This window comes from Sturnus vulgaris, chromosome 7, assembly GCF_052056855.1.
Source record: "Sturnus vulgaris isolate bStuVul1 chromosome 7, bStuVul1.hap1, whole genome shotgun sequence".
NCBI lineage: Eukaryota > Metazoa > Chordata > Aves > Passeriformes > Sturnidae > Sturnus > Sturnus vulgaris.
Genome location: NC_142249.1, coordinates 20,427,628 through 20,494,453, shown reverse-complemented (window position 1 = coordinate 20,494,453; position 66,826 = coordinate 20,427,628). Strand labels below are relative to the sequence as shown.

At 39.8% G+C, this 66,826-nt stretch overlaps 1 protein-coding gene and 1 long non-coding RNA gene across 4 annotated transcripts; both read right to left on the bottom strand.

Moving 5' to 3' along the window:
• Window positions 1-14,140: 14,140 nt before the first annotated feature.
• Window positions 14,141-47,455, bottom strand: SP3 (Sp3 transcription factor). Of its 3 annotated transcripts, XM_088168007.1 has the most exons (8): window positions 47,167-47,454; window positions 46,708-46,832; window positions 46,414-46,530; window positions 36,204-36,294; window positions 34,929-36,098; window positions 23,817-24,009; window positions 18,069-18,265; window positions 14,141-15,907 (listed from the first exon to the last, which is right to left on the bottom strand). In XM_088168007.1, exons 1-8 carry the CDS (start codon window positions 47,171-47,173, stop codon window positions 15,591-15,593), a joined length of 2,217 nt encoding a protein of 738 aa, XP_088024133.1. In that variant the 5' UTR covers window positions 47,174-47,454; the 3' UTR covers window positions 14,141-15,590. The 3 variants fall into 3 exon arrangements, with proteins under 3 accessions (XP_088024133.1, XP_014735683.1, XP_014735684.1); XM_014880197.2 differs by having other exon boundaries at window positions 34,929-36,294; window positions 47,167-47,455; XM_014880198.2 differs by lacking the exons at window positions 46,414-46,530; window positions 46,708-46,832; window positions 47,167-47,454 and adding an exon at window positions 36,677-38,395 and having other exon boundaries at window positions 34,929-36,294.
• Window positions 47,456-56,199: 8,744 nt separating this feature from the next.
• On the bottom strand, window positions 56,200-61,940 carry LOC148223196 (uncharacterized). Its single transcript, XR_015804822.1, has 3 exons — window positions 61,801-61,940; window positions 59,245-59,361; window positions 56,200-56,881 (listed from the first exon to the last, which is right to left on the bottom strand). It is a non-coding gene; the product is annotated as an uncharacterized LOC148223196 (long non-coding RNA).
• Between the last annotated feature and the right edge of the window lie 4,886 nt (window positions 61,941-66,826).

Sequence of the window (66,826 nt, the reverse complement as noted above, 5' to 3'; positions counted from 1 at the left end):
AAAGGGAGTCAGTGAAATGTTCAGTGTTGAAAAGTTTCAGTAGCAATGTAACATGCTAAACGACAAAGAAATTGGTCAGTCTCTCCACCTTCTGATATTACTAAAACCAAACAAAGGTATAGAATAAGAAAAACATATAAAAATATTCAGTGAAATAAGGTATCAAACAGTAAAATTTTCTATATACATGTAATGCAAAATATATTCCTGTGTTTTCCAAATAGTATGCAGTGTATAAAAAAACCCATGTCACTTACCTACCTTAATTTTTAACATTCATTTTTGAAACTAGGGCGATTTGATTCTTATAATTTTTATGAACTGCATGACCACCAGTAAGTTTCAAATTCATAACTTTGATAAAAACATGACATATTTAGTTCAGGTGCACAATCAACAGGCTATGCCCTTCAAGCCACTGCTCTTTATTTGATATAGGGCTGCTCACAAAAACCCAAGACAGACACAATCTGCTTTCATGTTGCATGCACTGAGCTTAGGAAAGCCCAGTGCAACCCCCAAAGTAAAGATTTAATCAGATCTAATTAAATTATTAAACAAATATTCAAGCAGCTCTGTTTCTGTTTCAAACAACACACAAAATGTTGATGTGGCACCATGATCCAACCACTCTTACTCCCCACTTGAATAACTCTGGAAAGTTGATAATTTGGGAATGAAGCTCTGACTGCTGCAACTGCATCCATGGTGGTCATGGAGCTGGGTGGCAGTGAAGGATGCAACAAGCACCTGCTGAGGCGCTGGGGGCAATCCTGGTGAACTGCAGTGAAACCAGTTATTGTTTGCAGACCCTCTGAGCAGTTCAAGGAAAATATTTCAGATAGCCACACTATTAGGGGTCCTGCAAACATTTTTGTGTCAAACACAAGTCATGTAGCTGTACATGCTCTCTGTATCTGCTCCTATGCAGCTCAAAGACATGGACAATGTGCACCCACTGTGCCAATCATCATGCTCTACAACTATTTTCATTAGTACTGCCACAAATAAAGAACTAAATATAAAAGTGGTACCTCTGGTATGAAATCTATCTGTTGTTGTCAAGATTATTTCCTTGCCCAGTGACATAAAAGTAATCAGTATGCTATTATGGGGATAAAACAATTAAAAAGTTTCTCAGAACTAACTCTGTCATCTTGGACAGCAAAATTACGCTGCAAGGAGCCACCAACACATTTGTTTTCACTATAATCAAATGCACCATCCTCATCAAAATGATAATTTGACAGGGATTTTTTTGTTCAACTCATGACAATTTATCCATGTCAGTATATATTATCTTACTGTCATGAAAGCTTCTATGCAGACTGCCACTTTATTATCCATACATGAGTTTAAAGCAGTAGTTTGCCTGATCAGAAGTGCCAAGTAGTTTATCATTTTGTATTTGCCAAAATGATTTTGTAATAGGTCACTGGGTTTTTCTTTTAGAAAGCAATCTGTACTGAATGTTTTCTTAAAATACTAGATAGCCAATGGCTTTACTGGATTAGTACAGTTCATTGGAGTAGAGTGCTATTGTTTCAATTAAACATATCTTGGAATACAAGTTTTGGCTAGTTTTAATTAAAACAACTATTAATTCTCAACCATATTTTCTATTTAATACCTCTGTAAATTCTCAGAAGTAAACGCTTTTATCCACTTATAAGAATAAAAGCTGGAAAAGTGGATTTATTACTAGCAAAACACCAAGACTAATAAGTGCTGAGTCTCAGCAAAAATCTGAACATTTTACATACTACTCTGGAAAAGTAACAAAGGCACAAGAAAGCTTATCAACAAGGGTATAGCCGTATAATGATATACTGAGGACTACTTTAGCAATGAGTATTTCATTTATGAGGGAATTGGATTTCTGGCTGAAGGTTTTTCCTTCAAGTGTTAAGATATTCTGTCTGTAAAAAGCCTTCTTATATTCTCTGTAGAACATTTTCCTAACCCCTCAATATGTTCACCTTTGTATGATGCTGGTATGTATTTCTAAACTTATTTCCATATCTTCTGTCTGAATTTTTTCTGAGATGTACCATCTGAGTTGACCTCAACAGTCAGCAACACTCTTCTTGATGCACTGGTCCTTCTTGACTGGGATTTAACATTTTATTTTATTTCTAATATCTGCCTGCCTTTGCAGGGACTCTATGGATAAATTCCTGTGATTATGTCCCCCAGTTTGCCGTCTTTCTGTCAGGTGTTTTGTCTCCTTGAGCTCCTTTGTCTGCATCTGAAGTCTCTAATCTTACACCTACACTGCAACTTCTTTAGGACTTTGTCTTTGGTTAGTGTTTCCCTCAGCCTCAGATATTACCTCTTTTGACTTCAAAAATAAATCCCTCTAGTGTACACATGCGAACACAAAGTATGTCAGTTCCTTAACACCTGCATCTTTCAGTACATGCATTCTCATCCTTCCTTTGACAGCACTCTCTGGATCACTAGCTGAATATCATTGTGGCTGAAAGAGAGCTGTTACTATCCTCACCCTTCTCTCTCTCCAAGAAAATCTTGCACAAGGTCTCCTGTCATAATACAGCCATCCTGTCAATTCCTCAAACACATAATTCAGGTATCTTAAACAGAGACTTCCCCATAGGTCCTCTCCTAATAGCTCTATACAATAATTTCAGAGCCTTGAGGTTTAGTGCATGAGGTAAAGTTTTTCCCAACCATCCGTATAGATAAAAGTCTTCTCCAAGCTCTTACCACCTAGGTTTCTTCAAATTCTGCCAAATGCCATCCTGTTGGATGGTCAAATAGTAACATGTATATCTTAGCTACACTGCTCTTCATGCTTGGGAGGAGATTTTCAGAAATAACTGTGCAGGATCATGTTATCTTCAAATCCTTCCTTCAAACTTTCTTTGTGGTTGTTTTTTATTTTTTACCACTCTGTCAGTTAAATGCTGAGAAAACTGCTGTGCTATGCTCCCAGACCTGCACTTCCATTGGGTCTTCTGGCTCCTGGTTACACCTACACTGCAAGGTCTTTGGAGCAAGGCCAACTTCTTGTGTTTGTACAGTGCCACCCACAGTAAAGCCCATTTCATGACTAGGACTTCTGGAGGACATCGACCAGTACTGCAAACCACAGCAAAGCATCACTGTGGTAAGAGCAGCTGTCTGTCAGCAGAACTTTCCTTGCTGCAGAAGGGAGAGAAACCCCAGCAGATCTTTCTTCCCACACTTGTCTGCTGCAGCTTCTCTTAACAAAACAGATCTACTTGACTTGGAGGCAGTTTCTCCAAGGGGCACATCTGTCTCACCCTTTGAAGCCTGTCTAGCAACCAACCAGCTCTTTCTTCCTCATCTGAGAAAGAACAAGGTAAAGCTTTAAGAGACAGAGCAAACAAAAACCGTCAAAACAAGCAGGGTTAGATCCAGAGCTTATTATATTTAAAGGAAATGCTAAATTCACTGTAATGGGCTTTGACAAAAGTCCCCTGTTACAAAGAAAAACAGGCTGAAATAGGTCGAGTCATCTCAGTAAGAGGCAGAGCTCTCTTCCAGTCCCACCACTGCCTTATCCAGCCATTCCCAGCCACCTGCTGGCAGTTCATACTCCCTCTCCAGGCTGACTTCCTGTAAAACTAACATATTCCAGCTGTTCTGCAGTCCCAGGCCTTAACCCTTGCTTCCCCTTACTAAATACTCACTGTCTTCCTCTGCAGCTTTGTTTTTCCAAAGGAATTTTGTGTCATGGTCTTTATGTAACTCTGTGATGAGGCCTAAGAGGAAAGGTGAACTGTTTAGACTGCAGAGTAAAATAACAAATAAATAAGGCCCAAATTGGGATCTTCATCCTTTGAATTCAAGCATGGGAATTCTGGCAGGGTGAATAAGATAAAAATAACGATCTCTTCTGGATCTGAATATTTTGCAATCACTTGGTATTTTAATTCTAATGAGAACATAAAAATAAATGATAAACAGGCCTTAAGAATTTCCCTTTCAAATTTACATCTTAAGAACAAAATTATTCCTTTCTACCCAAGTTTTATATATATGCTCTATCCATACTTTTCATATATATATGGCTATAAACATCCTTATTCTTGTTCTGTAGGAAAACTGCAGCTTTGGTAAATGTACAAAAAGCAGATACAGCCTTAGTACTGTTGCCATGTGTTACTGGTCATGATGAGAACAAAATCATGGAAAAAACCCTACAGTTTCTTTATAAAAACAAAGAAAGACTTGTTTTGATTTCACTAAACTAAACTAAAAAGTATTAGGAGATTTTTACAGGAGTCTTCTTGTCATACTCATAACCAGACACAGTATCAAGAATGAGTACCTGTCCTCCATCTGTGGTTCCCTCCTATTAGGGAAAGGGTAAATAAGTTTTGCTGACATTAATTCTTCAAGAAGGTTGCTTTTCAAAATGTATTTTCACACCCTCAGGTACCGTGTATTGTGTCATTGTAACTGTTTCAGTTCAAGTGGAATCTGTCAGTAAGTCAAATGCAGGGACATAATTTAGGTTCTAAAATGTGAATCTGGGAGTTGATGGCGATAAAATACTCACACTTCTGAAAGAAACATCTCAGCAGTAGGAGGTCTACAATGACTGTACAGACACGAGGATAACATGGTAGTGTGCATTTTCTCTGCCCTTATGAAAGCTAAACAATGAGACATGGAATATAATTTGGATGTTTTTATCTAGGTCAAATAAAAATTACTCCTTGGTTCCTTTCGCCATTTGTAATTTGAGGGATTAAGATCTTGCCTCTTAAGTTTTCTAAATTCAGAGTCCATCTGAAACTTTTCACTATGATATGAACTTAATATATGAACTTATGATATCAACTTAGAATACAACTGACTTTCAAGACAGCTAAGATGGCAGTCACAAGAGGTTTGGTATATGCTTCATTTGAAGATGCTAAAATTATATGTCTGAAGAGTGGAAATTTTAGAAGTATTGATTTTAACTCTGAGCTACAAATTTCTCCAATTCATTTTTGTATTTGACTCTTTAGGGAGACATAAGGAAAAAGAAAACATTAATTTCCTACTTAGAATTCTTTTTATGTAAAGTGGTATGCCAGTAAAATCGCCTTCAATTGCCACACCTTGAAATGACTGCTGGAGGTCCAAGATATGGGGACGCAGGGCAAGAGACACAACTTTGTCTATTTTTTTGAGTAACTGGTGACCTTACTCTAACCTGTGTCTATGTCAGTGATTATATCCTTCTAATATAATGTACAACCACAACATTTAACAGAGCTGCTTTAAACTGCTCTTGCTAAGCAATGTATCAACTACCACAAGCAAAAGACAACCAGACTTTACAAGTTGCTAAGTAAAGTGTTTGGAAGTATTTAAAAGACACAATCTCTAGGCTAGCTGGCAATTTTCTGAAGATATTTTCTAATTTTTTTCTGACTCAGACAGCTTCAGATGGTGATTTGGGCAGCTGGAACCTGGGGGCATATTTGTTTCATTACATACAATATTTTGTCAGCTGGAGATGATTTTTTGTTAACATACAGATGGACACAGAAAACCTTCAAAGACCTTACAAATATATTTTGTTTTAAATGTAAATACCATTAATGATACTCTGGTATCATTAATAGTCAAGCTAGCTTGTTTCTCTTCACATTCTACACCTCATATGACAATAAGCTCAAAGCTTTATTTTGCCTGATATAAAATTTCATTAAGCTTGCAGAGGGCTCTTTCTGTCTTTCCTGACTGATTCAGATTTAATTGGCCTCTAAGGATAGTAGGCTGTTTGAGGGTTCTTTCAGAATCTGTGTTCCTCTGCTTCTTTGCCAAATATTTTTATTTCATCTATTAATTTGTTTCTATCAGCCTATTTTCCTCATTTTTGCTGCCAAAGCTGCTATATTTTTTCTCTCATAATTTAAGCATTTCTCTCCATCAGTGTTCTTGGAAGAAACACCATTTTTAGGTAGCTCCACCTTTTCTTTCAAAGTCCATTATGTCATGTCAAAAAAAAGGTTTAGTCAGAAGATTTTTTTTTTCTATTTGCCTCCACTCCAGTCTAAGTGAATCTCTGTAATAGATGTGTGGGCTGACCATGCCGTTTAACTTCTTTCCAGCAAGGCCAAAAACTGAGTATGAGGAAGTTGGAACATAATTGAATCTAAGATAGAGACAGGATGAAAAAAATAGAAAACCATTATATAAGAAATTCCAAATTATAGACACAAGTACTTTCTTTCTCTTTCTTAATAACCACATTACATTCTTGAAACTTTTTCTCTTCTTTCTATGAGGAAAGCCTAGGATTCTTGTACGATTTCCTTCAAACTGAACTACGAGTTTTGGTATCCTTCTGTATTTTCCTGATTTTTCACTCTCTTCTGTGTGGATATAGAAACCTCCATTACAGCAAGATTCTATTTCCATAAAGAGTACTGAATCTATTATTTGTTTGCTGTACCTCTAATTCAGCTTTTATAGTTTTAGAAAGAGTCCCATTCTGCAACAGTAATTAGCAGATCTCTCAGCTGGTAGCTCACAGGTTTTGGGCTGCCTTGTAGCCAGTACTCCCGTGCTCCTCTATGCAGCTTTATTTGTTTAACAGATTTCCAGCCATAAAGTTCGTAGAATTCAAAGCCATCTCTTTTTTCATAGGTGGGCACAACTTCCAAATTAATGGCCATTTTATATAGCTGAATACTCAGAGAGCCAAGCTTGGCCTGAGATAGATTCTGATTTTTCAGAGATGACACTTGGTTTTTCAGTAGAGCAAACCCCAAATTTTGAACCATGGCATCCTCAAATATGGTCACATGTTCATGTCATATTCTGATATTCAAAAGTCTTTTAAAATGGAAGAGACAATTGCTCCAGAATTTGGTGAAGTTCTGGATAGCAACAGCAGAAATTTTATCAAAAGGAATCTAGCAAAAGTCAATAATGCATTGTATAAGTTTTTATTTTTATGTGTAAGAACTAAAAATTGCTCAGAAAGGCTAAAATACTTTCTACAACAGAGAGAGAGATAAGACAGGACTCTAGAGAGATAAAAATTAGGGGAAATAAGTTAACAAGCAATGATAAACAACAAAGCCCCGCATTACCTCACAATCCTCAAATACAGTACCTGCTTCTCAAACTGGTTTTGAAGTCTTGGGATTGTAAATTCATATTTCACTTGCCTGCTATGCACAAGTCATCTGCACGCACTAATTGGACATATCAAAAAGTGTGTTGTCAAGCAGATACTAAATGAGAAAAGAGTAAAAAAATTTTGGCCTCTATGGCATTTTCCAGTTATGCTGCTTCAAGTGTTCCTCAGATTAAGCACAGGTTAAAATATATTCAGAGAAATGTCAGTTTAAATTGCAGGGATCACTAATATGTACTGAACACTGCACTTGAAAAACAAATCACATTTTGCATGCACACACCAGTCTTTAAACATTCAGATTGCAAACTGTTTATATTTGACATGCCAAGTGTGGGGGGAGGGTTGGTGCTAATTTTTTAATAACTTAGATAATTATTAATTTTTTAAAAATATATTGTAATCCTTCACAGGTGTTTACATGCTCTAGTTCTGAAATCTACAATCTTCATACAGTATTTGTTGCTCAATTTTAAAACTAGTCTGTTTCTAAAGTATGAGAAAAGTCATGAACATTGAGAGAAAATTTAGAGCCCTTATTCAAAATAATAAAAGTGCTTCACCTGATTTACTTTTTGTGGCGTAATGCTGAACCGAGCTTTAATGTGGCAATCCCTTTATAATTTTTGTCATTAAACTTACCAAAACAAAAGGATATAACTTGTGTGTAAGCAATAAATTATTTATGAATTTGTAAATTTAATTATATATTTTCATAGGAGTGAGACTCTTCTCTACTTGTATAGGTTTTATTACATGCAATTATATAGATGAGATAATGCAATCTTGAATAAATTTTGAAACCTATGCAATGACTGGACAAGAGGACTGGACAAGACAGACTCACAAATAGCTTTTTTTACCCTAACATTCCCAGATGTAAAGATCCCCTGAAATGACATCAGGTCAGTTAATTCTGCCCCCTTTTACATGTTCAGCATTCAAGAACAAGGTCCTCAGCTTTGGGTTTTTTTCACACACTGTCTCACTAATAAGCAGGACAGAACAAAGTTTTGACCATTTCTACCCCAAAGCTCTCTGCCTTCCAAATACAGACAGGAAACATCTGTTGCTCTTGCTTGAAGAGGCAGAAGGAACAAAGAAGCTTCTAAGAAATCTGGAGAGCTTCAGAAGAGATAAGTATTAAGGGAAGATGAAAACGAAGGCAGTGAAGGGATTAACACTGGAAAGTGACGGCTCACCTCCCTTATTCTGCTCCTGAAGTTTGAGCTGTCCAGGATTATTCCCACTCACTAGTGTTCAGTATTGTACATGTACTGAAAGGCAAAACTGTAAAATTTGCCACATCCTTCAATCCTCCTGCATTTGAAATATTTTTTTATAGCTACTTCTTCCCCTGAGGATTGTTAAGACTTTCAGGGAAGCTGGAAAACATCCCTCACTCCAAAGCTCAGATGAGCAAATGCAAAATCGGTCACATAAAAAGCTAATTAGCTCCACTGAAAATGGAACTATTTTAATTCTTCAGGTAAATACCGACTGGGGAAGTAATTTTTTTTTTTAAGGAAATTAAAGAAAAGACCCAAAATGGCATTAAGAATTAATATAGTTTTAAAAGGTGTGTTATTTACAGAAAAGACTTGAATAGCTCCTTTGGAAGCATTTCAAGCTGTTAAATAATTAGGTGTTTAGGACACATTACATGTCGCAAAAACAGCTACAAATGTACACAGAAAAATTATTATTAAATCCCATTATCTCAGACAGCTGCTTTGGCACAAATAAGCCCAGACAGAACTCTAGATGTACGTCAGCAACACAAGGCTGTGGCCCCTATGGCTGCCTATGGCACGGCCTCACGCCTCATGGCCAAATATCACTTAAAAACAAAGGCCTGCACCCCTGCCCACCCTGCTACCTGCTTTTCCCTTTTCCTTCTCATCAGGACCTGGGACACCCTTGGGGATGGTCCCCAAAAGCAGAAACATTCCTCAAACTGTGCTCCATGTGTGTGTTGGTGTGCACAGGCCTGTGGGGCTGTGCTGAGGGGTCTGTGGGGCTGTCCTGATTTGGGGTCTGTGGGGCTGTGCAGATTTGGGGTCTCTGGGGCTGTGCAGGGGAGGTCTGTGGGGATGTGCAGATTTGGGGTCTGTGGGGCTGTGCAGATTTGGGGTCTGTGGGGCTGTGCAGATTTGGGGTCTGAGGGCCCCACGCCCACCAGCAGCGTGCTGTGGGGCCTGCACTGTCACAGGGCAGCTGCCTGAGGCCGGAGACCAGCCCTCACCACAGCAGTGAAACAAGGCCTGTGGGGCTGGGCAACTGAGGAGTAACCTTTTCCTCAGGCAGTAAATAAAACCAGTGTGCAAAAGAGACGCAGAAGTGAAGATGCAAGCAAGCCTGACGCTGCCGCAGGACCAAGCCATACTTAGTTCCTAAGATAGACACAATACCCTTGTACTTCAAACAAAAGGATTCAGCCAAAACATGGCTCAAGCAGCACAGTTCAAGCTTCAATGTATATCTGTTTTTCTCCATCATAAATCGCTTATAGTAGTGTACATTTCCAGATACAAGTTTCATTAGTCCTCAAGCAATAGTGCATATTATGGCAAATCTCAGCCTAGCATGTAGGCTTCTGCTGGGATTATGGTAAATACAACCTAGCAGGAAAATCACAAGATAGAGAGGTGCACAGGTAACTAAAGAACCAAAAGGCAGCAAGGACTGCTATGAAAGCATCATGAATGCCAAAAAGCCTTATGCAGCTCTCAACTTATTTTTTGAGTCCCCTTTCCTTGCTTTATTGCATCTTGTCTGACTCATCAACAGCCCCCCCCACACCAAATGGCTGCAGTCACACTTGTCTGGAACCAATACTCCAGAAGGTTTCACTGGAACACCAGGGATTAGCATCCATAAACTTTATTAACTCCTACTATTGTGTGTCTCCACAGTGTTCTGCAACCCTACTCTAAGTCCAACCCATCTGTTCCTACCTCTTTCCCACCATCCTCACTTTGTCCTCATGTTCACAAGTCTTCCTACCAGCCCACAAGTGCACTCCTCTCTTACCTGCTTGTTCGATGTCTGGTACAAGCTGCTTTTCACCAGGTCACGTACCTCTTCCAGGTGTTCTTATCACCTCCCCCCCACTGCTCTTGAAAAGTATGGCAAAGTGCTGCCATACAGCCCTCTGTCTGTCTGTTTCAACCACACTTGAATATTACACGTTTCTTTATGCAAGGCTATAGCTGAGGTGCCAACAGGGAGCCCATGTTTACATACTAAGGGATACAGGTGTGCCAGATTATCTTGTGCTCAACACCTCTGAAACAGGCAGAGTATGATCAGAATTAGCAAGAGCTCAGAAGAACAGAAGGTCCCATTGCAGGTTGCAGCCAAGCTAACAATATAAGACATGGCTACTACCCTTTCAGGAGTCATCATGTTCACCACTAAACCTTCCAGCAGTACCATTTATACTACCAGAATCAGAATCAGAATCTAGTACCTTCTTCTAGAGTGAAGAATGGCTGACAGAACGAAAGAAAAGTCTCCAAAACCACAATGGCAGAAGCAATAAGATCTTTTTGTACTCTACTACTTTCTCAATGTACTGATACTGATTTATGCAGTGGCCTAGACAGAGGACAGACATCAAAAATCCATTTACAGAGTAAATGTACAACAGTCTCATCTAACATCATCATGAGTCTCCACCACAGGGTTATCACAGGCACAGAATCCCACTGATTTTCCCTGTAAACCTGATGTCTTTTCTTCAGATAGCAACATAATGGAGTAGACTGTTAGATTCTCCAGTGTTTGTCAAATCAAAACATGTCCTGATGGAAGAAAAAGATCCAGTTAGGAAGTAACTGTGATCAAGTAGCCATTTGTGGTGTTTGTGCATAAATAATAAATAAAATTCTGTGAATACCTTACTTAGAGGGGTAGGTTCCATAGAAGCAGGAGGAAGACCTTAAGAATGTGGGTATGTGGGTTACCCAGCATATGTGAAAGTCAGGGACTCCTTCTCACCATGTAAAATTTTGGTGATATTTTGTCCATGCCCGGTACCCAACTCAACCCATCTCTCTCATGGTTCTTTTCTTGTCAGGGGCCACCAAGATTCTTACCTGAAAGAGCTCTACAGAGAAAGGTGTGTTGGATAATGTGATACCACTTATCAACTAATTCTTGTTGAAAATTATTTGCTATGGTGATCTGTCAGCCTATAAGCCTTGTAAAGATACTGTTCTTCAACGAGTTTTGTGGAAAATGCAGCTATGTTACAAGATATATACAGAAGTAAATTTTGTTATCTGCAGGCATGCCAGGAGCACGGTCAAGATTTGAACTTTTGGAGTCCGTAAGAAAAGTGGTGCTCAAGCAACAAATAGTTCTAAATCTTGCTTTGGAACCTTTTCCTAGTGGCGTACATCTCACACTGAGCTCAAAATCTGTGTAACTGAGTCTTCTGACAGAAGAGAATTCATAGCTGGGGAAGGAAAGTTATTTCTTACAGGTAATTTTCATAGCATTCTTCTGCCAACTCAGCAGTAATAAGGTCTGAGGGTACCAATTTGTCCAAACAGAGGCTTCTACAGTGTCAAGATGCCAAAGTGAGCTCTGGAATTACAGAGGCTCTGTTTTGAGTCAGAAAAGGCTTTTTTTTTCCTTAGCTCCAAGATGAAAGAAGGAATTGTATGTAAAATGACTTGTAAAAAATGCTTCCTTTTGATACAATCCTTTAGAAACTAGAGCACAGAACAACCTGATGCCAACCACTAGTAGCCCACTGTTGGAAATCGGCTACTATTCCTGTCTAGTTAAGTCAGCCACGTCACCTTCTGCCCTTTTTTACAGTACATGCTCTACATACCTGGTGTTAATGGTAGTAGTAAAAATCTGGAGGAAAGCCAGCTGCTCATTAGTTCTTCACTTAAAGAAGCCAAGAACCACTCTTGATAGGTGTCTATTAGCTCCATTCCTTCATTCCCCAACACCCAGAACAACTTGTGAAAGAATCTATCAGAGCTCTCCTGAAGCCATTGGCAATACTGATTCCAGCTGCTCAAAATGCCTAAAACCAAGGCCTGATTATTTCTTTTTAAGAAAAGCCCAAAAAAGTGCTCTACAGAGTCCCTTGCTAGAGGAAAATCTGCATCATCACACCAGAAATCTGACTCCTCACAAGTCTTTCAGTGATGATGATATTGTCCTTAGTCATATTACTCCTTGACCTGGAAAGTAACAATGATTAAAAGCTCTGTTCTCTGCAAGAATCAGTGTCAGTTTGCAACCTGCAAGGATCAAATCATTAGGAACGAACCCAAATCACTCATGAACTAACAGAATTCTGATATTATAGCAAGTGTATGTGCAAGCCTTGTACTTACTGAAAGCTGAACCACAAATTGGTAACACAGGATGCTCTCAAATGCATGCTCTCTTGCAGACCCAGTTTTAAGGTCTTCTTAATTAGTGATTACACAAGACTGTAAGAGATAAAAACCAACCAAGGATCTAAAGGCTACCAAGAAACCATACAAGCCAGAAGCCTGACATGAAAATACGTATGTAAAATGTACAGACTGTACCAGTAAGAAGCAAGAAGCACATCAAATAACCATTGTCAGGAACCTATGAAGAACTGGAAAGCATTCTACACAATACACACTTTTGTCTTGGTATCATGAATGCCTGGAGGACCAGAAAAGAGGCCATGAGGTAGCAACGATCCTAGATACACTGAAGATCTTTGGCCTGTGAATCTTCACCCTGGAGGTGAGCAGGGAACTTTCAGAAATTACTGTCCCACAACACAAACACTATGGCTGTGAGCCATTAAGCAGACAGCCCTTAGGCTGCAGACTTTCCATGAGACTTCCAGAGTTACTTTCTTTCAAAACATCCACCTTCTGAAGCTTAACAACAAATCTTCTTATCAAATGTGCCACCTAAACACTAATTAAAGTAACCACTTGATGTAGTGAGCATAAAAGCTCTGAGAAATAAAGCAATCTCATCTTCAGCAATGAGACATCAAAACCCTTGACACCAAAACACTTTCATCCACAAAAGAACATCAGTGAAAGTGTCATTCCATAAAACTTGTGAAAAGCAGTTTGAATAAATAAATAGCCCTATTCCTACCCACTTAAAATAATGCACTGATACAGCTACTGATGGCTAAGAGATGAGAAACAGAACCTAAGTATTAGAAATATACTAATATGCTCTGTATACTAAAACAGCTTTTGAAAACCAAGCCCATTCACCTGCCTAAAGGAAGCAGATTCAGAGTATGCTAATATATTGACAACATCCATGGAACACTGTTTAGTCTAAGCAGAACTGTCTTCCCTCAAGCTGCTGCTCTCATCCCAATTTCATCCTTTCATTTTATTAAACAGACGATTAAACTGATGGTGAATTAACTCCCTTTTCTCTGTACCTGTTGCTCTGAATCTCTAAAAGATTTGCATAATTTTTTTTTTCCACCTAACTGTAAATTCAGAAAATCTTTCCTACATGACTTCCAGTTCCCATTTTTCTAGGCTGAACTTTGCCTGGTTCATCCTAAATTATCCTGGTCTGTCCTCTGTCATTTGATACTCCAAAACTTTAGACTTCACAAACAAAAGCTTTTCACTTTCATTAGAGCATTACATACAACCATTACTCTCTTTAATCTCATGGTTCTCATTTAGTCACAGCTCGTTATTAATACTCCCTGTATTGTGCATGTGTCAGAGGGTTTATACACAACCTATAGGATGGGGCCTATATATTCTTCATGCCCTGTTCAGCATGAGAGCAAAACATCACCACCACACCAACATAGCACATTTGTGTCCATGCACATACAGATGGGGGTTTGTGAGCAAGGAGGTGGAAAATTACCATCTCTGTGTCCACAAGGAAAGAAAACACTGTTTCTGCTTCCCACCACCTACTGCAAAATAATAAAACATCTCAGGCTATTAAGACATATTATGAATTTACACCTTGTTAGTTAACAAGAAGCACAGTAAACTCAAGTCAAAAGAAAAAAAAATAGTGTTTTATTAACTACCACACTGTTATAATACACTTTAAACGTACAATAAGGTAGCCTTTAAATTTGAGGTGGTTTTAAGAATAACAAATGAACAGATTTCCAAATGTCTGTAAATAGGTGAACTGCAGTAATTATTGTTGTACATTTTTTGAAAATGGTATAGCACTTACAGACTGGCTATATAACTTCATTTTGTACATTTTCTATAATTGAAAATATAAACAGTAATTAAAAAATAAAAAGAAAATTCAGCATAATAAAAAACATATATGTTTATCAGTTAAATGTACTGGATACATACAATTTTTAAGGGAAGAAGCAAAAAAGGAAAGATGGCTGATATTTAAATGCAGATTGACTAACCAAAAACTAAACAACAAACAAATAAAAACCTCATAACCCCCCTAGTTCACTATGACTATATCCATATGTTTGGGAGTACTGTCAATATGGAAGTGATTTTTCTTTTGTATTTGCATATGTTATATTTTACTGGTAATTTACATGATGGCTTTTAAGGCCCTGGCATACAGATGTTTTTTTGGAAAAAGATTTGATAAAAATCACTGCTGAGACACAATACACCTTATTTTTGGTCCTCCAATGTTCAAAAGAAGGGATATACTTCACTATAACATCTGCCTTACCACCCAAATGCTTCAACCTATACATATTTATTTTTCTTAACATTTTAAGCTTTTTAAACATTGGTTATATTGCCCACCTTGGTTATTGAAAGAATATTAACAAGACATCATTTTGGCAAATTAAATCTTAAACATGGCTTTTCAATAGGATTTAAAAGGTGACTATCCCTAGAGTTCCATGTTAAAATGTAGTTTGCAAAATCTTACAAGAGTAATGCTTAAAATATTGTACATAGTTAACCTAATTAAAATAATTAGCTTCAAAATGACAAGTTGATGAGCTAAGTAAAGCCTACACTATGTAACATTTGCTTGGAAACTTGATTTGTCAGTTATGCATAATAAAAATTCCAGTCATCAAGAAAATTACAAAATTTCTTTTATCATAATGTGATTTCTTTTCACCCATCAACTTCTTTTATCTTACAATAGATAAATACCAACATGTTCTCATTTTTTTTACACTAAACCACACAGGATTGATGCATTTGGTTAGACTACCATTTCCATCGTTAAATTCTTTTTTTTTTTTTTTTAATATAACTTGGTAAAATTTCTTCTCTTCTAGATTCCAAAAGTACCTACAAAACCCATGCAATTTTACCATTTTAATATACTATGGAATATCATACAAAGTAAGGCATTTCAGTGTCATGTATAACCAAGTTACTGTCAATCCAAAAATTTTTGCACATCAATAAAAAGATATCTAAGAACTTAGGAACAATATTCTTCTCACTACTGTATAAAAATAACCACAATTAATAGGTATCTTGTGTAATATTTACTCCATTGTCTCGTTTCCCGAAACTGTGACAAGCTGTAAAGGTATTTCAGTGTTGGTAAGAATATCCTGATTGCTGGTGCCAGATGTGTTAACAGTTCCTATTCCTGAAACAGAACCTTGTTGAATATTTGCAAGGATAAGTGTTGTTCCTCCTGCAGTAATCAAAGTATCATCAGATGTTGCTTCTACTGATGCCAGCACTGTACTGCTAGAGTGAATACCTTTTTTATTCTGATGTGTTTTAATGTGTTTGGCAAGATGGTCACTTCTCATAAAGCGTTTTGAACATTCTGGACAGACAAATTTCTTCTCACCTGTCAAAGAAGAAAAAAAAAAAAACATTCAAGAACATTAAAAATTAAAATTAAACTTAATGCTTTTTAGAGTCAGAATTCTAACAAGAATTATACTGAGGAAGAAAGCGATCCAACACAATAAACTTGTGTGTTACATTTCTTGACACCCATACAAATTCTTTATATAAGAACTGATTTAATTTTCTGTGTGTCACCAAGTTTGGGGAGATCTTTCAGGCATGCTAGAGAATATAGCCATATCATATCCTCAGGCTGCTAAATTGCACTGCAATTATTACCAATAAATAACTTCTAGGAGGAGAACAACACCTACCAAATGATGGACAGGGAAGACTGTATGACCTAGAGCAGAATCACACTTGATACTGACACACAAGATCATAGGGTAATTCAGGCTTGAAAGGACCTCTTAATGTCTGTGTTCTGATCTTTTTCTAAGCAGTCACCTATGAGATTAGATCTGGTTGCTGAGGAATTTGTCCAGTTTTCTTGAAAACCTTTAAGGGTGGAGACTGCAGGAACTCTATGGGCATCCTCTTCCAATGCCTGGCTATTCCTGCAGTTCAAAAGTTTTTATTAATAGCTGTTCTGAACCCTTCTTATTTCAACATACATCTGCTGTCTATTATCCTTCAACCACTACACCATCAGGGAAAGTAACTGCCTTCTTAAGGGTAGCCTTTGCAGGTAACTAGAGAATTACTACTAAGCTCCCCCCTTCCATTACTGTTCTCTTTGTGCATCTGAATCCTACAGCCTTTCCTTGTAAGGCAAATGTTCCAGCTTCCTGATCATCTTGGCCACTTATTAGTGAACTCAGTTCTGTCCTCAAAGTCTTTCTTATATTGGGTGCCAAAAACTAGATGCCATATTCTAGATGCAGTCTAACCAGAAGAGGGGAATAATCCCTGTGACCAGGGTCTTTGCTTCTATTGGTACAGCTCTGGGCATCGTTGCTGCTGGCCCTTGATTATGTTCCACTTGTCTATCAAGACTCCCAGATACTTTTCAGTAGAGCTCTTTCCAACCTCTCCATGCTTTGCCTGTATTACCCTAAGTGTTAATTCCATCCCAGGTGCAGTATTTGTGACTGTTCTTGCTGAATGTCCTAGGATTCCTCCATCCCTCTGAATAGCAGCCTTGCCAACAAGTGCATTGACTGGTCACCCCAGTTTGGGGTTATCCACAAATCTAAGAAGGTTAACAGAAGAACTCTGACTCTTCCAGGTCAATGATAAAGATTTTAAAAGAGGTCAAAGGAAAGATCCCTGCAGTTCTCTACTTTTTACTGGTAGGCAGTTACACTAGGAGCTATTAACCACACCACTCTGAACTGGATCATTCAACTTGCTTTTTTTAAAAACCATCAGCCTGTCCATCCAAACTGTAACATCCCAGCTTGGATTTAGCATCCAAAATCTCTACACAAAAGTACACCATTAAGAGCAACGTGGAATATTTTTTACAAACATCCAAAGGCATTTTTCTAAGCAATGTAAATGCTGATAAGCAGAAAAATTCTTTACTAGGATTTTAAAAATACTAGGATTTTAAAAGGTAAACATCCTGTTGAATGCATATATGGATTTAGTTTGTAAGAAAACAGAAAAAGCAGACAGATTTTAAACTAACTGCTCCTTGATAAGGTGGAGTATCTACATTAATTTATTTTGTTTGTACTAGATAGAAGGAAAAATGTGAACCTGAAGCTCCTAGTTGGTGGTCTAACCATGAAACTGAAAGATGTAGAATGATGCACCATCACATGCTCTTCTTTGATTGCAGGAATGATATCTAATCCCCAGGCCACCTAGTCCTCTTCTTTTCTTATTGAAGTCATAAGATAGAAAAAGAGTTATAATCTGGTTTAAACAAATGAAATGCATTGCTGAGCCTGAATCAAAGTATTCTGATTAAGCTACATTAAACATTAGCTTAAATGTCACTTCTGAATCAAGAGGTGGCTGTTTTATCTCCTCAGACCTACCAAAGATTCCAAAATGTGTAAGAATCAACAAGACTTAGCTGATTTTCGAAAAATCACACTGCATTAAAATCAATCCAATTCAAAGATCTGTTCTCCTCTTAGAAGTCATTTATCCAAGCTCAGTCCATAGCACTCCTTAAGTTAAATACACCAGAATCAAAGACTGGAAACCTGTGTGCGTTCTTCGGTGTCGCTGGAGCTCATCGCTGCGAGTGAACCTTTTGCCGCAGAACATCCAGTTACAAACGAACGGACGCTCTCCAGAGTGCCAGCGGAGATGAGCTCTCAAATGTGAAGTTTTCCCATATACTTTGCCACATCCTGGTATGTGACAAATGTGTTGCTTCTTTTTTCCCAAGTTGGAACCTCTGTTTAGAAAAACAAAAAAGAGAGAGAAAAATTATTAATTCTAATACATTCCTCCTAAATACTGGTCATATACATACATGGGGCTACACATACCACAATGGAGCTGCAAACCAATCCAAACAACTTCAGGTTTTTGTTTCAAATACAAGTGGATTCCAGTACATTCCATAAGAAGCTGGAAATAAATTCTATAATGCTTTCCCAGCTCCACAGAAAACATTAAGTTCAGCTGTGTGTGAAATTTATGTGATAGAAGCATAATCATTAAGAAACATACATGTGTATGAAGTTGGAAATACAGTTATTATAGCAGTTTGTACCACTTTGATGCTGAAGAGTCCATATTTTACATTTCTCCAAGTTTCAGGTTTTTACCATAACAAAGATAGTTTTGGCAAAGAAAAACAAATTACTGCAACTGCCAAAACGGACACTGGAGATTTTGGAAACTGGGTACAGAACAGATGGGACATTTGGCATCTTGGAGAAATCTGAGAATCAGTTTGGGGTTTGAAGACAAGCATACTAACCCGAATGCCTTCACTAAAAGAGGTGGAAGCTGATCTTACTGACATTTACATTAATTCCTTGGGTTTTCAGTTAAAAAAAAGAAATCCATCATAATGAACACAGAATTCACAGATTGTATAATCCAGACTAAGCTTGGTACTTATTTTAAGATGCTGTCTCACTGAAATGGCAGGTGATCAAGTGAAGCACCTGATGCAACAGCCTAATTTTTAGGGTTTTTTTTAAATCAAATCACAAGAGAGAGATAAGACCCAGACAAAGAGATCAGTCTGGCCAGTGCAGGGCATCATGATTGATTTTAGCCAATTTAAGTGTTTGCTGCTGCTGAAAGGAGCACTTGAAGGAACAGGTCTGGCTGACAACACAGCTAAATGAATGGTAAATGCTGGTACAAGGGAGGAGATTGGAAAATGCAGTCAGGCATCAGCAACATTAACTTAGAACACCTTCAGCGGATTCTGAAATCACAGTCTTGGGGGCACCATCCTCCATGACTTATACAATATTCAGCTGCCTCCTCAGGGCAATTTATTCTTTAAATTGGGTGCTTTAGCTTCTAGTTTACATCTAATGAAGGTTCAGGCTGAAATGTTCAGTCTTCAAGGAGCTAGCAATTGCCAGAAGCATTTCTGAACATGCACAGAAATGAACTCACTCTAAAACCTCACAGTGTCTAAAGGAGATTCCAGCCTAATCACATATGTGCCTAAAACATTACAGACAGTCCAGAAAAGTAAGGTGATAAAATCCCATTAAGTCCTAGAAACTGTTTCTACAAATTCTCAATACAGAGCAACCTTCATAGCGCTTCATTTGTCAGAAAATAAAAACATCACTTGTACCTACTACTTATTTGTCATGACAAACACAAGTTTTGATTTCAGAACAAATTCAGTGGCAGCAGAAGCAGTGTCCAGAAGACTTTTGATCCTGTTGCAGCAGGATAATCATGTGAGGACTTCATCCTAACATCTCCTCCAAATAAGCTCTAGTGTCTTCCCTTCCACAGTAATTAGTACAAATGGCATGATATAGTACACAAATTGGATGAAATCACATCAAAATTCCCTCAGAATAATGTTAATATTCCTAAGTCAATCATTTAAAATTGCTTCATTGCACCTTTAGTCTAGACTGAAGGAAACCAAGGTTCAACTCACGGTCATTACTGTGCATAGGTGGTATAGAGCACGATTCTAAGCACCTCACCTAACTGGTAACAGAATTCCTTAGCACACCCCAAAGTTTCAAGTGAGGGGGAAGTTAAGGATGCATAGAATGAAACCCACAAGACTGATGTGAATTAGCAACTAAGTGTATTTATTCTATACACCTTCACATGAGCATCTGTATGTTTGCTTCATGTGTGTTCTACATTGACAGGATACAAGCCAGATTCTATTTGGACACTTTGCAGCTGTGACAGTCTGGCACTATGCCCTAACACATCATGCTAAGAGGCCTTTCTTGCTGCACTGGCCAATAGCCATCATCACTGAATAGATGTATATTACTCCAGCCTACTTCTTGAGTGGAGTCTTAAAAACAATTAACATTAAAGTATTTCCATAGTACATTTTAGCTTTACAGAGATTGGAAATGATGTTTCTCAGTAACTAGGCAGACTGCCACAGTTTCAGCAGCAAACACCTCCATCCACTGAGAAACTGGACTTTATATTCAGCAGTATTTCCAGCAATAACATTAAGTATTTCAAGAGTTAAACACACACATTATTTTAAGAATCTGGGTTTTAGAGTTACATACTTGCAGTGGTACTCAGAAGCACAGCTCCTCTATGTATCAGACAGTAGTAGTTATATCTCAATTTAATTCCAGATGCAATTGTTAGGAGGGTGAAATCTCTAGATCCAACTGAGAGGAGACTAAACTTTTTACTTAACTTCAGACACCTTAACTAGAAGCCTAATACATTCTGTTTGGAAACAACAGTCATCCTTTGAGGCATGTGTTTCTCTGTCCACTTGCTTATTTGCCATTTATTATATAAGCTTGGGGCTAAAAGGTGTAAATTTACAAATCTAAACATCATCTTCTTCCTTTCCTACTTTCCCTCCCACCAAGGCAAAGATAATAGTGGCTTCTCACTTCACAAAACTGGTACAAATCTGAAGATTGCAATGTAGCTCAATTCCAAAAGCCAACGAGAAAAACCAGAAAGAACTTCTCAACTCGCCTACGAATCCAGAAAATGAAAGAAATACCAAAACCAACACTATACAATACATTCAATTATGATGAAGTCTGCATATGTGAAGCCATTTTCCTTTTCCTTCTCCATTCAGAGCATAGAAGCAATAGTATTAACTGAGTGAAACACTAGATTTTTCATACGGATTTAAAGTCCTTTTCTTGTTTTACTAGTTATATATTATTTCTGCACTATATTAAATTATTATACAGAATTTATTCATTTCTCCAGGGTTTTTTTGTCTCTTCATGGGTACTGACAACACTCACTCTCAGTCTCTAAGCATTTCACAAATATTAATGGCTTTATCATCTTAACGTTTTGGTATGGTGAACCTGAACTAGCACAATCACTTTGCACATCCTGCTATGAGGTACAAAGAGATTAAGGCCAAAACTGTCAAACACCCACCAGCTTGAGGTGTCAAGGTTAATGCAGTAGAAGCATATTTTCTCAGAGTACTGTATATGTTCACAGTCTGCTCAATCAACTTCTTCACAGGAATGAACTCAGTATTTCTGCAGTGGAAAAGGTGAGGTATACATATCTACACCTCCAAAATTTCAGAGCCCTGTTGCTGCAGTCCTGTGCCTCATTCCCTAAACACCTCCCAATTTCTGCAATAAGTGAAGTAGGTGATAATCATTACACAGCCCTGATTCACTTCCTGTGTATCAGCCATCCCACCCACTGAATGGCACTGATGCCATACGAAGAAAATAGTATGCAGTAAAAGTAATTAGAAACCAAGTGATAAATGTATATACACAAGGAATTAAGTCAAAGTTGCCCAGGATATCTTAACTAAGCATTAGCCCAATTGTAAATGTTGTAGCTTTGGCGGCATTTTAAGAATTATGAATGCTATCTGAAAGAATTTACCAAAGCAAATGTCTTTCTATCTGAAATTCTGCAAATCATCAGCAGAGTTGAAAAACAAATCAAAACTCAGAATTCCAGTACTAGGGATAAACTGGTAATTCTAGCAGCTTTGGAACATTATCACACTCAGATATTCTTTAAAGTCGGCTTATTCCTTTCTCCTAAACTCTCAAGAAATTCTACATTCTAGTGGGAAAGTTGCTCTAGCAACTGTAAGCACTTTCACTCTTTTCTGTTTCCCCACCATTGTGTCCTTCATTATCCTGTTTCTCTTCCAGTTCCAATTCTTCTCACATCCTGACTTCTTGTCCTACTTTTCCTAGTTACTTTGTATGTTTGATGTGTCCAGGCCTTCCTTTACAGTGGATTTCACTCATCTATCTAAACTCTGTCATAGCTCTTATCTCAACTCTTTCCCAAAAATTGCATATCTGAGTTTCCAGCCAGACTACACCCTTCTCCAGACTTCCCAAACCATCTCTCAAAAAGATTCTCTCTCGGGCTGAAACTTGAAAATTTCATTTTATAGCAACTCCACTGAGAAGGAAGAGGATTTTACAGTACAGATTTCTAAATTAAAGCCACTGTAGTTTGGAATAGAGCATGAGGAAGATCAAACACCTGGAATCTCTGTTTCCTAAGAATATAGGCAGTGCAAATCACATTTTCAGAGTTTTCTTCTGAAATGAAACAAATCTCAACCCAGGGTATACTTTGGGCAGATTTTCATAGCAGAGCCAGAGTTCACCAGGAACTTAGAAATGTCTGTGCCATGTTGCAGTGAACTACACATAGAAATTTAACAAGAGGAATTTGATGGCTGAAGATGCTGCATAACCTGCAGACATTATCACTAGCTTTGCTGGTGATGTAAATGTATCAGAGTCTTTTTCTCTTAAACGTGCTTAACACACTTGGCATGGCTGTCTGAGATATTACCTCCCTCTGCTTGCAAGGCACGTATCTAGAATATGCAGTAAGAACTGACAAGAGACATAACTCAGCTAGTGCTGCTAGAACTCTTAGTGCCACTGGACACTGACAGATTCCTTAAAGATATTTTACTGATTTACACTATAGTTCCCAAATAAAGAAAGATTTCCATCTCAGTGAAGAAACTATTAACAAAATGGACAAATTTTAGTGTATTGGAAAGAAGCCCCTGCACAATTCTCTCAAGCAAAAACACAACTACGTATTTTCACTTGTAAAAGGCAGCTTATTACCCTTCCCCTTTCATACCTGTAATCAAGACATTTAAAATTGTTTGAAATAGAATAAAATTTTCAGAATAAAAACGTACTAATATTTTAATGAGACTGGAACCTATGCAACACCGAAGTTTAATGAATTGGAACCTAGTAGCTCTTTGTTAGTGAAATCTCACTAACTTTTACTGAAAACAGTTCAAAATTTGTTATTTAGAATTATTATACAAACCTCGTTAGATTATACAAACCTTGTTTTTCCTAGGAAACCAGTGAAAAAGAAAACTAGGAAAACTCTAAAGCAATTAAACTGTGGAAAAAAAAATGCTCAATCACTGAGGAAATGCAGGAACACAGGATTTAATCAAGTTCTTGACATATGATCGGAAGCCAATCACAGATGTTCATATTCCAAAATATTTCATTTTCATATTTTTAGGGCAATGTTCTATCTCCCTCATTTCTACTAAGTGACATCCAACCCCGCATTTTTTCAGCTAATCTCAAAGGACTAACTCAGAAAGGATGGAATAATCTGCTTTTTCATCTGCAAACTGCAAAATGAAAGTGGTAGTCCTTTACTGTATAAACTCCTGTGCATAAGCCTCTAGTTTCCTCTCACTGCAGACAACTGCTGTTAACAAAAGCTCTTTTTTTTCTTGTCCATTATTCATTTTTCATCATTATATGTGGGATATGATACTGAACTTTACATACCTTCCACCACCTTCTTTGCAGTTGGGACATGTACATGCTACTCGTCGCAGTCTTTTTCCCTCCTGATGTGGTTGGTCCCCTTCCTCATCTACAACCTGTACTCTCAAATGTGTTAGATCATTAGCATTCAGTGTAGAATCACCACTGAGCTGCCACTCTTCTGGATCAGGATCCTCTTCTTTAATTCTAATATCTGAGAAAAAGAACAAACACAGATCATACATAAGTAGCCCATTAAACAGACAGAAAGGAAACCACAAGGATCAAATTTTCTTATTCTTGAGAGCACTATGTCAGTCAAAAGTCAACATCCTTAAGTGCATTCTGACATTGCTTCTGTGCCCTTGTAACCTGTATTTAAAAAGTTTATCTTACTATACATTTCAAAGTTGAAGATAAGCTGTAACAAAGTATTATAGTTTAAGTTTGAACGGTTCTTAGTGAGGAATGCTGTCACCAGGAGAATATTGCTTGCTTGAAATTTGGGAAAAACTGAGGAACAAGAGGTTGGACAGAGGTTGAAAAAAATATAAACATATGTTTCAAATGATCCTGAGTAGCCATTTTCCACGGCATTTCTGAATTAGTGTCACATGTAGTAGCAACAGCCTTCCTCAATGGTCTTCAGAAGTTTTTAGTATGCACAGACATATATAAAGTAATGTGAGAAATCAATCAAATAAAAAGTTTTCACCTGAGAAAGACTGAGATGCCTAAGGAAAACAAATAAATAAATTGATGGTTTTGTTCCATTTCCCGTTTGAAATTTATGTCTTCTGCACAATACACAGAAAAGAAAACATTTAGGAAGAATGTTACGCAGCATTAGAAAGAGATAAGCAACACATGAGCCACTTCAATGTTTTGATGTACCAGTAATCAAAATAGGTCTTAGCAGTTTCTTGGATGCAAAAGGGCCTCCTAATTATTCCTTATAGGATGGACATTTGCAAGTATGTGTACCCTCTCCCCAGAGAGCATTCATTCAGTCTAATTCAAGAATTAATTACAGTGTCATAACAACAACTGTCTTAACAAATTTACATTTTAAAAGGAACATCTTCCCCTCAAACGCTGTTCTGTATTCCCAATGGACCTAAAGTCTGGATTCCATTTCTTTTTAGAAAGCTGAACCCTTCTTTGGTTCAGCAGTTTACTTTGCATTTTTTTTCTGTGAAAATGATTAACCACTAGCACAAACTAACATAATTTAGGGAGGTTTATTTACTTATTTGTTTGTTTGTTTTGTTGAAGCTTCAAACTAATATCTGTCATCTTTCTAGACACATTCAAGAGACTGCTTTTTCAGCAAAACAAACTCAACTATCATGTAGACTTTTATCCTTAAACATTGAAACCTTAACTGAGCATTGTGGCCACTCTAAATTCTTTCTGGGAGTTGGTGCATCAGCCATCATATCTTTGTAATGAAAACAAAGCTGCACGGATTGCCTGATAAAACATAAGAAAAACTGTGCTGGGTCATATGATAAAGAGCATCCTGTCCCAGTAGAGATCAGGAAAGAAACCAATGACAAAATATGTAAAGAGTAATAGTTACCTGGTCTACCTTCGAAATCATCTCCAGCATTCATCTGTTTAGAGACAAAGGATACTGCTACACAAAAGTTTGCTTGATGCTAATAAAGTCTCAGCCTGGTAACCCCCAATGTCACAGTCTGCTTTTCTTTTGCATGCCTATGTGTAAACCATACGCAGGGCTGTCCTGTACTCTACATCACTGATGTAACTACAGTTAAAGTAATTCTCTAGGAAATCACTGCATTGGGAAGAGAATTCCAGGTCAAAACCAGCTAAGTGTAGAATGTTTAGTTGGTTTGGCTGCAAAAGTCAGTGTTAGAAATTAAGTTTGCATGCATATGACAGGCTCTGAGCTGTGGGAATCCAGGAGCAAGCATACTCACAACATCTGCTGACTTTTTACACACGTAGTACTACCGTGATAAGCTTGCCTAAAGTCACCTGCACACTGGGCTTTACTGTTACCATCACAAGTTCACAATTTCAGATAGCACCATAATAAATATCTTTCATGTGAAGAGCTAGAAAACCTGTGGTGACTTCTGGTTTTCTGCTGAGCCACCAAACTATTTTACCTATCAAATTAAGTGATTTTTTGAGAGTCAGATATAAAATAACTTTATTATCTGTATGCTACATATAAAATTAATTTATATAAGTAAACATTAAACCACTACAAAACAAAGTTTATAGAATTATCTTTCAAATAACTACTAAGTATACTAATACTTTCACTTAGAGCAACTTTAGAAAAAAGCAAAAGCCTGATTCACTCTTGCACAAAAGGGCATAGAGTAGCAATTTAAATACAGCAAGGCAGTAAGGCTGCCAGCACAGGCCAATGCAAGTCTCCAACCAGTTCTTTAGGACTATGTGCTACACACTATACTCAAAATTCTTTTACCAATCAAATGTAGCACAAAATGTACACTGCCTAAATTCTGGTTTTATTTAAAGTAAGAATTAAAACACTGTTAATAAAATAACACACAGTTTTAAGAAGGTAATTTCAGTATTATATCACTAACATTAAATAGTCACATATAGTGTGCCTGCAAAGTCAGTAGCTGAATCCAGTTAAGACTGCATACATACACTTCAAGAGAGAGATGCAAAGATGAATGGAACAAAATAGGGAATGGATCTGTGATCCCAAGAGCTAACTCCACTACTGAAGTCAAACATTCCATATGATTTCTCCTATTACACTGACCTCCCAAAGGCACACTCTAATAATAGAGATACACGTAAGAGTAGAAGCATGTCCAAAAAGTCTATTACTGCATGCCAGTATCCATGATACCTTCTAGGCAATGTCTGTTCCACTTTATAAACTTCTGTCATGAGTTCCTTCCACTTTTTCATTAGTATCTCTCTATTCCCAGTTTCTCCCAATCAACACCATTACTGCAGCAGCACAGAGACTTTTAATAGTTTTATATTGATAGATGCATAATTGGGAAACTTACCAGGACAAAAAAAAAGAACAGACAAGACGTTCCTAACGGTTGAGAATACTAAAGAAGACAACAATTTGCATAGATATAGTAACTAAATTCACAGGATGAAACAATGCAGATGGAAATAGTTTAAACTATTCTTGAGTATGTCAGCTACAATCTAGTGTGGAGAACAAATACTGCTGTCCACAGATATACCCAAGTCATTTACCTACTTCTCCAGGTATCTGATGAATGCATCTATTAAGCTTCACATTATGTCTTGGATTCAACCAGGACTTAGGAACATGTTATTTCTTCATCTATGGAAAAAGTTATTAGTTTGCCCAAGAGCCACAGAAACAAGGGTAAATTGAGAAAGGAAGAGGATGCAGATTTTTTTAATATATGCAGAATGTCACAAAGGCACACTCAGTATTACATTATAACAGTCTACAAACTGAGCTTCTAATTTAGCTGCTTTTCCTAGATGCTGAAAGCCACCCTGCCCTTTTACTCAGTCAAGCTTTACAAGGTCCTCATCAGAGAAGCAGAAATATGGTCTCTGAACTGAAAACAGATTTGCAGCAGCACTGCACATACCTTCCCACCTATTTCCTCACAGAATCACAATATGACTGACATTTCAATTGTTTCTAATTGTTTATTTTTCCAAATAGAGGCTTCCCTTCCTACCTTTCCCAAGAAAAGAAATGTTAATTTCCACTTCCTTTCCATCTTCTCCTGTTATCTGTTTTCTCTACAGTTCAACCCACATTCCCTTGGAATCTTGACTCATCTTGCCTTAATCTCTAAATGTGAGGAAGCTTTTAATAAAGACATTTAAATTTCTTAAGACAGTGTTCTTGTTCTTTCCCATCTAAACTTAACTATCTACATTAAACTCTCTCTACTAGTTGACCAGCTGTTCAAGTCTTTCAGACAGGGAACTTAACAGAACTAATGATTTTTACTCTGATTTGCCCTCAAATCTTAAGTGTGAATTTAGACATTTTTATTACAGAATAAATTACAAGGCTACATAAGGTACACTGCAAAGCATCATCTTGAAATACTGGTGAACCTCAACTCAGAAGAAAGACTGTCATGTAGATTCAATAGCTCTAAATCAGATTTTAAGTTTCTGATTTGTTTCCTTGCAAGAAATGCCACATAGCGTATCTCCAAGTGATCCTATACATTATTCTAAAGCAAATACTTAAGTATTTAAATCCTGAAAGTATTTCAGCCAGTACTACCACAACACACTAGGCACCAAGGAATAGTTACTTGCTCTACAGTAACTGTACTCCCTTGAGATGTGCTGTCTGCAGACTCAAGATTCTGGATTTTTATAGATAGTAATGTCTCCTGCAGAATGCACTTACTTTTGCTGTTTTTCTCACAGCTGAAAATCTAAGAGGGTCTAACTAAATTGGGGGAAGTAGAGTCGATGATGCTTAACGCTGAAGAAGCCACGAATTCCAGAAGTATGTAAGGAAAGCAAGAGGACACAGCCTCTGACCAGCAGGGCTAAGTACTTCTACATAGAATATCAGACTGCTACTGGGGTCAAACAACAGAATTGTCAGCAGTAATTCAGGAAGACAGAACTGTTCAGTAAGTGTTTCTGTTCCTGTATTTAGGTAAAAGCCAAATAATTGTCCTACTACTAGACGACAATGAAAAGCTTCCCACTGACAATAAGTCAAGAAAATGTAAAAACAGCTACCGAAGCAAACACTTAATAAATCAACATATTAGGATAATTTTCATTTGATACTTTTTAAGAGAAGGCTGAAGTGCTCTCTGCAGTTTTAATGCTGTGAGCCTTTGGCCACGTGAATGCTCCAGTGGGTTAGAAAAAAGCTAATACTGTGATAATACTGAAAAAGAGTAAACAAAGACTCAAAGAAGTAGGGACAGAATTAGTGCACTCAAAATGTGATTATGTGAACAATTAGATTAAAAACTAATTTTTTTATTTAAATCAATGATGACATCGTTGTTAATATACTTGAGAGTTCTGCACAGTAAGTGTCTTACTAGGATACAGGAAAACACTTTGATTAAATGAAGTACAAAACATATTTGGAATACATGAATTAAATACTGGCATAAATTTTAGATGCAGGTTGAGAACTATCATTTCTCTATGTTAAATTATGACGAAGTCATTGACAAATGTGTATTTTTATCTCCTTTTACTCTTGAAATTACTGCCTTTTGAAAAAATATGAGTCTTCCCAAGCAGTAAAAGTCAACTCACCTACAACCCAGCCTGATCTTCAAGAGGACAATCACAACTAGGTCCTGGTGAGTATTCCTGGCATTATAAAAAGACTCTTGTTGTCCTTGGTAGAAACTTCAGATACATTCTGTGAGCCAGATGCACTGACAAGTTTGGTTCTGATCTCAGAGATCAGAACCAAAGTATGTGATCCTGCCAAGAGGTACAAAAGGCAAGAAAACTGCACAGAACCTGAAACAATACCTCTCAAGTGCTGAGACTGCAAAAAGACAGAAGACAAGTTTCTAGCCTTCTTCTTAAGTTGTAGCAGCACTGGAAATAAAATCCCTTCCCTCTTTCACTCCACAGATACTTGTCATACATCTCCACAGGTGCATGAGAGTTTTCATTTTGTGTCAGGACTATCTTGCAAAAGAATATATGAAAAATGCAAAAGGAATGTGTACCTGAAACTGGGTAATACATTCTTTTGTGAACATCCTGAGGATATCTGAGACTAAGGTAACTCAAGCTAACCTCCTTAACTCTGAGAATCCTTATTGCATCCCCAGACACCCAGCATACACAACATATATTTACTCAGGAGTAATACACGTGCAACAAACATCACCTCACCACCAGCAGCTGTAAGAAAATTCATTAATGAACTGTTTTGGAACAAAGAGCAGAAAAGCCCGTGAAATACTAACGCAGAAGAAGGATGTGACAATTCCATATTTTCAAGAATTTGAAGAAAAAGTGGCATTCAATTCCACAAGAAAAGATATTGCACTAAAAACTTAACCAGACTAACTGAAGTTCTGCAAACATTAAGTGGGATAATTTACTATTGTAATAATATAATAATATAACTATTGCTGTTACAAGTATGTGAAATACATACAAGCATGATCAGATCATCTAATTCTTCCATAATTTATTAATTTCCTTTGAAAACGATGCTAAAATAAGGAATGTAATTTAAGCATGCTGACAGCAAATTATTTACACAAGATTGGTACATAAATAGCTCTAGTTCCTGCACTAACTTAAATTCATCAGTTTCCAATTTAATTTTCATATTAAAAAAACAGTGGGGAGAATTGTTTTTAACTGTTTTGATTTTATAACATGCAAACTTAATGCCTTAAATGAAAATTGGATAGCCGTAGACAGATGTTGTCAGATGAAAATCCTTAGCATCATTGCTTCAGTTTACTTCATGCATTTAATAAGACTTTTTTTATTTTTTACATCAGATTCCGTTTCATAATGATACCATGGCCTCGTCTCAAAGTCTTGTTAAAAAGAATGCCTTAGAAAAAAAACCTGCATAATTGAAATAAAAATTAATAAGGTTAAAAACTGAAACTTAGAGAGAAAAAACTAAGTTGTGCAGCACTGAAAGCAAGCCAAAACTTTTTAAAAAGTTCTAGATGCCGAAAGGAAGCTATATTTTAAGTAGCATTCTGCTCTACTTCATTGGAAGCACTAAAACATTGAAACAACAGTCCCAGCAAGTAAAACTGTGAATATTTCATTTTTTAGTTTTGTTTGTTTCAGCATTTAGACTGTTTTAGGAAACAGGTATTAGACCAAAGCCTCACAAGATACCAGCAGATGAAAGATATATTGTCACTTGGGCAACTATTTACCTTGAAAATTGTCAGCCAATTTTTTGGTCAAATTTAGAATAGCTAAATTACTCCAGCATGACAAAGACATCAGATTCAAGCAGGAATGGAAAGAAGTTGCCACCACAAACAGCCAACCACTCCCACTCACTATCAACTGGTGTAAGTCAGCACAGGCCTGACTCTAAGGTCAATGACAGCAGGCAGGTGACTCCTTAAGTAGCTGTGTCCACTCCTGCAGAGGAGGAGCTGGGAAGAAAGACGTGGAAATGAAGACCTCAGTTTTGGAGTGGCAGTCAACTCTTGAAAGGAATCCCTTTGACTTGATTCCAGCTGTAGACCAACCTGGAAAACTGTTTCTAGGGCAGGGGATTTTTTCTATTTAAATAAATGAATCTTCCAGCTGAGTATGTCTGAGTTGATAAGCAGCAAAGTCCACTTTCAAGCGAATGCTACTTTCAGGTCATTTGCTAGTGTCTCCAGGTGCTACTGCAATGGTCAAAAGAAGTACATAAAAAAAATGTATCTAGCATCCTATAACAAGTTATGCAAGCTATATAAGACCTGGTAAAATTGCCATCTTTTTTTCCAGGAAATAACCAGTCCCACAGTGATTCAGTATATTAATACATTAGCTGAGACTATTACAATTAGAATTTGAATAATATCACTATGTTTGCTTTCAGCTGGATAATGGCGTGGGGGCGGGGGAAAATCCAGTAACTTAAAAATTCTTCCAAGCTGACAAAACTTACAGGATCAGAAACATGAAGGCCAAGTTGGTACATTTCAGTTAGTGTTTATTTTTGAAAAATATCGGGAAGTTATATGAAATGTTTGAAGAAGAAATCTATATAAACATACTAATAAAAAACTCCACCTTTCTTGACCAGGCAAGTCATTGAAGAGTAAAGTGAACTGTGCATGTAATAGCTCATTTTGTTATACACAATGCAGTATTTTATTACAAACTGCCAACAAAAGAAGTACACTACTAAAGAGCTTTCTCAGGTTTAATTTCCTCTCAAGACCAGAACACCGAAGCCAAAGACAGGTGAGAAAGGTATCTCTCTGCCAGTACTTAATATGTAGATACTATTTGATACAGCTTTTTGCTAGAAAAGCAACGCTGAAGAGTTTCAGCTGTGACTAAGCAATACTCTTCCCTTGGTCACCACAACACTAAGCACAATGAGGAATACAAGCTCTAATAAACAACCTAAGACAAAACAAGCTCGGCCAAGACTTTCCAGAACAAATTCACTTCAATGTATGTCTATGTATAGGTATGCCTAGTAGAATGGACCTTTGGTAGAAGCATAATTACTGGACATCTTTCAAATAAAACTATACATCTACTGGACAAAGCTATTACCTTTGTATTGGGGTTTCAATGGCTTTCCATTATGTAAACAAAATGTAGGACCTAGGTAAAGGCATTTTTTCCTCTCACACACTCACAAGCAAGTAAAGATGTCCTCTGCTGCCTACCTGGGGAGTGAGCCTTGGAAAAACACCTCTCACACAATGGGCTGTAACAACAAAAATCTAAAACCTAACTGTTTTTGCAGGTACACTGCTAACAGCCATCTCTGACACAAAAGTAGGAAGATGGTTTTTTTATTTTTGCCTCAGGTAGACAAATTTTCTTAAATGAAAACAGAAAATACAGCCTGACTCTATTTGGTATGAAAGGAGTGCATTCAGCTAGGGGGAGAAAGCACAAGGAAACCCTTCTTATCTTGTGTCAAAGCTCGCTGGTAGTTGGCAAAAAAGGGAATCAAGTAGCTTCACACCCTTTAACTTCTCTCGTTCTGCTGTCTCTTCCACTTGCCTTCTTCTTTCGGTTTAAAATTAAACTATTTTTCCTTATTTGCAAAACAACAATATACTTTTGACTGAAAAAAACCCCCATGATTTCATAATCTGCTTCTAATTGCATATTGATTCTCCAGCTTGAAGAAAGGTTGTGAGGGGATATAAATAAGAAGGGGAGGAACACCTCTGAAAAAGATTCTCTCAGACAAAATACCAGATGCATATGGAAAAGTCACTGAAAGTCAATCAAGATAATTCAGTACAATTTTGTCAGAAGCAGTGTCACGCTAATCATGACTGTGGAAAAGTGAGTTTCTTCTAACATAAAGGAAGGACCAATTACATTCTCCCCAAACTTAGGGAATGACAGCTTTAATACCTTCCAATCCATTTATTTATTATTCCTAGACAAGTAGGAAAAACGTCACTATAAATCTCCATCTTGTCTTTAATATAACCAGGTGTTTATAGCTATGCACTTCAGAGATAGTTTCTGCTATTTATCTAGTACTTCTGCCTATTTAATCACATTTCATATATCCCATTTAGTCTCTTGCTTTCCCATGTGAAATTCTTTATAGGAGAATACAGTTAAAGAATGCTTGATGGAACACCCTTGCATTTTATTATAAACCACCATTGAAACACTCTCAAGAATGATCAATAATAAAATGATACACAGCACAGATCACTCAATTCTTTCTCATATGCCTGGCTGGTTTGGGGCTTTTTGCTTTCTTTCTGCTTTTCCTTTCTATCCTTCTTCTTAAGTTTCTGCTACATTACTCCACAAGCAATACCATTAGCTACATGATCCTATACCAAATATAAATCTCAGAAATAATCTTCCTTGTATTAGCCAGAGAGCCAATAATAATTAGTATAGGGCTCTTTTTCTGAGACTTAAAATTCTGACATCTGAGTTTAGCTGTATTAACATGCAGAATAAATGCTTTTTGTTACTGATGTCTATACCCTCATAGGTAACAATGTGTGGTGGAGACAAACCAAGACTTCCTGGTCACAGTAAATAGAAAATTTAACAATCAAGATCAGACAGAAGAGCAAATACTGTGAGCAGAGCACATCCCTTTGGTGCTGCTGCCTACAAGCCAGTGAAGAGTAGGCTTATCTAGATCTGAATAACTTTACTTGATGCCAAGTTCATAATACAGAAGTCAATTCCAAAACAAAATGAACTAAAAAGCATCCCAGCATCTTATTTTCCATTCAAATTTTAGATTTCAAATGGGAAAGCAAGCTTCTTGACATAGAATACAGCAATATCACTAACTATATAGGTATTATAATCAGTAACCTTTTGAAACAAAACCCAGCAGGTCTTCCAGGCATGTTTAACTTACCATTGCATTCTTCTCACAAGCTTAAATAGACATACAATACAAACCATGCATGTTTCACTTAAATATTTATGGTTCAGTATCTTGATGAACCAGAGGGCTGGATCACATGATTATAGTAAAACAGTGGTTCCCAAGCTACTTGGTGCAACAGTTCTCTCCCAAATGACCTCCACTGCTCACTCTGCCCCTCCTAACTAGCCTGGGGCACAAACCAATAATGTGTTTAAATGGCTTCTGGTATAGCAAAAATCTCCTGAATCACAATCATCTCTTATTTTTTTTGTTTAGGAAGTTATGCCCTGAAATTTGGAACGCATTGTATCAAATTTACCAAAAAGAAACAGGCATGTTTATTTTTTCTCACATTAAGAAACACCTATTTTAAGAAAATAATATTTCTTCTCCACCGAGATAAAACACTGTGATACTTATCATTAACAATTGTACTTTAAAACATAATGCAAGCAAGCAGTACTGAAAATTCACACGTAATCTTAAGCACAGCCTCCATCTTGATATTTGCATGCTTGTTTCACTGCTGCTTACACGAGTTTCCTACATCATAGTAACACTGAAAGTAGATCAGTAGGAGTTAACAAAAGAGCAGATTAATAACAGCACCTCAGAGGGTCTGAAAATTTTAAGGGGAAAAAAATTGCATAAACAGAAATATTTTGATTTTCTACAGAAACTTAATCTATTCAGGGCTAGGAAGAACAGGTATGTTAATGATAGTGATACCTTAGAAGAGTGGCAGCTGATAGCCAGATTTCTCCTTTTTCAATTTAGTATACAGATCTTCTCCAGGGTAAGACCTTTAAGCACGGACACTGAAGTGCTGTTAACTAATATGACTGCTTGGGAGTTACATGAGTTCATATCAGAAGGAGTAAGGTAGAACTATGTTCTACAATTACAGTTCCTAATAGAACAGCAGTTTCAAATAAAATCTATCATCACCATGTTTAACCCACAATGTTCTGTAGGCCTCAATAGCAAGACAATGATGTTCTGATTATCGCCATTTAAACCAACAACATGCAGTAATAAAAAGCAATCTTTTGCAAAAAGAGTAAAATAAATACCTGCAGGACTTCCAGCATTTTCTCCTTGATGCAGCTGAATACCAGCAGAATCTATAGAGTTTACTGTAACTGTCTGTAGATTTGGCAATTGAGCAGTGCTTAGACTAACTGGAGTTGATGTCAACGCACCACCGGCTGCAACTTGACCAAGAGTGAGGGTCTGCACAGGGGTCAGAGTTATTTGTTGACCAGGTGCATTCTGAATTTGCAAGTTCTGCAAGTTCTGAACTCCTTGCACTTGAAATGTCTGCCAGGTTATCTGCCCAGAAGGGGTCACTGTTTGTGCCTGAATTAAGAAAGTTCCAGGATTCAGCTGCAGTTGAAGATTTTGAAGAGCCTGTTGAGATATACTTTGACTTGCTTGAACACCGTGGATTGTCTGTTGCGCAATACCTTGTACAATCTGGGCTTGACTGGTTGGCTGCTGCGACTCCTGTAGCTGTATGTGTTGTACAATTGGCTGTGCTGTGGAGACCTGAATATTCTGAGCCTGTGTGTCATCAGAGACTGATGTCTGAATGTAATTTCCCTGAAGATCAGAACCATGAACTTGACCACTACTTGTGGTCAAGTCATTTGCATTTTGTTCCAATATACTTGAACTGTCTATGGTAACGGGCAGTTGTGATGAAGATGACGTTGGCACAAATAAGTCATTATCAGTGGCAGTTTCTGTAATTTCAGGAGAAACTTGCTCACCAGTCCTTTCAGAAGTATCTGAACTATCCATGGCCTGTCCAGTATTTATCAAGTGCCCATCTGCATTAATGCCTGCTGTCATGGTTTGAGAACCACTGCCAAGTCCCAGAGAATCTAGATCAACACTATTAATGGGTACAAAAGTAATATTTCCTGGCAGTCCAAGAGGGACGTTAGCAACCACTTGTGCTTGGCCAGGGTAAGACGAACCACCAATTGCAACTCCCTGAACCTGGACTTGACCAGACTGACCAGATAAGATATTCTGAATATTAGCTGAAGATGTTCCAGAGGCAATGATGGTTTGATTCGAGCCAGGAATGATCTGAATTTGACCAGTTTCTTGATTTATACTGCTATTATCAGAAGAGGCTGCAAAGCCAAGTTGAACCTGCTGACCATCCGCTGTCTGGATCTGGGGTATTACCTGGTACTGTACATTAGACACTGTACCATTCGACGAATCTGATCCTGGTGCAACAGAAAAGATTTGTTGATTTTGCAAACTCTGAATAGGAAGGACATACTGCCCACTTGAAGTTACTGTGGCAGCACCTGGAATCTGTACTATATTACCAGCTTCATCCTTTATAGTGGTAGGAGCTGCAGATAAGACCTCCCATCTGTTTGGAGCTCCGGCTAATTGCACAGAAGCCAAATCCCCTGTCTAAATAAAAAGAAAAAAGAAAACAGAAAATTAAAACAAATGTCGTACAGACTATGTGTTAGACTAGTCATGCAATTCAGCCCTAGATATTGATACACTACTGGAAAACATGCAGTACAGCTCATATGACCACCAGCAATTGGATCAGAACAATGAAACACAGATTTTATAAGCAATCTAATGCCTAAGTCAGGGTAGCCAGCCTGTGGCTCATGATCTGTACGCTGCTCCCAAACATGTCAAATGCAGCTCCTATGTCATGGCTATGTCAGGTGACCAGCAGCAGGGTTATTCTGGTGGCCGGGCTGCCAGGTAATCCAAACCCCTGGTTGTGGGAAGGAGGGAGTTGGCAGGAGCTGCTGGAGTTTCATCACCAACTTACCCTGGAACTCAGAAGCACTCTTTGCCCAGCTAGGCATCTATTGCACATAAGTGGAAGAATCACTGTGAAGCCAGTGTTGCCTATATCTCCTGGAGCTCCACTGCCTTTCAACTCTGTTTTATATTTGGACATGTTGCGACTCCCAGCAGTACACAGAAGGTTAACAAGTGATGTCATCACACAGTTTTAAAAGTAGGAGAACCTCAGTTTGTTACACGTAACACAGATCTCTAGTATTTATAAGCTTGTAGAGTTAGTTTTGCTAAGGAAGCCTTCTAGACTAAGAACTTTTACACTGAAATCACGTTTGGATTAGTCATATGCATCAGTTAGGAGGGGTAAAAAAAAAAATCTATCTTCATTAAGTTGGAACAATAGAAAAGGCCAGTGTCTCAGAGTAGACCCCAGATGCTTAAAGAACCTATTATGCATTTGTTTTTTAACCAGTAAAGAAAAGGTAAATTGCACTTACCTTTCTTTACCAAAGCAAGCTTTTCAAGAATAGAGTATTTTAAGAATTAGATTTAACGTCCTGCAATGCTTAGCACAGATCTGCATAGTCAACCAGCTTGGTATTGTAAGTAACCATCAATCTAAAAAAATTTCTCCTTATCTGTTTTACCACATTACAGTAAACCAATGGAATAACTTAATATTAGCAACATGTAACTAACTTGTCTTACGACCAATTCAGATCTGTGAAACAAATCTAGTCTCTGTGGCAGAGTCCAGAGGACATAGAAAGAAAAGCTCTGATTTGTCCTTCTGTATTCATCCTGTGATCACTCCAGGTAGAGAAGTTACCAGGATATATCACAACTTTTTTCTGATGCTGCATTCTGACTTCCTTTAGAACAAAACCAGGACATGCAAAATACAGCACACATCTAATTCTTCCCTAACAGAGCACTGAGACCTAGCCAGTCTGAAAGAATCCTGCAGCATGCACCTGAGTGAATTTAGTCCACAGAGTTAGATGGGACTGCCAGTTTCATATTCTAATCCTATTCCAGCCCGTAACACTACAATGTTTACATGAAAAGGAGAAGTACTGTATTTAAGTCTGAACACTTATTAGAGGAAGTTTCACTGTGCCTACCAAGCTTCATTTTCAATAAGGAAACACAGATCATGGTTTTAAATTCTTCTCAAGAACTGTAAAAATAACTATTGTGCAAAAAACTGAAGAATGCTAGCCTTCTTCAGCCCTTACAGACCATTGACTCATTAAGAGCTGGACTCAGTGATCCTTGGGGATCCTTTCCAGCTCAAAATATTCTGTGGTTCCTAAGCGTGATTCATAATTTTTCAGGTAGTATATTAGTAAATAGATTCAGCATCACCAGAACAAAGCTAACTTTATGGCCTTAATGCTTCAAGGAAAAGAAACCAAAAAAAAAGAAGAATAATTCTATTATTTTCTTTTCCTCTTATACTGATCAACCGTTCATTTAAAAAACATATTTAAATTTTTTAGTCTTCAAGCTCATAACGTACGATACTAGAAGAAAAAACATGTAATATTCCAGATCACATATCTTACCTAGAAGAAGGCAACAAGTTCTATTTTCCTCTGCTACCACATTAGCTTTATACACTTGTGTTTAATATTGTTTACACATAGATACCAGTTGCTGAAATGCTGCTAAGAAAGTTCAATTCACAAGCATATAAATACCTATTAACTGAAGGTTTCATAAAATATCAAAAAACCCATAAAAGTTATAGGCAAACATCAATCAGAAAATATCAAAGCAAAAATATGACTGTTATATGTTTAAAGTGCATAATTATAAAATAAATGTATAATATAATGTGTTGATAGCTGTTAGAACAAAAGAGAAATGAAAAGTAATATAAATCATTACAAGATATAATTGAAAGCTTAGGTTAAACTAAACTGATCTAATACACAGTAACAAGTCTGTGTCTACTCATATGCAATATCCTCCACAGAAATACTTCAAAGGGAACCTGTCTCTTTTATGATATGGAAACGACCTACTTTATTCTTCTCCCAAAATATATGTTGATTTCCATACTGGCATTTTCATGCTGGGCATACATCTCACATTTTCATGATCTAGTGAAATCTTCCCTCAAATCCTGCTCTGTAACGATTTTAGCACAACAGAGCCACTCTTTTAGAAGATGCACTTGTTAGTCCATGGAGAAGTTCAGGGCAGCCATGCATGAAGACATGAAGCTATGCTATACATACAATATAAAATGCCTGTTATTCATATTGCTCTCACAGCTGGCTATATCAGACACCACCAGCTGAATCATGTGAAGGGAGGAGCAAAAAGAGGGTGAGGCTTTCAAGAAGCTACCTGGCAGCTATCAAAATTACCAGCATTAAAGCATGAAAAAAAAAGCATGGTAAAGAGTATTTGAGGATGATCTCCAATCTCAAATGGTCATCATCAGCCTGTCATAACAAGATGGACTGTTATGCTCTTCCACAAAGTCTGTTGAGATAAGACATTCCTTGGACTTCTTTTCCTACTAACTAAAGAGTAATAACCTATCTTTACATCCTCAGGCAATTAAGCACTTTTGTAGTAACTCAAAAGTTCTGCCACTGGTATATGAGCAGCAACAACTGCAGCCCAGTCACTTACTGAGCTTTACATTCAAAATACACCAGTTTGTTTGCTGTCTCAGCCATCCGTGGAAATTATTTAGAGGCTAGAGATAAAGCAACAGTTTCCTTATCAACTGATACTCAGGCAGCAGCTACCTGGCAGCTGTTCCTTTAAGAGAAGGCTGGCCTGTTCCAATCCAAAGGCTCTGTTTCAAGAGGAAGGGACAAAGATCTGAGGAAAGTTCAGCACTACTCAGCCAAGGAGGAGAGAACAGGAAGCAACAAGGAATTCACTGGAAGCAGCATCAGGAAACAAGAAAAAGAGACAGGAACAGAGCAAAGAGAGTAGCTGGCACAAGGCATAGGATGAATTAAAATCAAATTATATGTCCACCTGAAGAAAGGTCAAGTACCAACAGAGAGTGAAAGCAATAACCACTGTTCAGCCTGTCTTTTGATTCTTTAACAGGCCTTATAAAATTTCCAGTGGGTAAAATAAAGACATGTTTCTGCGAGAAAAGTCTCATCCCTGAAGAATCACAAGCCACCATAAATAAAAATTCAGTAATTGTCTTGTCCAATATATTTAGATAAAATTACAGCAACATTAAGTCAAATGTGGAAGGAGATAAGAGAAAGACAGAAGAGAAAATACCTTTCAGAAGTGATCTGAACCTATCTGAATGATAGGACTTTATAAAAAAATAAAATATGCTTCACCAAAGTAAAATGGAGAGAAGTGGAGAAATACCCGTGGAAGAACTGGTATCTCTTGTAGACACCTGCATCTCAACTTGTCAAATGGGCACGTGCCATTAGCCATCAGTATTTTAGTACTAAAGTCTACCAAACATTTATCCGTGCATTTTACTGCACTTTTCAGAAAGTCACTTTTGGCACATTTGTCTTGGAGCAAAAGCATCAGCCAAACAACCAGAGGTGGACAGATAATGAGTCATGAGTTCCTAAACATTTAAAAATCACACACCTAATGAAGAAGATTGGACACTGCCTCATCCAAATTGATGTTTTATGAAAGAGTTCGGGTTCTAATGCATGGGTTTAATAATACCATGTGTTTAGCAAGCTACAGTAAACTATCTGTGCATTCTTAGGTCATTACAAATATAAGATAAAATGCACTTGCTTCAACGCTTTCATTAAAGTATGAGCTAATACATTCTATCTTGTATTTGCCATAGGTTAAAAACACGTTCAACATCACTCACTGTGGTTCACCTGACACAAAGCTGTTTGTTATGGCAAATTAATTCTGATGCATGTTTGAGCCCTCTGCCAATGAAGCCACTCAATTTAGAGAAATACTTTTGCCCAAATCAGATGTTTGGAAAAACAAAGAGCATTTCAGGAAAAAAAAGTATTATTTGGGGCTGCTTGAAATCTTATTTTAAAAGAAATTCAAATCTGGTGAAATATACCTGTGTCTCCATTAAAGAGTATCTACCTCTTTTCACTTGACATGGACAATTGGAGCTAAGGGTTCAACAGTTTGTTATTAATCAGCAGAAGTTCAGAACTTGTCCAAATTGAGGTAATAAAATATCCCTGACCTTAGTGGAAACAAGCTGAAGTACTAAGAAACAAAACATGGCAACAAGGAGACATTTTTAACTAGATCACAGGTAACTTATTTTGTTTATTAATTATTAAATCTATATATTTATATGAATCTCAATATAACTGCATGCCAAACCAGCATTCTGTGAAATGGTTTGTTTTCAACTCAGGTGCTGAAGGGTCTACCAAATCATCAAGAGAACAAGAAAGAGGACCTGGGATCAGTCAGCCTCAGCTTGATCTTTGGGAAGGCAGTGGAGCAAATAACCTTGAAAATAACCTTGAAAAAGTTAACCTTCAAATAACCTTGAGGGGAAAAAAACCCAGTAGTGTTCAGAAGTAGTCAGCCTACACTTAGGAAGGGGAAATAATGCTGAAATAACTAACTTCACAATGCCCTATGATGAGAAGACTAGCTTGATACATGGAGTTAGGCAAGGCATATTATTTATCACTACATTAGTCAGGTTTTTGACTCTGTCCCCCATAATAGAAGAAAAATCTTCTTTTTTAATATCATAAGGGTTATCAAACACTGGAACACGCTGCCCACAGAGACAGTAGAGTTTCTATCCTTGGAGGTATTCAAACCCACTGGACACAGCTCTGAACAACTTCCTCTCACTGACACTATCTACTTTGAGCAAGGAGGAGCAGACCAGACATTCTCCAGACGTCCTTACCAGCCTCAACTTCCTATGAAATCTTAGACTTCTTATTAATGTTTAACATTAGAGAACTTTTTTTGTCTATGCTGTTTTTAAATATGGAAATGTTTTAAACCATACATTTTCTTACTTTCTCCTGAACTATGGAGAAATAAAATAAATTTTTTTAAGAACATCCCTAATGCACCTTCTTCTAAAAGAATTTCAACACTTGGTTCTGATCCAGAATCAGAAACACATAATTGGAATACAAAAACTAAAGACCATTTTAAAAGGCAAGCTTCTGGACAACAGCAGGACAAATATACAGTTAGCCATCACATTCTAGTGAAACTTCTTTGTTTGCAAAAGTAAAGAACACAGAGAAGCAAGACAATTCCAGGCAGACATTTCTATAGTGGCTGAACACATTCTGGTGCATCTGTTCACATCCAGAAACCTAGCAGCAGGAAGTTATCTATCACCCACAAAAGCGAAAATGGATGCCAGAATAATTCTGAACTTCCTCAAAATTATCATATAGGCCAGAAAACCAAGTAGGATGGTTAACTCTGACACACGGCATTCATACATATTTTTTCCTAGTGGAAAACATGCATTTAAAATGCCTTCCTCTTTCACCATCTTGTCAGCACTATTCCTATTTCCCCCCCTAAACTGAGTTTCAACTAAGTGCATCTCAAATGGTTAATCGTCTGAGGCATAAACCAACTAGAATTACAGACTTTCATTAAGTTCTGAGAAGCACTGATACTCATTCTAAAACTCAAGATATGCCAAAGCAGTCTTAAAACACTTCAACCTTTACTTGTAAAAGAGACACAGAAATGCTTTGCCTACAGCAGAGATGATGCTCATCTTGCCCACATATGCTAATTGTTAACCGGTCCAAATGTTCTCCACATCTTGTTGGTAAGCAGCAACACAAATAAATCATATAAATCATCCGTCCCAACCATTTTTTTAAAGAGTAGCGAATCAGTGCAGCCCACTTCACACAAGATACAACCACACACCTCAACTGGGGCAGTCACCTCTGACAGCTCCCATTCTTTGGTGGCTGTCAGAGCCACTCGATTTCTCAGCCAGCCTGCCACTCTTCCCAATTCACCCGCCTTCCAGACCTCCCAGGCAACCTCCCATCAGGCTTGCAGTATCCTCACCTATCCAGTCCTGCCCAGCACAACAATAAGAATGGCCCTTGGGAGCATGAGAGTTCCAAGACAAACTTTAGCTTTGCATTACAATGAAGTTAAGAAAACATTAACAACTCCTTACCATCTCAGTTTTGTAGCTTCTTAAACAATCATCTGATCATGCTACAACCAAACAGCTGACCATCTAGGCTCTGTTTGACCTAAATCTGTCTGCTCTTCTGTTTCCTCCCTTATGCATAGCTTTATCATCTTCTGCTTTGCTTCTCATTTTCACCTACTGCTAAAATCGTTGCAGATGTTTAAACTGGAATGAAACTAGAGTAATTATAACTAAATGAAAAGAGAATAAATATGGAAGTTTGAAATAGAATTATTAGTCAAAGATAAATAGTGAAAAAGCAAGACCCAAACTAAAACTTCTCAGATTTTAAACTCCCAAGTGAAAGAAAGGCATCCTGAGAGGCCAAAATATGAGCCATCACTCTAGGTCAGGCAGTAGCACACACCATCCCAGCAAGGCTCTCACACAAACAAGCAGGCAGCAATATTCAAGGCAAAGCTCCCATGAGAAGTGTTTGAACCAAACACGGATGTAGCAAACCTAAGAAATGATTCTCAGGTAAGCAAGCCACAAACTCAAGGCCATCTATGTTAATAGCAAACACCATCAGACAACATACTGGTGTTGGTTGATCATTATTATGCAGAGTAAATCATGGTGTCAAAGCTGAAAGACTGCAATCTTCATCAATGCACAAAGACAAGATGAGCAGTAATGCCTGCTAGCGCCTCTCATCCAAAAGGAAATACAGCTCCAATCAGAATCATCGGCCAAGCTGAAAACCTTGTTGTCTAAAGACAGCCTGCCAGGTCATTGACAGGATGGAAAGGAGAAGAGGGTTGAGTTTAGTTCTGTCAATTGCCTTCTTCGTTTGCTTTTTCTTACAAGCATCTGACATTTTCATTATTCTTTTTACTTCCTCACTAATCCTTTCAGTGGTGCAACAGCAATGTCCATTCTAACAGTAGGCCTGGACTCAGATACCGATACAGAATCACAGGATAATTTCAGCTGGAAAGGACCTCTGAAGGTCACCTGGTCCAACCCCTGGGCTCAAAGCAGGGCCAACTAGATCGTTACAAACATAATCACATTTGCTCCAGCTCTTCCCCAAATCGCAGACACACAATATTCCCTGCGTTCCTATGGGAGTTTTGCTGTTGCTTTTAAATCATACTGCTGGTCTCTCGGGGAGCAGCTGCAGCATACCATTTCAGCCAGGAAAGCAGTATGCTAGCCCAGCATGCTTGCTCCAGCCCTGCCAGCTTCTACCAAGCAAATGTCAGTAAAACAGAAACAAAACAACCCCGAAACAACAGCATGGCTATCCCTTTTCATGCAGGCTCTTCAAGCATTTTGAAGAGGAACACCTAGTTTGACTTCTACTACCCATTTGTTTGGATTCAGAGTTCTACCAGATGTTCAGCAGTCAGAACTGTGGTCCAGGCAGATTATAACAGGAAAGAGCTGCCCTCCCACTGCTACATTAGGCACCATCACCCATGCACAGGTCTCAAACTGATGGAGCAATACTCCTGGGAAAGGGATGAGCATCACAAACTGCAGGAAGACAATTATGCCTGTCTGTACATATAGATACCATTTTCCATGAAATTACTTATGAGCTATCTACAGTTTAAGCCGTTTTAGCTTCTTCCTCCTTCTTCCACCCTCCAATACGATAAAAACAAGGGACCAGAAATAGAGAAGAATCCTTATTGCACTAAATCTCTTTTGTTCTTCTGTATTTCACAAGGAATGTATTTTAGGGCCCTTAGTCCCTCCCCTCTCTTTATTAAGGTCATCTTAATTAACTCCAGTGTCTAGTTCAGATACTGTTAGGTATCTTCTTCAATTTATATTTAGTTTCCACCCAAAATATTCTGAATCATTCAAGAGTTATGTTGTAGGAGTGTAAAAATTACCAGAATGCTATAACCTAACTCACAGAAGATATGTAGGAAGGGCCTATCTGCATGTATGGAAAGTAGTGAGTGAGCTTATATTCACTTATTATTTAACTAAGATTTTGGCTTCTCTTGAACTGCATTTGCTTTCCCCTGAAAAGCCTCTTATACATTAATACAACAACATATTAATTTAATAAAAGTAAAGAAGTACCACATCAAAACTGCTTTACCCATTTTGAGCTGCTGGGAACTATTTGCCCTGCACCAGCATTCCAGTACTCTGTCAGACCTACAGTTCATCTTAATCAATCAGTCCACCCCCAAGATGCACAATTCCAGCTGTACAACAAGAACAACCTTAGAGGTGGATATAGGAAAGCATGTAATAATTTAAACATAATTTATATTTCAGTATGTTTATGCTCTTCAGCACTGTATGCATCCAGTATTATGAAAAAATCTTAGAGGTATCAGGCACTTTACAACATCTAGAAAGATTTTTAAAAACATACTGCTTGAGCAAATAAATAGGTTTGGCAGAAAAGATGCTTGAAAGGGGTCAGAATCTTAATATATTTTCGAGCTCTGTCATTAGTCTATAACCTGCTGTATGACCTCAGACAGCTATTTTGCTTCAGCTTCCCTTTATGTAAAGTAAGCTGTAACGTAGAGATGAAAAGTGTTCTAAAGTTTAGCAAGTATTTAGAAACTTCTATCACTAACACTATTTGTTAAAAGCTTTCCAAAGCCATTTCATCCACCAGTACAATGCTTTGCAGTTTTTTTTCCTATTCGCAAAATCCTACCACCATACAAGGCTGTTGTACAGCAAGTCTAAAAAACAAGATTTGCTTCAAAAGAAGAAAAAAAAAAGGCTTTTTTTTTTTTTTTGCTAAAAAAGTTGGAGGCAATATGTGCCATTTTCCAAGGGCTAAGGCCAAAAAAATTACATCACGTCATTTTAGAACTCTTAACATACCAACATTTTTAGGTATTAGCTATTTAGAAATGCATAATCTCTTTGAATTTTATGAGCATATGACAACATGAGATTCAGCCAGAACAATTAAGGAACATGAGTTTTCATTAGGCTTTTGTTATTGGAATTGTTAAACTAGCTTCAGCAAGAATATGTTTCTAGTCTGCAAGATCCATCTCATCACACCAGGTCCCGAGGTCATCAAGACTCCTTTCAGAGGCGACGGCGCATGAGAGATAAGGACAGAAAACGCTGCGAGGAACCGCATGATAACTCTGCCCAGAAAAACAGCGCGATACAGGAAGCAGCTTTCCACCACCGCGTTCGCTTCTAAACAGCCATTTTACTTCACTACATCCTTCCCCATAGCCAGCCTTCATTTTGTGTTGCTGCCTGACTGCGCGGTTCCAGGCTGACAGCCTGCCGAGGCTATCGGGGGCGCGCTCAGGTAGAGGTGAGATGCCTCCCAGCCTCTCCGGGTTCCAAGCGAGCCGTTCCGGTGCCAGGGCCGGGGGAGGGAGGCTTCCCGCCTCCCCCCGTTTTTGAAAGTAAATGAAGGCGCCGCTCCCAATGGCGGGGGAGGGGGGAGCTTGGCTCCCTCCTCCTCCCGGGAGCCCGGCTCCTCCTGGAGAGGCAGGGGAGCCCGGGGACCCCTCTCCTGGCAGGTCGGCCCTGCTATCGTCCCTCCCCCCGGGCGGGCAGTGCCGTGTGTCCCGTCCCTCCCCCCGGGCGGGCGGGCTGGCTGTGCTGTCTCTCCCCCCGGCAGGCCGTGCGAGAGCGGCGGGGCGGGCACTCACCGCTCCGGCAGAGTGAGAGGCAGCGGCGGCGGCGGCGGCCTCATCCTCCTCCGGCGACGGCGGGCCGATCTTGCTGCAGGTGGCCGCCAGCAGAGCGAGCGGTGACGGCTGCGCGTCCTACCCACAATGGGCGGGTTCAGGGAGAGAAGGGGGGTGGCGGTTAGTGCGGGACAGCGACCGGGCTCCTCGCAGACGCGCACACAGGAAGCGGCGGCGGCGGCACCGGCTCCGCACCCGCTCACAACGTGTCACTCGGGGGAGGGGGGGAAGGGGCCCAGCCGGGCCTGCGCTCACCTGGGGGGCGGCCGCCCCGGCGGAGGCCGAGGCGGCGCCGTTGCCGTGCTGGAGATATTCGCTGTGGCTGCTGCTGTCCACGTCTAAGGCAGCCATTTCCTCTTGTTTCACGGGCTTCTCGGGAGCTGCGGGCACAGCGGGGAGGGGGAGGGGAGAGTCACTGACGGGAGCGATCACCCCCCTCCCTCTCCCTCCCTCCCTTCCTCCCTCCCTCTCCCCCCCCCTAACCCCAGCGCTCCCCCCGCCCTCCCGCACGGAGCCCTCCTCCTCCTCCTCCTCCTCCTCCCCGTGCTGCTGCCCCTGCCCCTCTTCTCCCTCCTCCCCCTGCTCCTCCTGCTGCTGCTCTCAGTGCCGCTCTCGCCTCGCTCGCACACGGACGCTCCGGGGCCGGAGCGGGGACGCGCAGGGCCGGAGCAGGAGCGGGGAGCCCCCGGGGCGGCTCGGTCGGTGCGTACGTACCGGTCATGGTGTGAGTGCGAGCGGCCGGCTGGCTGGCTGGCTGGGCGGGAGGCAGGCAGGCAGGCTGGCTGGCTCGCACACAGGCCCTGCTGGCTGGGGCTAGGCGGCTGCCGCCGGGGACATGCTTATTGTGCTCACGGCGGGCTGAAGCGGCGGCGGCGGCCCGAGCCTACTCCGGGTTTTTTTTCCTATTTTGATTGACGGTGCGGGAAAGCCGAAAGGTGGGGCTTACCGCGGGAGAGGGGGCCCGGCCGACACCGCCGCCCGCCCGCCCGCCTGCCAGCCCGGAACTCCCGCCCACGCCCGCGCGCGCGCGCTCTCATTGGCTGCGCCGCGCCGCCGCCGCCGCGCGCACGGGCCGCCCGGGCTGCCAGTCACCCGCCGGGGGCGGGGGGGGCGCCCCATGCCGGGGCGGCTTCCTGTTTGCCAGGGCTAGTGCGGGGAACAATGAGCGGGACCCGCCGGGAGCCCGGGACCCGCGCCGGCCGGGGACCCGTCGCCCCGGGAGGCGGCCCCGCCGCCGCGCTCCCCTGACACCGCGGGGTCCAACTGCCCGCAGGGGTCAGCGCATAGACACAGCTGCGCGGCGGTGGCGCTATCCCTCCGCCGCCCCCCCCCGCGCCCCCGCCGCTGTTGTGCCCGGGGGGCCCCGGGCCAGAGCTGCGATCTTTCGAAGTCTCCCCGCCGGGACTGTCACTCACGGCTGGCGACGGCCGAGCAGCGCCCGGCCGATTGACAGCGCCCGCGGCGCTTTGTCCCTCCGGCGCTAAGATGTCGGCGCGCCGTCCCCAGGGGAGCTGGCCCGCCCGGCGGGCGCTGCCCCGTGGCTGCCGCCGGCCGCCCCTTGCGGGACCGGGCACCCGGGTCAGCACCGGCCCCAGCGGGGCGACCCCGCCGTGCCGCCGTTGCATAAGCGCTGTGGCGGGCTCGCACCTGCGTGACCCAGGCAGAGGAGCCTAAAACCTCCACTGTGACTAAGGCAGAACAAAACCCGTCCAGGATAAGGCCGCGAGTTAGTTTTTAACGCGACACGTCCTCCCAGCGGGAGTACCTGCCCTCAGTTGGGCACCCGAGCCTTGGCACCGATCGAGCATTTGTGACAGCAGGCTTTATTTTCATCATGTTAAGGAGAATTAATAAGATTCCCCTCAACGTCAGTTTGCTGGTCTGTCTCGTGTTACGCAACGCAGAGGAAACTGGGAGCTTTCAGATTGTTAAACTAAGGCAGCAAATATGTTTAAAATGTTACATAAGTATATGATGATACAGGAATGATTATTAGTGGGGCCTGTTTCTCTGTAACACCACTTAGCTTGTGAAGGGTTCCTGTAAAGAGGAACAGTTTGGGCTTGGCCTTCTGTCACATCTGAGTGCATGTGCAGGGTCATAGGACAGCATGTAGGTTGAGGCACTGATTCTGACCTTTAGCTTGCAAATTCTCCCAAAGAGCAACTTTTTTGTGGTTACCCTTAGTGTGGTGTTCCAAGGAGTCTGAATGAGGCAAAAAAATCTCAAACCTATTTTCCTGTTAAAGCCTTTAATGTAATTAGAACTGAGGGTTCACTAGGAGATACAGCGAGCACATATGTCCACAGTTGGACTGAGTATTTGGACTCCCAGGCTCCTGAGATAAATTCGTGGCAAAGTTAGTAACTGGGAAACCCAGAAGTATGGTCAGGATTTTCAACAGTCTCTCTGAGCAGAGAATAAACAGTGCTTTTTAATCAGTCCCAGTGCTATGACCTTGCAGTAGCTGCCCAAGCTTAACTTAGAAACTACTAGAGAACAGGAAAAAAATGCACTCAGAAAATGTGAATTTAATATTAAGAATTTATGATGGACAAAGATTGCAGTATTTCACTGTCAGTGGAAGATTGTTCTTATTGTATGATGTTTAGTCTTATTTCTAACCAATTTACTTTTGTTAGAATGTTGAGATACCTTCAGGTGACTTACTGTTAAGTTATAAATTAATCCCCACTCTGTTTGTCACAATTCATTTTTTCCAAGGTTGTCAAAAAAAAGACCAACCCAACCCTTCTGTTTGTTATATGTCTGTGTTTGTTTACATAGTCTCTTGTAATTCTACTTCAGAATCAGTTGTTGGCAAGGTAGATAACACAGCCACAAAGAAGATTTTTTTTTTTGCAATTTATATTTTTTATTTTAATAAGCAAAAGTTGTAACTAGAAACAGTGTCAAATAATTTTTAACCAGTGAAAGCTAATATACACAACCTTCAAAAATTCATCAGTATGCAGACATAAGGACATTTCAGGAAAAAAATGAAAAGGCAAAATTACTTGACTATTGCAGTATTTAAAAAAAAGAAAAAAAGACCTACAGCTAGTATAGAACTTGGAGTTTGTTTGAAACGTACGAGCGTCTGTCATCCTGGAACCACTTTAGACTTTCAGTAACTGAGCTGTTCATTTAAAGACTGATGTATAAGAGAAATATTTCCTCCTAAGATGCTGTGATGAGGAAAATTATGTTGAAAAACTGGCCCTTGCTATTTAGCAGGGTATTGCCAAACTATCAATGGCATTTTGCTTTAGGAAAATCATGTTGTCTAGGACTTAATCTAAAATATGAAGGTTGTTCTTTCTTGTGCAGCTGGGTGGGTGCATGTTGAGAGCTGTCTAACTTAAGGGGGATGTTGTCAATTTACCACGTAGTTTACCTACACGGATCAGATTGCAGGCTTGGGACTTAACTGCAGTGCTTTAAGACAGAAAGATTTGAAATACCAATAATGCGACTGAGTTTATATATAAAAGAGTTTTTCAATGCAATAAAACTCGGATATAATCAGCCTTACACTAGCAGAGGACCATCTTTTGCTAGTCAAATATCTAAAATTTGGTGGGACACTTACAATATATTGAATTCAGATAAAGAACTAAACCAGAATATTGTAGACTATTTAAAAATAGACAAAAAAATCAAGATAAATTACAATAAAGTTGCAAAAAAATATATGCTCATATGAAAAAGAGGTGTAAAGAGACTCAGAATTGTTAAATAGAAACTGCTTAGTAATAGAAATCACATGTGTCTGTTTACCACTTCCCAGCAGAGATTAAGAACACATGAGAAGAAAAAAAATGAAAATGAGAAAAGACATGATTTGTAGGTTTTTTTGCTTATCAACATACTAGCATTAAGACACTCGTCAGAAAAATCCTGGATACATGAGGCAGATACTGGACATCTGAGTTCCAGTCGGTGCTGGTTTTCCTGCAGAGTTAGCACTGGGGCAGTATCCCCAGACACTGAGCTCCATGTCCAACTAGAGGAGCTGTTGTTTTGTTTCTTGAGCTGCCCACCACATGTACCCTAACCATATGTGATCTGAATAAACTAACCATGACCAGTTTTTTCTTAAATAGCCTTGCCTCTTTAACCTTGCCTCCTGCTTCTAGGCACTTCCTGGTTAACTGCAGGTCCTGGGATGAATTTTCAATCAATTTGCTGAAAATGGTGTGTTGTAGTTTGAGCTGTGTAGATACAGAGAAAGTAATACTGCACTATAAATAATAAGAATACCTCTACCAGATACCAAAATGCAGCAGTTTCAGAACTGAGATGCAGGCTTTGGGGTAAGTAGCAATATAATATGGGAGAGGAAACAATGTCTGCCAGCTTCTGATGAAACTTGAGAGAAGGTTTTGACAGATGAAACAAGATGCAACTTGGAAAGAACGCTAAAACTTAATACCCACCCTGTATTTCAGTTGTAAGCTCAATGCTGTACTTGTCCACTGTAACTTATATGTCATATCTCATTGGTTTAAGTCTTGGAGCTCAGTGTCAGCTCAGTACAAATTCAGAAGGAAGTGCACTGTCTTAACTTTCATCCAGCACAGTGTCTGCTATACTTGGAAATAGCTTTTCTGTCTACAGTCCTCTGAAACTTCTGAGCTATGACATGTTATTTCTGTCTTTAGTGGTCCCTGCTATGGGTAGCCCTGTGTTTCTTTAAAGGAATATATTATTGAAGACTTGCTGGTATGCGGTCCAGTTCATTTTTCACAGCTGTAGTAGTCCATTCCTCTGTTGAGTGGTGGTTTTGCCATGCTGAAGCCTAGAATGCAGCTGGACAAGACAGACAGGAACGCATTCTGCCATGACAGAATGTAACATCAGGAAAACTCAGGCTCAGGTCACCTTAGTTTGAAAGGCTGGGTCTGAAATTCCTACGAAGAATCAGTAGGGATTCCATTGAACATCTACCTCAAAATGTGTCCTTTACTGGAGGACAACAAGCAGGATTATCTGTAAATCTCATACCTCAGAAAATAAGTAGAACACCAAAAATCCTAACCATTCAGGAGAGGTATCTTTTTGAATTTGAGATACCATCTTCTGTTTCAGTCTGTTTAAAATATCAGTAGAATCTGGAAAGCCATGTATTTTGTAAGTGCTAAACATTTACATGGTACTTACTACAAAACCCAAGATAACGACAAGGTTTTGAACCAGACCCCTTAGACTTCATAGAATTCTACTTCTTTCTGAATTTCAGCCTGCTTTTGCAATTTGTTTAAGTCTTAGCAGACAAGAAAAAGAGTGTAGCTACCAGTCCTGGATACTGCACTCAATTTCTACATCCCATATGGGTCCATTTGCTTAAGAATATTGAGTCATCATAGGGCCACAGGCAGGACTGACAGGAAGTTGACCTGTGAGGTTTCATGAGTCAGCACATACTAGTTGAGATAGTTGCATGACCTGAGTTCATCAAATAGAGAAATGAGCCCTCGCCTGGTATAAAATCAGTAGTGGTTAGAGAAGTCTTGGCTGGCATTGTGTCATCATCCTCCAGAAAGCACCTCCCTGTTCTTCTGGCTATAAGAACACAAATTTTGGTGGGGGAAGCAGGCTTGAGCAATAGGTATGGTCTACCCAGAAGCTGAGCTAATGTAACTGCTCATGAACACCATAAGAAAATAAATCCTTCAAAAATATGCTTCTGATACTGCAAGCCAACTTGAGTCAAACAACACAGGGAGCAACAGAACTCCATGGGTGGGACTAGATGAGAGCTAAGACTCCTTTCAGCAGCTGCAAGTAGATTAATTCAGGGTGTCAAACTTGCTGGACAACACAGGAACTTGCTTTCGGCTATGTTTTGTGCAAAGTGTCTTGTCAGTAGCCCAGGATTTCAAGCCTTTAGAGGAGCACAGACGGTACCTGAGAGCATGTGGAATACCAAGGTATTGTATGGTCTGCTGCATAAGTGTGATGGTATCCAAGTGTAACCATATGAAAGACAAATCACGTTTAGTGAAATGGGAATTTAGGAGAGCATTTTTTCTGTTTTAAACAGCGAAGCAATTCTAAAAATACTGGTCTGTGCTTGAAACAACTCCATTAAGGAAAGGTCAAAGAGAAATCTGTGGTACCTGGATCCAGCTGTTGGCAGGGGAGGCATTTGATTCCATTGGTCTGCTCTCATGGAGTAGAAGCTGTTGATGGGATAAAGGCAGGCCTAGCAAATTCATGAGCAGCTGCAGCAGAAATATGCCAGCTCCAGGCTCTTAGTGCACTTCACTGGAGGTCTGAAACACACTGCCTGGTAAGAGGAAGAACCTGTGAATAAGTAGCCCAACAACCCAGTGCACAAATCTAAACGCTGTGACTTCACCAACACAGATGACTGATCTTCAAGGAATGGGGCCAACAGAAAGTCTATCCAAGCTCTGCATGCACCAGTATGTGAGGACAGACCTCTGGAACGTTGCTTTCCACATAGTCATTGTATTTATTAATTGTTTTTTTGAGCAATTGAGACAAAATAAGTCATGTTCCTTTTTAAAAAGAATTCTTCCTTGTTTGTTACAGCTGTAACTCTCCCCAGGTGATAGATTTTTGTATATTTTGCAAATTTTGAAATTCACTGGAGACATCTAGTATTTGATTGGTAAACAGGTTCTATTCTTAATAATGTTAGAGAAAATTTTCTGATGTTAAAGTATGTTACTACAATAGGGAACAAAATTCGGTATAATTGCCCAAGGTTTTTTTTTCCCCCATTAATTTCATTATCTTGGTTTTGGCTGCATAAAGAAATAAATAAAGAGTATATTAGTTAAATCTTCCTTGTAAAATATGTGTGGTTTTTATTCAACTGGCAGCACAGTCCACCTAAGTAAGAATATTTTTCATTAAAAAATTGCTTCTGAAGGTGAAACAAAGTCATCTAATCTCCCTCTCATTTGGGAAGAAGTAACAGGACAAAACAAATCAGTACATAGCTGAAAACTTGCCATTTATCAAGTTAATCATTCTTTCATTTCACCTTTCTTAAATGAGAAATAGATGTCTTTTTTCAAGCTTCCTAACAGTTACTGTGTTTGGGCCCCATCATTATCCTGTTTGTGTATGCTTAATTCCTGTCCTTCAAGGTCATCACAACAGATAAAATCCAATCCTAGAAATAATTGGGGAAAAAAGTTGCAGACCCATGAGGTAGGGTTAGAAAAATTACTCAGAGGAAGAGGCTGCATAACTTGCAGAATCTGTAATACAACATCTAAAGATCTTCATAGCCCATCACAAAATTGGAATGGAAGTAATTAAATGGATAAAGTCTCCTGAATGGAAAAAAAATTGTGTTTTTCTTTCTTAAAATTTGGCATTTTGTTTTTAATAGTACTGATAGAAAAGTAGGCCAGTGAAATGAAGGAGACTAGCAAATTATATGTGTGCACATATGTTTTCTGAAAGACAGAAAACACAATAGGAGGAGTTACAGATTCTGAAAGGAAGTACTTTTGGAGGGATGAAGTGACTTACTTTTATGAACCTCAGTGAATTCCCATTCCCGAAACAAGAGCAAGCTCTAGGAGGAGGAAGGCTGGGGCTGTAGTCCAAACGACACCCCGGGCTTTTTCTGGCAAGTCTCAGTTCCAGCAGCCAGAAGGCCACAGTGTGGTCTGAACAGTGAGAGATGAAATGAATGTCCCTGTAAAGTCATTTGGAAACCTGTAGGTAAGTTCTGAATTCTTACGTATCTTCCGATGAGGGAGGTATTTTGTTTCTTAGGGAAAAAAAAGAATCCCTGACAGGATCTTCGAAAAAGGAGTTGTGGGTAGCAACCTACAGAAGAGGGCTGGACAGGAGACTATGTGACATGCCCTGAGAGGTGCCTGATGCAAAGAACAACTTGACCTCAGGTTCTCAGCATTTTGTTTTAATTGGTGCTAGGGGGTTACACACAGCTTGTGTCATCTCAATCTGGGGGATTAAATGCCCCCAACGTGCCTAGCCCACTCTCCCTGTAAGGAACTCCAATTTTTGAAGAGAGTTCTGGCATGTTCACAGTGGCATATAAAACTTCTGTGGTCTTTCTTAGAAGCATCATTTTATTAGAGTAGACAAAAGCATTAAGAGGAACAGAGCAAATTAGGTTTGTGCCCTTCTACTCACTAGCTTTGAAAAAGGAGGTGGAAAGTTCTAGGGTTTATTTCACATTTTTCTGTGTCTACATTTCTGCAAAGTCCAAATCTATAATTTGGACAAGAGTCGGTAACAGATGCGTTTATTTTATCTTCCTCCTTTACCACAGGTAATTAATTGAACTGCATCACAAATAGCAAGGAAGAAAAAGCCAAGCGAGATGAAATCCCAGTTCTGGTCATAGAAGAAGACTGTTTAGGGGTAGGGGGAAAAGTTACTAATAAAAATTGATCTAAGAAATGCCAGTAAAAGAATCATCAATCTGTTTCAGCTTAAGTCTGAAAGAGGCATATTTGAGGCTGAATACTGAAATTAACATACTCATGGTGCTCACATAAAACACCAGTGGATGCTTTTAAACTGCTAATTAACCTCTAGCTTTTATAAACATCCTTAAAAATGCATGTTTTCTTCACCTTTATTTCAGCTCACTAGTAGTTACATACTTTACTTCACAAACAATGCTGCAGATCATTCCTGGTCGTTTTGACCTGTTTCGGTTTCCAAATTACTGCACAACCTTCCCAGTCTAATGACACTTGCAAACGTCTGCACGTGCTGCAGGAGCCCTTCCTGTTCCTAAAAATTAATTAACAAAAGTTAATTATTTTTTAATGTATTGTTTCTCTCTCTTGTGTCAATTAGTATCTGAGTTATTGAAGTGGATCATTGCTATTAGTTTGTTTTCACAAAGTTGGAAAATTCAAACTCCACTATCATCTTAATTACTTACAAATGAAGGATAAAATTCCTTCTTTCCTGTGGCAGAGATCCAAAAGACATAATGGAGATGGGATGTTGTGGCAAGCCTCCATTCCCCATGCATTCCTCCAGTCTCAGCAGGACCACTCTGGCACCGGAGGCAAAGCGTGCGTGCTGTGCACAAGCACGACCATGCAGTTCCAGGACACAGAGCCCACTACATCTTTTACTTTTTAATAGCAGTGCCAGATTTTCAGCAGCATGTATTATGTTTAAGCAAAGTGGTAATTGAATAATCTGTCCACTGCATAGAAAAAAAAAAAAATCAGCTCATTCTCTTTTTCCTCTCCCAAAGAAGGAATTGCAATACTTTTTTTTCCTAGCCTGGATTCCTACAGAAATTAAAATGGGGTTGAGATCATTATCTCTTCATATATGTAATAAATCTATGTGTACACAGACGTGCATGTACATGCATGTTGTGCAAGAGAGAAGGAACAAGAACAAACAGTAGCCAATTTTAACCACATCTGACAGAGCAAGAAAAGGCTGAAAAATTCCTATACGTTTCATAAGAACAAGCTGCTAAGTAAAAGGAGACCCACTGAAGTTTGAGTTAAACTCTAATTAAACACCAGGAAAGTTGTGAAGATGAAAGATGTTATGAATAGCCACCCACAGGAAAAGCTGCAGTCAGAGCTTCCAGCTACATAGACCTAGGAGAATCCAAACAAGATTTGCCCCAGGGAAACCAAGCCCCATCAGATCTGCAGTTCACAGGACTACTGGTCTGTGCTGGATTTCTAAAACGTTGCTATCCAGCTTTAATGATGACATAGTCCATTTTTTGCCCTTTGACTTTGGGGGAAAAAAAAAAAATTTCATGCAGATTTCTCAAACCCAGTATGAAAGGAAGGACCAGATTTTGTGTACTTAAAGACCCCGTGGGATACCCTCACAAGAATCTGCATGTGGAGCACACTAGACAAAGTGAAAACAGCATCTTCCAGTTCACAGCAGACTAGAGCTGAACTTCATGCCCTGGCAGCCTGGAGTTTGATCTTAAGGTAGCAGGAACCAGTGCTGTTAAAAAGCCTCTCATCCCACTTTCTGATCTGTCACATTACTGATGTCCATGGGTCTAACCATTCTTAAAAGATTGGTGGGGGGCACGCGTCTTGGGCCTCTAAATGTTCCTGTTTTTTCTGCAATACAGGTGTGGTATCCGTGCAGAGGACACAGCTGAAGGAAGTTTAGTCAGGGTTCTTGGCACTGCTCACCCTTCTCAATGCAATGCAGGGCCCCCAGCTCTGCTGGTCTGCCAGAGACACTCCTGCAGTGTCACACCTGACATCTCACTGGATGCTGAGGGAAACTGATGGTGAGAGAAGTCCAGGCTCAGTGCTGCACCATGTATCAATGGACACACAATCTTCCAGAAACCACTTACCTGCTGTAGTGCTTGTCTCAGTCACATTTCTCCTTCTTCATAGCCTGGGAGTGTTTGACGAGGTTTGTTTACTTCACCCCAGGATTGTGTGTCCATCACCTGTCAGTAACACATCCAGGGAAAACTCTGGCACTCTAACATTTACAATCCCTTCTGGATGACTGCCCGACTTTTTATGTTCTGGTCTCACTAACTCAGTTTTCATCTATCCTTCTCTTCTACACTGTACACCTCACACCCTGCTTTGCTAAGCACGCTTACATCTCTAAAAATACAATCCAGGAACTTTTTATTCTTCATACTGTGTGACATGGAAACTTAACCTCTCAAGCTCAGCAATCTTGCTTCTAGGTGCTGAAGCAATCAATGCACCTAGGCTGCCTTGGATGCCTCTGGCCGTATCTAGCAGTGCTCTGATTCAGTGTCCCCACAGGAAGGAAAGATAATGAAAAGATTCAACAGCCAAATCCTGCTATTCCCCTCTTCTTCCCAAAAAGATTAACTCCAGTAAAACAGAGGTGCCCATTCTTGTCACTGGGTGAAAAAGAGATTTGTGTAGCATGGTTATTCTTGCTGCTACATGTTTGTGATCTTATCCTGAGATTGTTTATTAACTTTTTTTTTAATCTTTTGTTGCTAAGAGAATAATAATGACCTAGCAAGGCAATAAGAATCTCCTTGGAGATTCAAGGGCTTGGAGCAATAAAGTCTTCTAAACTCTTAACTACTCTAAACTCTTACAGTCATCTAAACTAGCTACATTTTGCAATTTTGTGGGAATATAAATACCCATTCTATTCAGTATGTTATACCTGCCAGTCCCTGTTTTTCCTAATCTGAAATAAACTAGGTGAGTAGCCTTTTTTTCGTACTTTGTCATTCATTACTTAAGGATATAGGGAGGAAGTTAAAACGGCATGTTTGTTAAATAAGTAAATATTTAACAAGTTGACTCGGATTTTAACAGTCTAAGGGAACAGTACTATAAAACCTTAGAAAGTTGGCAGAACTCATTGATTTTTTTATGTAACACTTAAGTTAGTCATTGGAGCCATTTTGTTTCCTGGATTAATTATACCAGTTCTGTAGTGGGACAATTCAGCATAAACATCTATAATAAAACAAGTCAATTACATCTGCAAGTTATTTCTAGTCCAGAGGGAGAGAGCTGCCGCCTTCTTATTTACTGTTCCCTGAAGAGTCAAGGCCTCAGAGCAGTAGGACCCTGAAGAAGCTCAAAGCTAAACACACACGATTTCTGAGATTCTGGAACTCAGACCGTCACAGTTCTCTTGTAATGCACAATTGGAAGTCAGCAAGCATTTCCTTATTCCCTTGATTTTCAGGCAAAAGAGGAGGCAGGCTGTGAAGTAGGTTTCTAAAGGCCACAGGAAAACAAAACAAAACCAAAAACCCACAACGATTTTAGAGGTTTACAAATTATCTGTGAAACTTCGTAATCTGCCACCAGGCTTTCTATGGGGAGAAGAAACTTACTGGTCAAAGTCAGAATAAAGGACCTCAAATTTTGACTTCTGTAAACTGTGAGTTAGATATCACTTTTGTCAAATAGAAATCAGTAGGAATTAAAGTACGTTAAAGTGTTTCCCATGGGGGCAGAGAGGCAGCCACTCTCTCATCAAAAATCAGTGGCAACCAACATGACAGTGAGCTGATGGTCCTTTCTCCCATTGCCTCATTGGTTTGTCCACTGTCCACATTTGATATGTGGTCATCAGAATGAGGGATATAAGCAGAAGCTTCACATAGAACAGAACTGGCTTTATCCTAAGTGAAAAAGCCTCACCCTGCCCAGTATCTTGTGTTTAATTCAACTTCCCATTCCAGCTTGTACCATTTAGGACCATTTAGGATGTATTAACTAAGTGTGAGAACTCCCAGCTAGTGACTATGCAAAGTATTTTCATTGCTGCAGCTAATCTACAAAGACCAATATTCTTGTGTTTACACCATGAGAAACAAAATATCCTTATCTCTCAATAAAAAATATTTGCTCTTTGTTGGATGCCAACACTGCTCAACTCCAAAACGGTTTGAAATCCTGGCTTGTTTCTTATCTAACTCAGCAGTGCCCATAATGGAAGGAAATCAGAGAACTCCCTCTGATACTATTCTTCCTCCCCACCTGAGGACTCAAACCATTGAGAATGCTGCCGTATAAAATCTTTGATCGTGGAAGAGATTATCCCCTTTTCAGAGACACGAGTGAGATGTGTAAGAGCATCAAGAGCCTTGCCAGAGGTTACGTGTGAAGTCTCATAGCAGAACCAAGAAATAAATTCCCAATTTTTCATCCCAGTCCATTTCACCATCTTTCTGTCTCAAAGAATGGATCAATATTCTTCCTTGTCCTCTCTTCTGACTAAAAATCTAATTTAACTAGTGCTCCATTCTCTTCTTTGGAAAACATTTTTCCTTCCTCTTGTAGATTTTCCACATACCTTGACAATTTGCAAAGTGCTGCCACACAGCATTGGTTGGCGTTCCTGGAAGCAGCAGACCAGCTGCAGACACAGCTCCCAAACTTAACCAGCCCAGGTTCTGCCTCTACCATGCACCTGTAGTTAGGCAGAAGGAGAACAACTTGAGGCATTAATGGCAAGAGAGGCTCTGAATTTATCAGCATCTCAGTGTACTCTTGAATGCCTCAAAGCCTGAGCCTGAAATCCTGCAAAGCCCCCACAGATCCTGCTGCTGCCTGGCCCATGCTCTCTGCTTTGGACCATTTTGCACAGGCTTATGTGTAACAAGTGTCTCTTTACAGTCCCATGACATTAGAGCCAACTTGAGATTTTCAGCATGGATGTTAATAGAGGCCATTCCAAATATTTTGCCAGTTCTACTGCCAGTATACCGGCTGAAGACAAATTAGATCTGGATTTGCACCTTTTTATTTAAGGTTGTACTGTACTTAATAAAACCCCAAAACTAACTTTTCCAAGCTCACCACCTGTGTAATGTTAGTAGCTGTGTCCTTGTGGAAGAGTGCTCCTCTCTCAATCATCTCTGCAAGGTTTTCAAGCCTTGCCACCTGCCCATCTAAGTTGTTAATTCTCTCTGACATTTCCCTGTATTTTTCTTTCAGAGTAGAAAGATACCATTGAAGAATATCATGCAGGGCCTCAAGAAGTTCCCAAATTGATTCCTCAAGGCTCAGGCTGGTGAGAGGGCAGCACGACTCAGAGACATAGCCCAGCAGAATTTGTGGGATCCTTTGAGCCAGCAGAATGCTTCTTGAAAAGCCTTTCTCCTTCAGACACATTCATGCCTCAAATCACTGACCACCAAATATAGAATGTATTCTTTAAAAGATACTACTTTCCTCACATGAGGTATCTGAAACTGTTGGAAAAAGCAAAGCTGAAAAACATCATGATACCCCTGGCCATATATGAGATGTGATTAAATCAAAATGCCCCTATAGGCTGACCTGGTGGCCATACAGACCTTCCCTTCACTTGCCCTGGTTGGCATTTGTGATACACTCGGGCTGCCAGGGGTGCTGAGGCATTCCCACTGTGCTGGCTGTGTGATGGATCCAGCAGCCTGCCTGCATCTAGGAAGGAGCATTCAGCGGATCCTTGTCAATAACAGGAAGATATTAAAAGTAACCAAAACAAAGACATAACAGTCTCTTGTCCAGAGGCACCGGCTGTTTCACAGTTGCTGCTCCTGCTGCCATCTTATCTGGCCATTACAAAAATGGTTTGTTTCAACATTTGGTCTCTGTCAAATAGAAAATTGCCAGCTCCTCTCCCACCAGGGCTCCAGTCCCAGGCACCCATTGCTCCCTTAGCCCCGTTCTGCCCTGTTGCTCTCTGGCTGCTCCTGCAATGCCAGCCCTGCCGAGCCATGGGTAAGGCAGCAGCACTGCCTTAGGCACACACACTCACTCACGGAGAAGCCCAGAAATAGCCCAGTGAAAGATTTGTAAAAACGTGTGTTTTTACATTTGAAGTGTAATCACGGTATTTAAAAAACCAATTTGCATGGTTTACCTAACAGATCCTTTAATCAGGAAATGTAGTTCCTAGGAAAAGGTAAAGGATGGGTAGGAGAAGGATAAAGCCCCTCCTTCTACTTTTTAACCCCTTTCATGCTGAATATGCTTCCTTTTTCCATCCCGGAAAGCAGACTCTCATTTTAGGGGCAGTTTTTGCTCTAAAAAACATTCTAGATTCCTTCACACGAAAAACCATTTCTGATTCAGTGCTTATGCTGGGTTGTTGTTTTAGTCCCAAAAACTGTGCCCAGCAGGACCAGGGTAGTGATCCTCTCCCTGTACTTTGCATTGGTAAGGCCACATTTCAAAATCTGTGTTCAATCTTGGGCCTTTCACTACAAGAAAGACATTGAAGTGCTGGAGTATGTCCAGAAAAGCACAATGAAGATGCTGAAGAGTCTAGAAAATAAATCTCATGAGGAGCAGCTGAGGCAGCAGGGGCATTTAGCCTGGAAAAAGGGAGACTGAAGGGGGGCCTCATGACTCTGCACCACCTGAGAGTGTAGCCAGTTGGGACTCGGCCTCTTCTCCCTAGTAACAAGCAATAGAACAGGAGGAAATAGCCTCAAGTTGTGCCAGGGGAGGTTTAAATCGGATATTAGGAAAAAATCCCTTCAATGAAAGGGTTATCAAGCATCGAAATAGGCTGCCCAGAGAGATGTGATGCTTAGGGACATGATTTAGTGGTGTACTTGGCAGTGCTGGGGTCAATGGCTGGACTTGATGATCTTAAAGAACTTTTTCAACCTAAATAATTATATGATTCTAAAGAAGGCAGAATAATTCTCCCCCCTTTTGTTTCTTTTTCACTTTTACCCAACCTCTGGTCTACTTCCCCTGTGGCTGATCTCATCTCTGTGTTTTTCTCACATATCTTGTGAGATTACTCACTCCATCCATCACCTGTGCAGTTGACACACATTTGCTTCCATGCTGAAGTCCCAAACGAGCTCTGTTATGTAGCACAAACTAACCCAAAGTTGCAGTCACCTACCTTGTGGCCCCGTGCTGCTTAGACGTCTGTCTCTTCAGGTGTGTCCTTGATGGCTTTTTTGGGCTAATCCAGGCCTTGCCGTGGGCGTCCAAACCCCTCAAACCTGGTGGTCCAAGCTGAGCTGATTTGATCCTTCCCAACAGTGCTGCTGTCCTGAATGCCATTAAGGCACAGCATCCACCAGGAAACGACGACTTTGAGGGAATTCCCTCTGCTGCTGCATCACAAAGTGTGAAAAGCAAGATCACAAATACCACTCTAATAAGGTATTCTGGATTTTGATATGCATTTTCTTGTACATTCAGAGATTCCAGCTCATCTCCCAGCAGCTTTCAGACTTCCAGTCAACATTTGCCTTGGTGTTTCTTTACCTTGTGCATAAAGACTAACCGTGTATAAGACAGTATTCAGGCCAAAACTGAAGGCTGCACAAGCAAATGTCCCCTTCCTTTCTTGTGGAATGTTTAACCATGGTATGAATTGAGCCATAAGAAAATGACAGCCATTTACTGGGATTAGCACTTTTAGAAATAGATTGGGATAGTCATAATAAGAAGATGCAATTTATATCTAGAAAAGCCCATGCTTTGGGTTGCGTGCATCTGATGCAAAACAGCGCTGAAGCACTGCAGCACTGGGTGGTCAGTCTGCTTGGCTGAATGAAGGGAAAGATGTGGAGGGGAGGAGGGAAAGAAAACCATCCTCACTCCTCAGGTCAGAGCACAAAAATTCTGCCTGCTCTGTTGCTCCACCTGAGCACCTGAACTTGATCACTCTTGAACTTCTGGGACATGAGTACAAATACATCCCTTAGATGCTGGCCAACTGATCATTTCTCTTGCAACATTTTGCACACTAGTTTTGGTATCCTTTTATTATAAGGCTGACAAAAACAATCCAAACATTGAGGAAACCAGTGTTCTTCCACACTGACTTTGCCTTCCTAGAAGGTAAATCTAGATTAAGGCAAGTCTTACCCCCCTGCAGGAACTGAAAGAAAACCCCACATACTCCTAGTTTAGATCTTTGATCCACCAGCTTTATACATGGAGCACGGCATGTCTCCCACAGAATTTTGCTGAGGACTATTTTCCCCTCGTGCTGCCAGTGAGACATTGGGAGGTACAGTGTGCATCTGTGCAGCTGCAGGACAACATCTGGGAGCCAAGAAAATCAGAGGCAGAAGGGGCATCAAAACTACTTTCTGACTCATCACTAAAAAGCAATAGGAAAAAAATCTTTAAAATCCTCTCAAGATGTTTTAATATTAAATATTAAAAATTATACAGATGTGATACATCTGTATAAAAGTCTCTCCTAAATAAACAGGACCTTTACAAGCAGCTATTACAATACTACACCGTTTGTAGTAACACTATTAAAACCCAAAAAATATTTACGGTCTTCCGTTATAACACAGAGGTACGCCAAAATGCAAAAGATAATTCTGGTAACAAGTAGATACACAGACAAAAATGGTCTTGCAACACTTTCCAGGCTGCGAATAGTAGAAATGCTTTGAGATCCTTCTTGTTCACAGACATAACTTGAGCAGCAAACATCAGGTTTAAATATTAGGTCTCATCATAGGAGACACTCCACAGCTCTTGCTGGCCATATGGCAGTGGGCATCTCCCACCCCTCTCTCAACTTAAAAGAAGCAAAGGAAACAACGTACCACACTTCATTAATGAACTGTTTCTAGCTGCTCTGAGTGGGAAGTTTCTGAGCATGATCCAATACTTATCTTCCCATTACAGTAGTGCAAAGAAAAGTAGCTGCTCCAAGCTGGACAGGATTTAATGCTGAACACAGTGCTGACAGATGGGCAGAAAGTATAATCAATCTATTTCATTGTTAGAATCAGCCCAGTATGGCATTCTGTGGGTAGCCTACACAGGTCTTTTCTTTGCAAAGCAAGGAAGCAAGGCAAGGATCCAAGTATCTCCTAAGTGATCTGTGCCTTTTGGTGCTAATTTCTTAACTGCTCTACTGGATTTACCACAAGGGACTGCAAAAGAAGTTGTCCCATTTTGCTGGAGTCCAGTCAAGCAAGTAGCAGCAGGACTACCAGAGTCATGTCCAAGTGGCATGGCAGGGACAGACACCTCAATGGGGCTGTGCCATGGCCAGTGTCTCAGTGACCACCAGTGATCATCCAGCCATGTCTTGTGGTTTCTTATATTCCACCCTAAAGCTCTTGCTTCGCTTTCCTGACCCGCTATCTTCGTGTTCCCTTCATCCCCAGCTATTCTCAATATTCATAGAAGTTTCAATTATCTTCCTTCAGCTTTGTTTATTTTGTTTTCTTATTTTTCTCAGTATTTCCACCCAAAGTTACATGCTTACTCCTGTCCTTTCAACTTGCACACTTGGAACAAACAGCCACTCTGTGAACTCTGGACTTATCCCTGCACAACCATGGAGAAGAGAGCCATTGAGTAGAAATGAGAAACAGGGAATGAGGCTGACTTCACTGCAGCTGCTGTGCTCCCTCTGAGTAAGGCTTGTCCTCCCATGTGAAACCTACCTGCTTCATGCCAACAGCGGTGACTTCATCAGCCCAAGCGTCTCAAGGCTTTGCCTCCTCCTGCTGACATTCGGATGGTGGAAGGCAGGTGGGAACAAATTCACCCTCTAGAATAACACCTTCACCAGATCTTTCCTGATCCCTCTAAAGTGCTGAGCGACTGCAGTGTTTGCATCAGTTCAGTGCACAAAACACATGGCTCCCTGGCATACTCACCATCGTCCCCAGCTCTTCTTTTCCTGAGTTCCAGTGAATCCTGGTGACCCCAGCATCACACCCAGCCCAAGTGCGGCTCCAGCTGGCGCTCTGCTGCTGTGACACTGGGTCCTGCCAAGAAAGCTGTGTAAGGTTCCTCCACTGTTGCCCTGGTGTTTTTGGCCTTCTGATGTCGACATATTCTTGTTACACTTTCTCACACTCTTTCTGGTGTTGCATTTCTGTTGTTTTGCATTCCTCTTTGGAGGAAGTGAGCATTGATTGACATTGTGATGAACCAGTGGAGTCAGAGAGTCTCTTCATCACTGTCCAAACCATGCTCATTGTTTGAGATTCTATAAATAGACATGTCATGTAAAAAAAGAGGTCTTTCTTCCCCCACCAACTTGGAGTCAGGTGTTTCTCTTTGTCTCATTCTGTGTGCATCATAATGACCACACTCCACCATGCTGCTCTGGAGGAAGCGGATTGCTGCCTTTGGCTGGTGGCCTCCAAGTGCCCCTCAAAAACCCCAGGGAGATGAATGGGCCTTGTGAACTCTTGCATACACTTTCCTTGATGTGATTGGAGGGTCACAGACTTCGGAGAAAAACAGACCAGTTCCTCCTGTCTGCCCTTCAGTCAAAGTAGTCTTAGACATTTTTTTAACAGCAAGCTGTTTTTAAGTGGCTGATACTGAGTGATATCACATATGCAGAGAGTCACAGCAAGGTTTTCTGTCTTGAAAAAGCTTAATTTCCTGAAGCACATATCAAAATCCTACCCTATGAATCCCTTCAGTGCAACAGAACTCTCCTAGTTAAAATTCTACACAAGCATATTTCTTTCCTCCCTGCTCCTTGAGGTACCATTCTCTCTATGTACTCTACAATAACAACTGTGCCTTTGCTAAAATTGAACACAATAACCAGGTCTTTGTAGAGGATAATTAACAGCCAGCAGTGAATCTTTGTGCTGATTCAATGGGATATAAGTGAGTGATGAAAATTCTTCTTTGTTGGAGAGGTAATGGGTTATTGTTACATTTACATATGCTTTGCCTGTTGCATGATAGCATATTTATGGTGTTCGTCATTTAAAGTCAGAAATGTGTACACAGATATTTTGTGATTGTGTTCAGGCAGTTATGCCTCAACATGTTTGCCTCTCTTTCTGTCATTAACGAAATCCCCACTCCATCTGCATCTAATCCAAATTCCTCGTGTCCATTCTGAGCAGGATGAGTAGACCTGAGCCTCTCCAGCTGTTCCTAGAGATACAAAGGTTCATTTCTGGAATTGAATTTCTACAGTCTTACATAAACTATCTAGGTTAGTGCTCTCACATGGGATACATCACAGAGTATTTGGAGGTAAATACAGTGACGTTACACAGTTCTGAAATACGTGGAGTCCCCAGATTTTTGTGTGCTTTTCATTCCATTATAGAAAATTTTCATGCTGTTCTTCCCTATTGGATAACTAAATATAGAGGAAAAGTAGCAACTCTCATTTGAAATACTGCATGAATATTCATTGAGTGTACTCATGCATAATACTTAATACAGGAATACCTCTCAACTCCAAGGCTAGAAAAAACTATAGAATAATTGAAATGAGAACATAGTCTTTCTAAAGACAAAATACTAGTGACCATTGTTTAAAAAGGCAAGAGGAAGAAAATATGTCCAGATATGTTTAAAAAATAATTAGTAAATAAAATTTTATAATAATTAATAGAACAGCTCTCACCTGGCTGCACATTGCAAATGAGCTCCTGCATCACCAGGACATATCAAGATGCAACTGCAGTGGCCAGACAGGGATGTGTGGAGCTTTGTCACTGCTGTTACTGGGTTTGCATTGCTAAGCACACAAAAAAGTCAGGAATGCTGCCAGAAGAGGAGCCTTTTCATCTGACCTTAGGCCTGTGAAATGGTTGGAAAAGCAATAGCATGATCTCTGGCACATCAACAAGTGTGCCAGGCAACCGGGCTGGTGTAGGAGTCCTGGCCAGCAAAGAGCCTCAGCAGGGAATTTCCCATTGCAGGTCAGGGTTTGCCCAAACTGGAGAGACGGTCACATTTCACACCAGAACTCCTCACTCCGGGCCTCACACCATTTCTGTAATTGCTGCTGAATAGGTAGGGGTTTCTTCTCCCCTGCAACCTCAAAATCCCCTTTCAGTCTAGTCAGGTATTCACACCAGAAGTGTGTTTCCAAAGTGGAGATTTTAAAACAGGATGAGGAGTAAATAACATTGCAGCCATCAGCTGCAGACAGGCAGCTGACATGGCCTCCA

Excerpts from the sequence above, each read along its gene's own strand:
- SP3 (XM_014880197.2), bottom strand. Across the intron at positions 46,531-46,707 it reads CCGGGGCGGCCGCCCCCCAG|GACGCGCAGCCGTCACCGCT; the intron begins GTGAGCGCAGGC and ends CATTGTGGGTAG. Across the intron at positions 36,295-46,413 it reads CCTCTCACTCTGCCGGAGCG|ACAGGGGATTTGGCTTCTGT; the intron begins GTGAGTGCCCGC and ends CTTTTTATTTAG.